Source organism: Rhopalosiphum maidis, chromosome 4 (genome assembly GCF_003676215.2).
Source record: "Rhopalosiphum maidis isolate BTI-1 chromosome 4, ASM367621v3, whole genome shotgun sequence".
NCBI lineage: Eukaryota > Metazoa > Arthropoda > Insecta > Hemiptera > Aphididae > Rhopalosiphum > Rhopalosiphum maidis.
Window position 1 is genome coordinate 27,148,157 of NC_040880.1, and position 56,490 is coordinate 27,204,646.

The 56,490-nt window shown below is 29.0% G+C and overlaps 1 protein-coding gene across 1 annotated transcript; it reads left to right on the forward strand.

The window, feature by feature from the left end:
- The first annotated feature begins 4,568 nt into the window (after positions 1–4,568).
- On the forward strand, positions 4,569–52,299 carry LOC113559619 (nuclear pore complex protein DDB_G0274915). Its single transcript, XM_026965367.1, has 7 exons — positions 4,569–4,989; positions 24,873–24,944; positions 36,632–36,681; positions 45,705–45,894; positions 46,028–46,146; positions 46,699–49,670; positions 50,519–52,299. The coding sequence occupies exons 2-7, from the start codon at positions 24,896–24,898 to the stop codon at positions 50,922–50,924; spliced, it is 3,786 nt and encodes a 1,261-aa protein (XP_026821168.1). The 5' UTR covers positions 4,569–4,989; positions 24,873–24,895; the 3' UTR covers positions 50,925–52,299.
- Positions 52,300–56,490: the final 4,191 nt, after the last annotated feature.

Below are 56,490 nucleotides of genomic sequence, written 5' to 3' on the forward strand. Positions count from 1 at the left end.
AATATATGTTTGAATATTTTATTTCTAACTTTCCAATTGTAGGTACACAATATGAGTATATAATATGTTTAATAGGAAGTGAATTATTGTATATCTTGTAAACTATTATAATATAATAATATATTCATATAACTATTTTAGACATTAAAATACCTTTTTTATTCGTTAAAAACTGTTTTATTAATAGTTAAACTGGTGTCATTCATTTTAATAATGTCTTTATTAAAATTTTTATAGCAATTAAAAGTATTTATTTTATTTTTAATAATTTCGGTTGAAACGTTTTTGCGTGTTGTACAATTCGTTGTTAATGACTAATGTTTGCCGGTAAACATCAGAATGAAAACATATAACATTATAAAATTCCCAATATTAGAGAAAGTCGTAAATGTAAAGTTCATATAATTTTGACAAAATATGTATCTTCCTTCTATATGAAACATCGGAAATCATACTTGCGTAATGACTTTTAACCTTTTATATTATAAACTAGTTAAACGTTGTTTTTTATGTATTTATACTAAATTGTATTATAATATATTATATTATGTTACACGAATGCTTGAGATTTTGATTTAAAACCTGTTTTAGAAGACGATGCATTTATGTTGATGGTATTATCGAATGTGAATTACTAATAAAAACCTACGAGTATTTACTAAACATTTTTAAATATATCCTGTGTCTTTATTAATTAAAATGAATCATTTTTCGCCTAAAAAACATGGGTAACAACTAACAATTATTTACATAACCATCAAGTTTACTTTACATACACGTTGTTTTATTTAAATTTCAATACCAGTGTGTTTACCTATTAGTTCATCATTTTAATAATTCATATAGGCTTATTATTTCTGATAGTCTTATCAATATTATAGTAAATAATAAAACAAAATATGTCCACGAATCAAAATATTACAATATTAAAGTTAATTAAATTATTAAATTATATACTTTATTTAATTAGCACATCCAAATGTCTATTATGCATTATTTATTGTAATATATAGCCATATAAACAATAGTAAATACACACGGACTCATATATATATTTATATAAATATATATATAATGTTGTATGTTTTTTTTTTTGTTGCAATTAATTACTTTTGGCGTAATTAAAAACCTCAAAATTGTTGTAATATCGACTCATATTGCGTGGTCGGTTTACACATTAAAATATATCGTTGTTATATACAACTGTGTACAACAGTCACAATATATTATTATAGTATATATTTGTGTACATCATATTATTATTATAACAATATGTAGTCCGGTCAAGGTTTTTCGATATACGCACAGGTGCGTTCGAAAAGGGTTTCCCACATGATTAAGACACCATCCCGTTCGTCCGTTCGACTAACGTCCCGTCGCCAGCAGGCGTGTTCCTTCACACGCGCGTTCGCTGTGTCGTCCTTCGGAACGCACAACCGCGAAGTCGGTTTCCGTTTGACATAATAATAATAATATGCACATAATCTCACGAAATTCCGATGGGGCGGGTAAAATATTATAATTATGAAATTAATATTATTATTATACCACCCCGTCGGAATTTCGTAATATTGTGCGACAATGTGTATCGAAAGTTTATGCTATACGCAGTGTTGGGACGCACTACTAGGGTAGCGTTAATGATAATAAAATTACCTGAAATAAACATAAAAACAGTTGAAATTGGTTATAAAATTATTTTCATCGAGGAAAACATTTCTGAGGGTGAGGAGGGGGCGGGTTATGATCATTTAACACCCCCCTAAATATGTGCAATACTGATTTGACGCATATTATTGTTCATCTCAATTGTTCTAAAAATGTATAATATGCACGAAATGTTTTTTTTTTTTTAAATGGACAACTTTCATTATTTAAACCTACTTAGGGGATTAAAAAAACTACATATCTTTAGTTTTTATATAGAAATATTCAAATACTTATATAACAGTTGGTCAGTTGAGAAGAATAACTGGCGGCTCACGTAAACCTTTTACAATTTATAAAACAATTAAATAATACATAATTTCAGGAAAAAAATTGTAACTTTTACAAATGTTTATAATTATTGTGATATAACTTTTTTAATTGGCGATGACTGATGATCGATGTAGCGAGGGTTATTACGCATAATTCTATTACACACTTTATTATTTTAATTTCTTTCCCATTAATAATTATTATCTGCCGTAATATACTTACAGTTATAATACTAAATTATCAATTAATTTTTCTATATTATTAATTACAAAGAATTGTAAAAATCATGATTGTGTTCTAAAAATGTTACGTTATTATTCAATATTAAAAGTTTTTAGTAATCACTCGTAAGTTTTTAATTTTAAATGTATGATATGAAGATTCTTAGTGCACTTTCGATAATTGTGGCTTTTAGCGTATACTTTACGATTAATACAATTCTTATAGTAGGTATAGTAACATAGATATAATTAAAATACGTGAGATTTTGATCTCGTTGCGATTACATGACTATAGCGTTCAATAATTGGTATTTATATTCATCAGAGTTTCAGAGCCTATAGAATTATAGAGTAGAATTCCGATTATCCGGACTGATTAATGTCGAGGGTGGTCCGGATAAGCTGCAAATATCGAATGATTGACATATGACATATCAAAAATTATATAATTATATGAATATATTGTATAAATATATTTATTATTAATATGTATGTAATATAATTTGAAGTTTGTAACAATAAACAAATAATTTTATTATAATATTTAACTAAAAAATACTAAGCTATAAATACAATAACATATTTTAAAAGAAAAAAATAAATTTTTAAGCCGTTAATCTTGTCTATCGTCCGGTTAATTGGACTTCCGGTTGATAAGCGTTTGGATAATCGGAGCTCTACTGTACATGTATCTATTATGAATAAATTGTCGTTATTAATTCGTACTATAATATTTTATAAATATAGTAAATTTAAAAAACTTGTGGTTACTGCCAATTGTCAAAATCATAGAAATAAATCATATGGGGAAAAAAATACCTTAGTTTAAATTGAAATTATAATAATATTATAATTATAATTTTCAATGTTGAGCAAATTCACCAATAAAGAAAAATCAAGTATATTTAATTATTATTTATTCTTTTGTTTTAAAGTGCATAATTTTTTTTTTCAATGCGCAAAAGCACAGGCGCGAATTCAAGGGGGGGGGAGCAAGCGCGATAGCACCCTCGTAGACTCTGCCACACAGGTAAATTCTAGGATGTCTGTTTTTGGCAGCCCATAAAATACGATACGCACATGGTATTGCCTCCCCCCACCGTAGTAAATATATTCTGGATCCGCACCTGCAACAATATGCATTATCTTGGTAATTTTTCTAATAGTATTAAAGTTCGAGCCTAAGTTATTATTTTTTAATAATATTTATGAAAGAGTGAGTAGTTCGGTAAAAAACGCCAAAGTAATCGAAAGAGATATAACACGCGGTAACGAAAGCGGTTCGAGTAAAAACCCCCTAAATTTAGGTAATCTCCTAATTATACGACTAATAATCAAAGATAGTGTTAACTCCTACAAAATAATAATATTAATAAAAAAAACATGGTTTTTTTTTGTCAGGAAGCAAAGTAAAAACTGATGGTATTTAATATTGATTTTTAAAATTTACGAATTGTAAATAATTGAGGAAATTATTTTGTACACTAATTAAATGTACCGTTTAATGATATATTTTCATTGAAACAGAGAAATTTTGTATTTTCTATACAAGAAAATACTATAATATAGGTATGATAATCATTTTATTAAACAAATTGTTCAAAGCGGGTTTTTTTAATATCCATAAGTTAATCGTTTCATGAACTTCGTCAATACTTTTAGGCAAAGGTAGCAACATATTATATAACAATATAATATACATTTCATCTAATATAATTAAGATCAGTTGTATTCAGTTATGATTTTTTTTAGCTTTTTGAGATTTTGAGATTTCCAATTCCACAATCGTATACTCAAGTAAAAATGTTGAAATGTAGAATATATTACCCTAATTTTTTTCAGGTGAAAAGGTTATTCGTGTAGGAGTTACATCTGGCCGAAAAAGCACCATGACGTATTATATACCAGGTACCAGGTTAGGTGCCCAATTTAACCTAACCTACAACCTAATCTGTACATAAATCATAATGCGGCGTGTAATCGCAGGTTGGATGCGACGTGTACCTCCAAATACCAAATACATGCGATATTATTTTCCGTCGCAATTTTTCTATTTTTTCTTTCTTTCTTAGCGGACGATCGCCTTGACCCGGTTTTTTTTCGCTCCGCGCGAGAACGGCTGCACCAGTGATGTACATCGTTTAACGTACATAATAGCATTATGTATTGTATTTCTTCCCCCGAAGTTCGGCCGATTACAATAATATTAATATGATCACGGAGTCCGGCTCGCGCGCGCGTGTATGTGTGGGTGGGTGGGTGGGGGGCGCCGACGAGAGAAAGGAAGACGACACCCTCGACGTGTGTGCGTCTGGAAACATCATCATCGTAGTCGTTGTCGTCTGTACCGTCGTCCATTCACGTCCGTAAACGCGAGTTGGAAACACTACCGGTGCCCGAGCAGCGACGACGGACCCTCTCTCTCCGATATATCACATACTTAGCGCCGCGGCCGACGCGATTCCGCGCATACGACGACGACCATATAATATATATACACACGCTGTATTTTGTACATTATATCATTATACCTACGGCTATAATATATGATAGTCGACGACGTGTCTTGTGCCGAATATAATCGACTCGACGGAGTCTTCAACACACGCCATACGCCGATACATACCGTGTTGTTACCTATATAAGTATATCGTATATATATATATATATACATAGAAACGTACTGACCCAAGGCAATACATACATATATATATATATATATATATACGTATATATTACATACGCCCACACACTTATCGAACCGATCCGCCGAATATTTACTAAACCGGTAAGTGCCAATTCTATAGATAATACGATTATAATATTTGAACTGTATATAATATGCACGTATATGTATCATATTATGCATACTCTATATATATATGTATTAATACTCGTTACATAAACATATACTTGTTATTATAATATTGGGTAATATGTATATATTTATCAACGATATCGAGCCACCAAACAATGTTTCTATAATATTGTATAGGTATACGAAGTTATTTTATAGGTTTTAAACCAATGTGCGCTTTTCACTATTTATTTTCTTAAAATCGGAGTTTTGTTATAATTCACATTAAAAAAAAAAAAAATATTATAATACCATTCGTACAATGTAGTAAATAATTCAAATTCGATCGCTTACTGTTCATGGTATACTGAAAATTGTGCGTGATACATTTTATGAAAATATTTCTGATACCCTAAAAGTTTACCAATACATATATAAATTCGTTTTAGTCTAAATAACAAAAACCAATGTTATTATTTCTAGACTAGACCATTTCTGTATATTATATAATTGTCATGTATTCTTAAGTGTAACGACCACGTGTTAGATGTTTGGTAATTTTGTCCTACATAAGAATTCTTCTTTTGGTTGCAATAAATCACTCAAATTACAGTAATTTCCAGTATGGTTGTATAGTATACCATTACGATCCGTATTTTAAATATAAAAAAAGGTAATAATATACCCTAAATAATTTGATATTATATAGTTCTTTGATTTTGTGATGAAACGAATGCTCAGAATATTACGATGAACTAATTATTATTGTATTTGGCCACGATTTGTAATGTGAATCACTGCACGACTATGACCACGGAATAAGGACATTACAGAACCCTGTAGTTTGGAAGCGTCATGACTAAAGCGATTCACGATAAATGTACTTTCAGTTTTTTTCTTCAACCGATATACAACAAAACAAAATCTATTATTAGATATCAAATATAATCTGTAGTAAACATAGTACAGTAAATGTGTATATAGTTACTTGATATTTCGAAAACAATACTGGAGGGCTCTGTAGCTCTGTTGATAGTTGTCAATTCGTTTTGTACTTTTTGCATTATGTTTTATTTTAATTTCGTAATCCTTTAATATTTGTAATGTGCGAAAATCGTCGTTTATGTATTGTGTGTTACATAAGTTTCTTTTTGTAATCAAAAGATAATATCCTTTAAATAGATAAACATTAAAAGAATTATAACAATATTATATTTTGTTTAAAGTTTAAAATAGGTTTTTACCTACTATAAATATAAGTATTATGATTCAGAAAGATGCAAAGCAGTGGATTTAAATATTCATTTGAACATAGTAGAAGCGGGAGTTAGTGATAGATGGAGAGATAGTTTAGCGACCTGAAAACCTAAAATACACTATACTAAAAAAAATATTTATGATAACAAATTATTATGATACAACATATTATTATTTGAGTCAAATTAAAAATCAATAATTGAAAAATGTCATTAAGGTATAGCTTTTATAATTTATATTATTATATCAAATTTAAGAAAAAAAAAAACAATTACTTACATAGTATACATGGTCATTAAACACGTTATATTTTTCACACATCATTTTAAAAGTATTAACTTTATAACAATTTTTTATTGAAAATTACAATAAATAATCAAAATGTAAATTTTTTTCGAGTATAGTGTAGTAGTAGAGTTTTGAATAGACATTTTGATATTGTACAATAAATAAATACTTTACCCTAGTTGGATTATATCCAAACGTATTAAATTGCCGAAACAAGAAAGAAAGATGCATAGTGTTTGTTGTTGGCATAGATGTTTATTAAAATATACTCTACGTAAACACAATAGGCGGACAATTGAGAATGAGACTACTTTTCACGCTCACCTTAATGAAATATGTCTAACAATTTATTTCTCTCTGATCCGGAGGCGTATTAAGTTTAAACGAAATAATTGCTTCAATAACTTATATAATATTGTATACAGTACATGTACCTCTTTACTCATACTATTACTAACAATGGTCAATATATCAAAAACAAATAATTTTATTGGTATACATTTTAAAAGAAACGACCATACGAAGAATAATATCGCACACGTACAGAATATTATTTCCGAACGGTATTAAAAAACAAACAATAATGAAAAAAATTTCACTTAACTTAAAACGTCTCCGTAAGAAACGGATTATTTTAAATATATTTATTTGAAACTCGATTGTTTGAACTAGTTGTTTCAAAATTGTACTAAGACGTAATGTTTGAACGCGATTAATCGACTAGATTATTCAGTCTAGGGTTTTATTGAAGCGTTAATACAATAGAATTATTATGAATAGATATAATATGTTTTAATAAACTGTGAATGTTGAATTGTTAATTAGGGCATCAAAATATTACTTAATCCAAAATCGTTTTCCTATCACGGTATATGCATTATGTATTTATGATATTATAATATGTATTATGTGACTTAAAATGTACCTAAAAAAAAAGATAGATATCAACATGTTATTTCCATGGTATACGCTCATAATGAAGTTGCGCTTCTAATATTTTCATACTTAATTTAATTTACTTTGATTAAAATAAAGAATGAGGGTCAAGATTTCCTGTTCAATAAGTTAAATAAGATCTAATAATTTAAATGTATTACATAATGTTACAACTTAAAAACTTTTAATAATTAGTGGTCATGTAAGTTGAAGGGTTAAAATGTATATCGCGTTGTTAATGGTAGTCATGAAAAGTCATCTCAAGAACCATTTAGAAATGTTAAAAGTATTAATATCATATTATGGACCAACGTTAATAAAAATGCAAAGTATACATAAAAATGAAATTGTTTTTAATATTTCACTTAGCAAAAACATATATAATTTTATTTTAAAAATTAAAGATTCTAAGACAATTATTATTTTTTTAGATAATTTTATCTTTTCTGTTAAATATTGCATATAATTTTTAAATACAGTCTTTTTTAATCTAACAGCAGGAATATTGAATATTTGGTGAACGTTTTTAATTTTTCAGACAATCTAAAACTGATAGGTTTATATGATATGAGCTACTTGATTATAAACTATTGTATATTACTAGGTAATCTAATTGTGGTATAAAGTGTTATATTATGTTTATTGGAAATGTCGAATAAAAGCTTTATTCAAATTTAATTTTATGATTAATTTTATCTCGATTAAATAAAAATATACTTTTAAAATTGGTATCCATCATAAAATTAAGACGATTAGAAGTTGGTAAAAAGAAAATTAAATAGGTACCTACTTATCTAAGGTATAATTCGAATACCTACGTATTTGGGGTTTAGAAGTAATATATCATATTATTTTAGAATCATCTAAAATGGATCCTACTTAGGATTAAACTTAATATCAGGTGCTCACATTATGACCGTTTAAAGTTATTACAGTTCTACTGGCACGCGTTCGAAAATAGTAGTGAACCGGTTGTAATCGTTCGGCACTAATACAATGTCTTCAAGCGTTTCCACGGGGCGTACACTAGAGAACTAATGTGAATTTCATTTATCATTATTTTCAGTGTACTTGCGGCTTCCCCGGGGTTATACATGAAATATCCGTGACGTATACTTACGTGTTGATAAAGACCATCGTGATCATTAACCAGCTGTGGTGACCTATGCTCGAGTTTAGTTAGCCAAACACATGTGCTTAATACTAATCGATTGTTACATTGTACACCTATCAAAATCCGTTTTTATTCGGTTATTTTTAAAGTTTGAATCCATTCTAAAATAAAAATTATATAACTACAATAACGACAAGATTTTATTAGATAATATGCCTGTATAAATGTTATAATATACACATCGAAGATTTAGCACATATACATTTAATATAATATCCCCAATAAAATGTTATTCTACAATTTTCATTTTTTATTATAAATTATTGGTATATAATATTATATTTTGAAAGTATATAAGCAATACAATTTTTATATTCATCAAGTAATATTTCGACTGTTGTTAAAAGTAGGAAATTATTTGGGCGAGTAGGAAATAGGCTACACCTAAAGAGTAACTGACCACTACATGATTGTTGGGCACTGTACTATTTTGATTGAAAGGAAAGTATACAAAAATAGTTGTGTCATGTTTTATGAATCAAAGTAGTTGACTATAGGAAATAATTCGTAACAACAAACAGTATAATATTTATCCAAGTTGATTATGATGAGAATACAAAATACTGTAGGTATATCAAACAGTGACATAACCTTATGGCATACATATTTTAATAGCTTACACTATGATAAAATCATAAATCGTGGTTAATATATTATTTACACAGGTACAATATGTATATTCTATACATTTTGATGTTATATGATATATATGAATAAGACAAATATTATTATAATATTAAATACTATATTGATTTAACATTTTAATTTCCTATAATATAATTATATTACAATATAGTATAATATAATATTGTATTGTCGTTTAATTTAAATGTAATATTTAGTCCATTTTTATGTTCTTTTTTCATTATAAAATATTTTTAATTTAGAATTTATATGATTATTACTAATATTTATGTTAATTATTGTGTAGTTGTCATATTTATAACAATAATCATTGGAATTTCACATGTATAAAACAGATTGATGGCATACATATTTTTTTTTAATATAATTAATTAATTTCAGTTTATGTGTGATATAGGTATAATGTCTTGTAAATAATTATTTTGAATTAAATTAGTTCTATAAGCAATAAAACATAATATTACCAATGTTCGGATCTTGGTTTTATTTTAGGTAGTTATTATAAAATTATATTATGGCCTTAGAAATAGAAGTACTCTAATGTTGTTTTTTTTTTATATTATATGATACCATATATCTAGGTCCACGGTCCTTTATAATTATTGTTTAAGACCGCATTTCTTTCTCTATCGGACTCCGTCATTTTGTCGTGACAAAATATAAATCCAAATTACGCTCGTTCAACTCATCAGTCTCGGAAGGATTTTGATTTGTAGCCCAACACGTCTCCAACATATAATTAGTGCAAGGATTTGCATTAGAATTATTTTATACTTTGAACTTATTGTTTGTTGTTTTATTTAATTTAATTTGTGGGGTCGAATGGTCGGCCTCCAACTGTCATGGATGGAATGCTGAAGATTCTCTCACTCCGCTCTAATGACGTTTCACAACTTCTTTCTTATCGCGATAATGTTTGCTTTTGTTTAAAAAAAAACTGTGACACCAAATCCCCAACAACTACCTTTATATTTCATAACACAGCGAAATTCACGGATTACATTTTGATATTTAAATTATAAAAACAAGATTATTACATGACTGATGTAGTACAATCGGTAAGAAACAAAGTAAAATTATCTGTTAAAAGTTTCTCACGTTATTTTTATTCTCACCTATAAAATATACTTACTATACCGAAGAAAGACCGGATTGCATGATCTAAACTTAACAAGTTATATTGCATTAAAATACAATTATACAAATAAGATAGTACACATACTAAAATTATAAGAATAATTAAATTATTGGGCTTATTTTCTAAATATGTTTTATATACACTATTCACATATTTTGAAAATTGTTAACAATAATATTTAAAACATTAATATATTAAGACTGGTGGTTTACGTATAATATAGGCAATATTGAAATGTTGATATTTAAGTAACGATTTTTTATTCAAGAACACACGTATTGAGCTAACAATACTCTTCTTAGCTAATAGTTATAGGATAAAATAATATAATATTATTATTAATTTAATTATATCATAAACCATTTTGATTATTTTATCTATAATTTAAAACAAATTCGTAGAAAATGTTTAAATATTTTTAAAGCCTTGGAAACGTACCTATTTGATTATTTTTCCAATTATTCATGTCCAAAAATCATCAATACAAAATAATATAATGTTTTATCATAATCATTCAGTTTATAAAATGACCTTCATTTTCATTGATTGAAAAGATATTGCTTGAAATTGCTTTTATTATAGAAATATAGTACCTATATTGCTATAATATATCATGAATGTTTTAGGACAATTACCCATGTTAAATAATAATATTCAAAATTCTATACTTTAATAGCTACTGAGGTAAAAAAATAAAAATAGAAATATATAGTTCCATTATTATATAGTTATCTTATTTTAAATGGAAATTTTCTGATAGTACTCTCTTTAGTCGTGATTGCATATTATATTATTAGATATAAATTATAAAAAAAAAAAAAAATTCCATTTTCTATTTGTCATTAATCAAAAAATGCATTTTTCATTATTTATGTTGGTACCTATCTCATAAGCTAAGTTCTGATTTGGTTTTATAATATTTTTATAATAATTAAATGAACATTATATGTTGTTGGGTAATTACTAATTATATAGTTGGTTAAAACTAGTTGATGAGTCGATCCGTTTTAGGGCTATTTACGTACTCACTTAATGAATTTGGCAAATTAATTACACAAATTTATTATGCGCATACAACACACACGAACACGACCATAACTCACTTGTAACAGCGGCCTATTATAATTTATTTTAATAAAACAGTAATCATATTTATAACATAGGTACATGTAGCCGCCTATCGTCAGGTCACGCTTCATCGTAATTTTTCAAATCGTTAAAACAGCGCTCTGAACAGCTACCACTTCTATTAACCGTGCGTTTAGGTCACCACACGTCTCTAAATATTGAATGTTATTACTGTATATATATATATATATATTATTACTGTATTATAATAATAATATGTATGACGGATTAAGTAACATACGTGCCAATCGTGATTAAAATTCGTCGTTCATGACCCATTTGATCCATTAAATAATAAAACATTCAAGTTGCCTAAGTGCGTATACCCATTAAGGCACTAACAAAAAGAACTGCTCGTGTTATGTTCTTGTGTACCGCGTGTGTGATAAGAAACATAATGTCGTCGGGTATAGTTTTCATCGGTTTTCATTTTTTAGCGAATTCGCAAGCGAAAGAAAATACTGAAATCATTGACTGTAATTAATACTGTATAACACACTACAAACATTGATTACACGATGATTATCATTGGTGGAGTATTTATAGATGTGCGCATTTATTTGTGTAGATGTATTTATTATTAAGAATTATTGTGTTGTACCATACGTCCCATACCTATGGGTTATTATGGTTCAAGTTTTTAAACTTGACATTGTTTTTTTTTTTTTTTAATATTTTCGAACAACAATCTTTACAATCTCGTGAGCGTTTACAATTTAAATCACGATTACGCAATTGCAGTTAATATTTTAAATTTTAATAATAACTAAATATATGCAATCGAATATAAGTATAGTAAATGGATGCAAATTAAATTAAATGTACATTAAACACTTATACACATCATGGAAATTATATGTAGGATAAGTGTCGGATAAATTCAATGTATAAGATCAAACGAGTATAATATATATTAATATTATGTGCTTTGAAGATCTGAGAAATTTGAAAAAAAATTATTAAAAATTAAAAACAGGTATTTGAACCAAACTTAATTATTGCCGTGTGTAGGTGTGTATGTATAAATGTGTAAATGTTAAAATCTATATGTTTTACGCGGAAAAAAGGTACTATCTGATGTCTACCTAACTATAATATTACTTTAATATATATTTTAGTTTTATATTTTAAGAAAAGACATATCAGATAAAGACTTTTATGTTTTTAACATTTTTTTAAGTCTTTCTCATAAAGTCATAATCCAACTTATCTTATAATTTAATATGAATCTTCTTATTAAGAAATTTCACTAACGCATGCTATACATTTCAATTTACTTGATTAAATAAAAAAAAATACAGTTATATTAATCAACACCCACAAGGAGACTATTTAAGCACTGGAATGACAACAAAATATTACATCAACGCGTTAGTTGACGTAAAGCGTGTGTGGTTTTATGGTAAAGAGAGCTTTCAACGTTTAACCTATAGTGACATGTACAGAATAGTATAGCCGTTGTACTAAAATCCACCAATTTCTCAAATCCGGTTATAAATCGTACTGATTTTATCAAAAATAAAATAATTTACTACTGGCCAATAAAATACACGACCACGGTGAAACCATAATGCTGCAATATGTATATATCGTCGTTGCGTCACGCCAAACTGGAAACGTAATAAAACGTAATAATTTTAGATAACCCATCAAAAGGGATACGTTGTACGGACATTGATTAGGTACCTATATTATTATTATTATCGTTTTAGGATATAATACAATTAAGTATACCTTTAACCATACCTCGCTACCTACTTGGTACTGTGGTGAGCCGATTATTAACAATTGTGTCTGCTTGTTACATAACTGACTCTGAGGTATAATCTCATCGGAAGCACGGAAAAATGTCACGGGTATAAGGAACACCGTAAGAACAAACAAAACAAAAACCTGTTATTTTATCAACACGTCTTTTTCCCCGTCCGACGTGACTACACGTTTGCCGGTTTTTTTTTTTTTTTTAAAATGTTTACTTTTCATCATAATCACAGTAAAAAAAAAAATACATACAAAAATATTATATCATAATATAATTTTTAATAATTAATTTAATGTATATAAGTATAATAATATGCATGACATATTAAATGATATGGTCACCACGGCTCATTATAATCATAGGAAATGTTATAAATCGTTTATTGTTATTGAAAAGTATAAGTACTGATTGAATGCTGTACACCGGTGTAATAATACAATTCTTAATTGTAATCAATGGTTCTAATGTATCAACAAGTACTTGAGTGTTTAGTAACACGCTATCGAAGTTACCGTCTAATTCTAATAGATAATCATTTTAATACTTAGACAAACTCTTACGTGTTGGTCGTATTGAAATACACTTCGCTCGTGTACTATAGTGATACTGGGAGTTGAGACATTTATTTTTTTAATTATATCTCATAGACATTTGAATTTTTTCCCGCAATACTCTAAAATGTAGTATAAGGTTCTCGTGAATTGTAATTACTAGAACTAAAAACAAATGGAGCGTAAATCAACAGTATTTTTCGATGAGCGTTTGGTATGTTCATATTTTAACAAAATCACAATATAATAAATGATAATATAGTGACATTGATTTATCATTGAATTCGAATTTAACATATCTATTGCAATGACTTATTCAATAGTCAATAACGAGGTACATTATCGACTCCTACTGTACAGCAGAGCAGTTACCTACTTAACCCTGTTTTTTTTTTTTAATTTGGCATGATATGTTTCGTATTTTTTTGCAATTTTCGTTTAGCATAATCGGTCAATTTATATTATCAGTTTGATTAGTACTAAAGCAATTACCAACATTAAGCGGCGACCACTGTATTTTTATATGTATACTTTGTGTTTTAATATTATAACATCTTGAACGATTACAGAATAAACCTTCGAGTTCCTGTCATCGCCGTGCAATGAATTACTATGATATATATATATATTACTATATGATTAGAGTCTATAATCATAAGACCGCGCCAAATGTATACTTTATTATTATGTCATTAATCATTTTTATTTATCACTACAGCGCGAGAAGCTCTGTTTGTGTACACGTTATTGCGGCAAAATATTTATGACAATATCCTATCATTATTATATACGTTATTATTGTCGAGTGTGAACAGAATCGTGTATAAAGGAAAAGCGCAATTTCTTCGTAGCTAACCCATTACCCATCTATATCATTTATAAAGTAATCGACAACTGTCACAGTATGGATAATGTATATAACACGATTTTGAATAACTTACTAGAATCTATAGATTCTGAATTTTTATTTAGTGTCGAAAGTTTATTATTTTAAATCTATTGTAAACCCACAATTTATTTTAAATAGTTTCGTTAGTTAATTCACGTATTTTTCGAATTTGTCCTATTTCAAATTATCGTTGAATGACTAAAAAAAATATTTAATATTATGCTGACACTGCTACATTTTAAAAGCATATAATAATTTGATTCGTTTTTATATTGGGAATTCTTTTTCCTGGGGATGTTTTTTTTTACAATTAATTTACCTTTGTATAAACATATTCTCGTGTACAATTAAATTAACTAACTACTGATTTTATCTTTCTTTGCCCCTCGAGAAATATTGTCTAGACTTTAGACAGTATTTAGACTAACATTAGACGCGCCAAATTCCAATGGATATTTTTACAATAGAATTGTCAATCTGGGTGAACTATAATGTGTCTATACTGTCTATAATAATATGTGATATTATCTATAGCGAATAATAATATAATTTAGTAAGTACTATTAGACATATAATACCTACAATATACCATAGGTACGTTATTGTTATGCACTCATTATTCATAATATTAATATGACATTAAAATGCCCATATAATGCAAATCCTTGAGGAATGAGAACTATTTATAAAAAAAAATCAAGTTTACTGTAATATAAGTTTTGCATATATTTTGTTAAAAAAAATACAAAAAAACTACCTAACGAGCTCATGTTAAAAAGTTATGTTTATTAAATGTATTATATTTTTTTATATTATTATATTTCTATCTGTTCATAAGCTACTTTTGAAAACGAATAACTTCTTTGAATTTATGTTTCAAGTTTTTCTAATATAATTAATTCCTATATGTATATATTTTTTATCTCAAGTTCATTATTATAAATAATTTAAAACACTGCATAAAAAGCTTAACGCAATGAAAATCGTTGAGTATCCTTGAAAAATCAAGTTTATTATACACTATAAAAAATTTTACATTCATCGAAAAAAATTCGTTTTAACGAACTAAAACTTAAAATAGACTTTTACGTTTATTTATTAACACTCTACATGTAAATATCATTGTTTTTAATAGAATTATATTCATTTAATTCACTAATAAATAATATAATTTTGAAATCATGGTCGAAAAAGCTACTTAGTTAAATAACGAATACAATGTTAAATAGTACCTATATCAAAATATTATACATTATAAATAATATAATATTATTAATGTTTTTTTTACATGTAATTATCACGGTGTTCCTATCATTATCGGTTTAACACATAGTCTTAATAAATTTATAGACTATTATTTCATAAGTTAGTATTCCTATTCCGGTAATACATATACTAACCCGGCTTAGCTCTTGGAAAAAAAAATACCATTTAATTATTGAAAATTTTCCCCAAAAAATTGGTGAATACATTATGTGTTCTTTTTAAAATATTTTTGAAAAAAAATCGTGAAATTATTCAAAAGTTTTTTCGGAAAAATGAAAAACAACCGAATACAATTCGTGCACTCCTTCATCACTGAAAAGGGTAAAAAAGTGTTTAAAATAAATTAACGAAAATAAAAAATCGTAAAATAATTCAATATTGTTATCGGAAACTTGATAGGTTCATAAAAAGGCTACTGTTATTTGAGATAACATATAAATATACAATATACAATACATTCATATATACATTATATATATATATATATATATATATTATAAATAAGGATAACGATAAAAATATTATTGATTAAATCGGTTAACCACATCTCCGTTTATCGTAACGTAAGAATATTATTACGAATCCACAGTACCTATATGCGTGAAGATATCTGTCATGACTATTTTAGGTACTTCCTATTTAAGTATACCGACACACAACACTACTATTACGTTAGAATGAATATTTTATTATACATTACTGTGGGTAAAATAATACCCACAGTATATAACATTGATGTGAGACGGTCTCCCTGCACTATATATAGGTACTAATAACTCGTATATGATTCACGTGTACTCATACTGGAATATGACCGTATAGTTTTGCAACCATATGTTTATTGTTTTCGCCCATAGCCCAAAATGTTAATAATATTATACAAACCACAATGGACATTGAATTCGCCGTCCGGCGCCGATCACGGTCTTCTCTCCTACGACTTACGCGAGTGTACTTCGCTCGGCTCGTCCCACGAGCGCATCTCTCGCTTCCTACGAACGATTGTTATTACTTATTACTCATATTATTATATGCGTTTGTAACGCATTCCAACTCATTGGCCGTTTCGTCATGATAAATACACACACACACACACACACACACACACACACACACACACACACACACACACACACATACACACACACATACACACACACAACCATACATATAAATATGTGCTCGTGAATCATCGTCGGATCATGGTCCATAAAATCCATATATTGATTCACATCATCGTATATTTGTATATAATATTATTATGTATAAGTATTATATATTATAATCATACCGCACTGTATGGCTTTCACTTGGTACAGACGTGCACTTCGAAACGGGTTGAAATCGAATCTATCCGAAACATGCACGCGAAAATGTATTAACACTTATATCATCATATCATCTCTCATATAATGAAATGCGGTTCGTTAAAATAACATATATGCGTGTATATTATTATTATTATTATTATTATTTGGGTATATATTATACTCGTGATTTTGCAAAATGTAGTCGGCGAGTTACGAGACGATATTATTTAACTGATTATTGCTCGAAATTTCCGTTTAAGTACGACGAAGGTTGACTTGCGTTTACATACTTATTAGTCTAAAAAGATTAACATCGAAATATGCCTCATTAGTATCAGCCGAAAACTTCAAATTCACAGAAATATGGACTAAAATAAACGTATGAATATTAAATAGTTACACATCTCACAGTATAAGTAGGTATACTTAGTTAACAAAATACGTCTAATATAAATTTCCCATGTAGCTGTATAATAGACATTACCTACCTACATTATCTAATAAAAAAAACGTAAGACCTATTTAATTTAATATTAACTTTCGTTAGTTAAACATTTACATAATAAGTTACTACCTACTTATTATAATAGTATATTATAAAAATTGTTAAAATTCGAGTTTTATTTGTATTTTTATATAGACATGTTTGGTAACTTAGTCTTTATAAATTTAATGACGCTATTTTATACATACTACGTAGGTACATGATATTGTGCTTGTATTCGTGTATGTTTTTAACGTATTAACAAGATTATGGTTTAATGGTAATTAATACCTTTCTATATTATATTGCTCTTAGCTAATTGTATCGATTGAATATATTACTATACAGACGATATAGTGAATATTTAAAAAAAATACTCCAATCGTAGATTAAATAGTCTTAAAACTATTTCAATTGCGTCAATAATAATTTAAAAAAAAAATTTCAATACAGAAGTTATAGTTAAACATTTTTGATGATTTCCGTTCACACAATATTATTTTGGTTAACGGATAGTAGGCAAAAAGAGGAAAATATCGTGCAATGTTGCATTAAACTACGATGCTGTAATGGATGGGTACGTGTGTGTATCATACAGTAGTCATAAACGTCCGCGTGTTACACACGTTTCACTGAAAATATTTTTAAAGGGTAAAATAGTAATTACCAAATTGTAATAATGATAACTACATATTATGCGGCACGCGATGTATTTAACACTTCAAGCGACCAATTAGTATGATATAATTTTGTGTAATCACATAATATATAATAAAAAACATACCTATATATATATATATATACAATATATTATAACATAACGCAGTCGGGGGACCTGCTACGCCTGATACGTTGCATACATTATTACATAGCGGATGTTGTATTGCAAAGGTGAAGGTCGATTACACTGTTCACACACGCTAACACTTTTTTTTTTCTTTATCGGTGGCGTCTTCCATTATAATATGCGTATAGTTCACCGCGGTACCCACTATGCACACTGCAGCACAGTCTCACAACTTTCCCCGATATTTTTTTTCCCGACATTTTTACGCATAACTCCTCACTGGTGATGTCGTCGTTGCGCAACTAAAAATTATATTATAATATTACTCGCGTGTATTCGACTCCCATACCGGCTTAGTACGTACCCGACTTCCTATATAACACACGTTCGGTATAATATAATATAATTATGATATCCGCGGAGAAGATGCGATAACCGACGAATCCGGTTGTTACAACGCGTGCACTGCGAGTGTGTTCCGACACTCGATGATAATAATAGGCGTATAATATTATTATTTATCATTGTAATATATAATATGCTCATCGATCATCGGGCAACGATTCGCCGCCGTATAGATAACCTACACCAATACGATTCGATTAAATAATAATAATGATTGCGTTTATTTTATTTTTATCTTCTCTTATGTGTTTTCCTCGTGAGATATGCGATATCGATGTAGGTATATTAATATTATGGCATCGGCACGGAATAAACTCGCCATTATAAAATAAACGAGATACAAGAAGTTTTTATGCGTTTATTGTTTATGCATAAAAATTAAACGATAATAATATATTTGTAAGTAAAATAATTTATTGGTGATGTGTAGGTATGCACATTGTTTTTGAATTCCGAATTATTGAAATCATTGGTCTTGAACTTTCACACGTAGACCAAATTGAAAAATGATGTAAGTTTTTGCCTTGTAGCAGAATCACGAATTTCAGTAAAATATGGCGTAATACTTATAAACCATAAATTAATAATAACGATTTGTTTGTATCAACTGTCATAAATACCATCAGACAGTAAAAAGTTATATTTTATACTACTTTCGATATTACAAAAATGTAGTCATCTTCGCATTATTGTATAGATAGCAATAATTCGAATATCACCATATTGAATAGCTAATTTTCAATCCCGAGAACGATCATTATTTATTATATAGTCTTGATAATCACTAATCAGCTTAATTATTGTCAAATTATTTTATTTATCTGTAATTTGAAATGGAATTTAAATATAAAATAATATGAAAGATATAGTTCAAATATCGAAACTTAAAAATAAATAAGTGTTTTGAAAATGTATAACTAGAATAAAATATTAGTAAATATTTTATGAAATAGCTACTATAACTTGTTACCATGGTTAACCATGTGTCCATGTCATATGACATATATAGTTATAGATCATATTATCATGTTAACTAAACTTATAAAATAATCATAAATCATTGAGTACGAATTAAAAATAAAAATCGATTTGATCCATATTCAGTCACGTTTAACGCCCGTACCTACATAATAAAATTTGCATAATGCGGCCGATATTATTTTCAAACGACTATCAATTCATATAGAAATGAAATACGATATAGTATGTAGAACGATTACCTTATACTAAAATGTTTCATAATACTTCTCAACTTGTTTTGTTGCTTAAATAATACATATTAATGTATTATATAGCCATTTAATAAGTAGTTATTATATTGTATATCAAATTATTCGATTTAATTTAATATTATTTGGACAACAAATATTAACGTAATAAACATGTTTATAACAAAACATATGTAAAGGCATGCATTATTCAAATTTGAAATAATTACAATTTTATCCCAGTCAAAAGAATTTTAAAATCTGTATAGATGTTGAATGTTCGTTATAATATTATTTAAATGTAAGAATATACGTGTATATTTAAAAAATATTTTTGTCCCATTAGTAGAGTAGAGCGTATTATTGGTTGATATAAATATTTGACTATACATATACGATTATGTTTAGAAGATATGGTTTTGTATTTACATTTGTGTGTCACCCATAATGTATAAATCTAAGTAGAATAAATAAAATTGAATATAAACGGTTAACATATTTCTAGGTTTCAGATTTAATCTATTTTCTTATAATGGATCAAACATTCTCATGATATTAGAATTTTTTTTCAATTTTTCAATCGGAAAAATCCCGGATTTTTGTTACAAAAAAAAAATAATAATAATACTAATAATAATATTAAATAATACACAATGTAGAGTGAAATATTCACCTAATAAATATCCAGAATCTTGTTATACATAAAAAAAAAAAAAATGGGAATTCAATAGTTTTTATGAAATCACGAATAAAATTCGTAAACGTTGTACTATCTGATAAATATTTCGATTTCCTTTCTCTTAACAAATCTATAAAGTTCGAGAATTCATGTTATTCAATATATATATTTGTGTATAGAATGTGTAAAATATTACATTATACCCACTAAATCAATACATAAGACGATATGTATGTATAACTATATAATACATCTTAAACTGAATCTAGATCGGTACTAAGTTTAATTGATGTTATCTACAGTATTATCTATTCAAATATAAAACATTTCCTATTGTATTCATATTCACAATGACGAGTTCATACTTACCAAAGCATAACCTCATTATGCTCTGATGAGTTTTAATAACAAATTACTCTTTTTTGATTGAGAAATCACTTTTGCCATATAATTTAATCAAAGTGTGTTTAATGCGTGTATCGTATAAATGCTGCAGAGCGAATTTCGATAATATACAAAACACATTCGTAAGTTTCCCAACCTATCAAAACTCGTTTTATTTTGTAAATTATAAAAAACTATTGAAATAATATAATACCGCGGATATTCATGTTTTGACATTTAGTTCGTATATGCGTTGTTAAAAGTAATTTGTTGTTCACTGAAATCGAATTCGTGTTTGACATTTGTGTTAATAGTCATATATAAAGTAAAAATAAGAAGTAAAATACAGCAACAATAATATAATGTATATATATATATATTATAAAAAAATATCCCATCATATTAGATAGTTTTCCTTTAACCACATATGTTTTTAATGAAATAACTGATGATTTTTACCTTTAAATTCTGATACTATTTGTGTTTTCAATTAAATATTTTTCACTTTCCAGATATTATTTTTTTTTTTTTAAATATCTCCCATCCACTCATGTCTGTTTATATGATATCAAAGTAAACATTCCACCAAATTTTTTTTTACGTTCTCGGCCAATTAGATAGTAATAATAATGATAAAAAAAAAAAAAAATACTGTTCTGCGATTACGATGACGTTTACTCGACGCGTGTTAGTTGAAAATACAATGATTCCACTAAGTCAACCGACCCGGAACGTGGTATATTTTCTTCTTTTTGATGGCGGCGGTGCGCGCGCGCGTGTATATATTATGCTCTCCACCACGTTCGCGGTGATGAATACAATTCTTACCAATTATCGTTTTACCCGTCTCGCTATTGTTTGACGGATGGACCGAGAGACTGGTAAATGTGACATCACTGAAATGTGCATATGTACGTCGTTTTCTGTTGAAAATGTGTGTTGTTTATACTGTTTTTATTGTTATTTTTTTTTTATTTAATTTTCGTTACAATAATAAGCGTATAACCGAATATATGGTACTATTTCGGTTTAATATACGACATAGATACAGGGAAAATGTATGACATCATGATACACCCATGTTTTGACTAAAAACATTGTTATTTAATGACCATAGATGTTCCTTTTACGAGAATTTTAAGGCCATAGATATTAGGTATACTAAATATCGATGGTATACTCGTATGTGATATATCTTATCATAGAAATTATAAATAAAAACTACTGTTATTCCTTTTGTCGATTTTTTTTTAATCGTCTTAAGTACTAAAACTAATTTTATAATCGAATAATAATCAAAATTAACTTTTTTTCGGAGAATAATCTTATGTTTCAATGATGGTCAGTGTATTTTTGTTATTTTTTAAATTTAGTTTCTCGGTCACGCGTCTTAAATTAGTCCAGCTTGTGTTTTTTATTGACAAACTATTAACATAACGTGTCCCTTAATCACACATTCCTATATCATGCTTAATTATTGGTTGCGTGTTAGTAAACTATTATTTTCGAATTTGTTAATTATTAATTGATCAACCGTGAATTCCAAAATATAGTTTTCGCTCAACGCCCAGCAATCCTCAGTTTCATGTGTATATATTTTATTTCTTTTGCACATTTTCTTCAAACATGTACACGATTACCGAACAAAAGACACGCGCCTGTGTATTTGGTGTTTAATATGATATATATATAATATATAGCTGGAAATCAATCCATGAAAACGGGAACTCACAATGAGGTAATCATAAAACATGATGGACACATTCGATTTACTTCGACAGTCAATAGCATACTATTATGGTGTATTTATATAAATATATATATAATAATATGTTATCCACAGTTAGTGTTCACTGTACAAATCGAATCGGAAGTCGCGTATACGTATACGGACTGAGTCCACTATTGTGGATTAAAGCGGTTTCACCATTTCGAGAATAAATGTTATACTATATTATAATAATGGTCTTATCATCCCTTTTCCGGTATTATGTTTTCCAACAATAACTATTATTGTAACTCACGGATACTTAACAATTTTTCAATTTTAAAATAGGTATTACTCGTATAAAAAACTACATATAATCTGTACTACCCTAATATACTATAAATGGTATAATACATGGTATATTATACATAAAAGTAGGTACATATAAAAAAATTGTTGATTTATTATATTTAGCGTAAATTTAAGCGCCACTTAATTTTTTAACTATTTGAATATTAACATACTAGTTTGGAATTTTTCATTTTTATAACATAGTGCTTGTAGTGCGCTTATACATACTTACATATTCAACATCATAATCGAATAAACAATAATGAGATAGGAAATAATACTGATTTTATTTCTTATATAAAAATCAATTTTGAGTAATTTGTTTTCTGCGCAATGTGCACGAGGAAGTTACATCAATTATTATATTACCTATTTATATCGGTATACAGTATAGACATCAGTTTGAAAAATAATACATAGTTAATTATTCTACAAACTTCGATACACCTTAATACTTTTCGATATGTTTACTTATCATATCTTCCGTATAACTTTAGAACTATGTGTTCATGTGTAAAAACTATAAAATATCCGATATTTTCTAGTTCAATTATAAACTCGCTCGTTGTAATTTTGTAAATGATGCGTAGTACGCATAAATATATAATAATTTAAAATATTTTCCAAAATCAAGTGCGCAGATTTAGATAGACGAGAACGAAACGAAACATCACTCACAAGTACGGTAATATCCATTAGTACCCGTAATTAACCGATTTTTGACCATAACTATTATTGTATAGGTACCGTGCAAATAATATAAAATATTATTTACCGACTAGTTATTATTAATTAATATTATTAAAAACGAACAAACGAGAACACCATATTAATAAACATATATAAACTATAATGTAATATACTCGTACATATAATGTTATATACCTATACATACGTATACGACGTTAAGAGTTCATACACTCTATGGTTGTAATTAACTGCGATTTTAAAAAATATAAAACATACAGGTAGGTATATTATTATTGTTATCTAACACGACGAGCACTTTTGAAGTGTGCAGCATTGTCCGTGGGAAAACAAAAACTCCGGGGAAAACAAGCACACACACACACACACACACACATAATATATATACATACATTTATTACTGTACGCGTCGGATTCATCTGAGGCGTTTTTCCCCCCGATACCTCCGGCGGTGTTGTTTCCCCTACCTGCAGTGGCGACGACGGGGAACGCCACTGCGGCGTGTTAACCGAACGACAGTCCCGAATAGTGTCGTCGATGTACCTACGCACACGCAGGACGTGCCGTCACCGCGTTTTGCGACCATCGATAATATTATAGTATGATAATACAACAAATATAGACTTTTGAATTTCGTTTGCCACCGCGTTATATTCATATTATATATTTATCAATTTATCGTAATCATAATATTATTATTATTATTATTATTATTACTACTATCGTAATTTTTTTACGTGTTGCGTTTACACGCAAGTATATAGCAGTGTCATGGATAACCGTCATGTCTAAAAGAACCGTGTTTGTGTTTTACAGCGGATTTTCACACAAATGACAAGATGAAACGCAATTGGATTAGAACAGATCGATTGTGGTGCCTATTCTTGAGTGAGTACCAAACAATATTACTTTACCTACTCATCGTATTTATCATTATTATAATTATTTGATAACATTATACATTAATTCGTTAAATAGCATATAAATATATAACGTAGTATGATTTTCTCACATGAGCTAAAATGATGAGTTCTTACGTTTACATAATTTTCTACATTCACATAATCGTTATAAACAGTAAAATTATAACATTATGCATAACTGTATATTACATAAAATTTACTGTAGTTTTTAATACTCGTATTTCTGTATGAGCAATGAGCTATGCGTTATATTTAGCTATGTTTATTTATTTTTGAGCCGTAGAAATAAATGACTTGAAAGATTATCAACTAACCACATAATGCATAAGTTATTAAAAGTTTTTTAATCTCAAATGTAAATGATATTATATATTATTAAAACCTATATAATATTAACATATTTAATTATGTGTTTTAAGCAATATTTATCGATATAACATTTAAATCAATTTAAAACAATATCATTCCAATAATCTAATTTAACGTATTATAGTAATATAATAAATAATTTTATGCATTATGTGAAAACCAATGATCATAGTTTTAGATGTTAAATTTAATAAATAATAATAATATAATAATGTTAATGTCACGAATACATTTAATAGGAATACGTTTCAAAAGCAAAAGCTGTTAACAAATAATATCAGAATAATGAATGATGATAAATTATAATAATTTAATTAAGATTTGAACGATGTATAAAAATATGCAATAATATGTATTTTATACAAAAAATACCAGAACAAATGTGACAACGCACATGCATATTATTAGCGCCAAAGCCCATTGGCCGTCGTCGGAGAGCTAGTGGTTATAATCATTTAAGTGACGTGATAGATATTTTAATATTTAAAATATATTACTGGAGTAATTTTATCATCTTCATAATGCATCCACACTATTGATTTTACTTTCAGCTTATTCATTTGGTGTATAGAACATACTATACAGATATACATAGACGATAGATAGTAATTAGTAGTTAATAGACATTGGTACCTATCTAGTTGATAACTTCTGGAATATTAAAAATATTATCAATACAATAAATAAAACACAACTAACACTTAGTTTTTAATGCTTAAGTATAGTTACGTGTAAATAATATTGCAATTCCTGAATACCCTTCTACGGAGGTGTATGTTTTAATTAAACTAAAATATTGTTTAACCTTATACAGCTACAAAAATTTGCTTTGTCAGCCTAAATTTTTACCGCTAGTGATCAATCTATTATGACGTTTACTGTGGGCTGTTTCAACTTTCCAAACAGATTAGGATATTGTTATTTGTTTTTTTCTATAAATACCATTTCATTGTGCACATCAAAAATAATTCAAAATTATTAATATCATTAAAGTACTATTTATTTATAATTTTGTATTTTTTTAATTTTAATGGGTCATAGAATAAATTTAATACCTAATAAAAAATTATAATTATTTCTGTAAATTTACTTAGTCTTATAATTAATTAAGTAAAGTGTAACTGTGTAATCAAACATATTTTTTTATTTTAAGAATAAGCATTGATACATAATAATTTTTAATTTAGTTTTATAATAAAATATGTTGTAAAAATGTAGTAATATCTAATTAGGATTGTAATTTTTTTAATATTTCATATATTATCTATGTAATTGAAGGTTTAACAAAATAAAATACAATTATATTATATACAACGTACTTTTAAAACGTAATGATTGATTTATTTAATTTAATAGCTAATTATATCCATTATAAATAAGGTTAACTCCCTAAATTCTAAAAAAATTAGATTTCATAATTTATTCATGAATTTCGACAATTAATCGATTTCATGCCCGCATATATTACTATATGTATTTAAAGTGCTTCATTGCCATTATTTTCTTTCCATATAACTATAATTTCAAATATATCCACAGTCATTATTCATTATTTATTTAGGTAGTTATCTACTTATAATTATTAATGTTCGATTTAATGATAGATCTCTTGTTTTTATGTCGCTATTACAAATTGTTTTTACTTGTCGTCGCAACGATGGTTAGTCTACCGTCGTAACTATAGATCGTAAAATATTAGCCTTTCTAAATATTTATTTTGATGGATTTTGTTGAGAAATATCATTATCAGACATCCTCGATGTTCCCTCGATAGACATACATACAATATATTAAATACACGGGTACATATCTATCTACCAGCTGTGTGGTAATTCAAAGTGACACGATTATTACCGTAATGATTATACAGTTTAGATGTGTTATGTGTATATAATACAAGAGAAGTAGAAATAGAAAAAAAAGAAAACATTGAAATCAGTAAACGAAATAGTTGTGCTTGATTCGATTAGAGGGCTAGGCTAGGCTAGGCTTGACAGTGTAACATAATGGTATAATATAAAAGCGCATTTCTCGGTTTTTTTCCACTTATATGCATTGCGATATTGGCCCGAATGATCTTAATACTATGGTAAATCTACAAATTTGGACAACGTCCGGTGTCTGCTGGACAAATAATTTACGAAAAAAAATAATAATAGTAAATAATAATGATAGGAATAGAATATTATATAAATACTTAGTAAAAAAAAAAAGAAAAAGAAAATAAAAGTAAATGGGTATAATGATAAAAAAAAAAGGTACAGACACGAACAGAACGCGTCGGAAATTCATCCAATTATCGGACACAATAGGAGAATTTTTAATTTCATTTGTAAAAAGTTGCACAGCGGACGCCACTGCCGACATCAATGTCAAGTCGTCCCGTCTGTCTGTTTAGTCTATCCGAATAAACTTTCGAAAAACACAACAAAACACCTATTGAACGACATCGACCATTGAAAATAATTACCGTCTTCGCAATTCAGACCGTTTTTCTCTTCATTGTCCACGCGACAGCTTAAAAAAGTTCTTTAATCGTATTATAATATTATATTACCCGATATTTTACAAATAGAGTTCTAATTTTAATGCGTTGAAAATTGTAAAACTTAACGCAGGATAAATGCAAAAATGCTTTTAAAATCTTAAAATATACAATACATAAAAATGCGTTCAAAAATGTATGTCTTACTGCTTAAAAACGATATGACGGAATCGCGTGTTGCACGTGTCGCTTGATAAATATATATAATACTGTATGTATTATGTATATTTAATTTTGTTGATGTATTGATTCGATGTCGTACCAATAAAACTCCTACATGTAGTTTTAATGTAAATCTCGCATTTAATATTATATAATGTATGTATATATACATTTCTGTGAAGCTACAATAAAGTAAATAAACATTTTTTAATTGCACAAAATTAGTTCAACCTGTTGGTTATTAATTAGAATATTTTTGTTATACAAAATAGGTCATTGTATGAGTATTATATTTTTTAAACGACAATATAATCATAAAACGACCCGTGTTTTTTCTATGACTCCCAGCCATCGTCTTTAGATCATATTATTTTCGTTTTAACGGGAGTTGAATAAATATCGTTCACTATAACTTTCGCGCAGACAGCATTAATGAATCATTTGTGTATTTCGTCGTGAATATTTGTATTGTGATCAAATTATCCAAACTACCATTATAAATTTAGATGTAAGACATAATTTCTTTATTTTATGCGGTTTATATTTTCTAAAATTGAAAAAAAAACAACGACGTACCTAATTATAACCCATAATCGACTCTAAAAATCACACAATCGATTTAAACGCTACGAAGTAGACCGCGTTCGAAAATATCGCAAATCAAATGACGACGAGTACTTGGAGTATAGCCGGTATGATGCGTCTACTATTGAGTTATGCATGCGACGGACGATCCGTATGTACTGCAATGCGGACTCGAGTGATCGCGACCTTGGCACGGTTGGTTTGTATGTATACAAATCCGATCGCATCCTTTCGATACATTATCTCCTCGCGAAGTAACATTTACACACACACACACACACACACACACACACACACACACATACATACGTGAACGCAGTTGACCGAGTGACATGCATCGTTGCCTGGATTTATATGTAGAATAACACATAATAATATAATATATTCTCGTGTAAAAATCTGCAGTCAATTACAGTAATTATATTAAAATTTACATTGCGGAATCGGTCGGTCGTGTGTTTAAAAATAACGTCTATCGTGTTCACCGACCGTCTAGCCATCGGGCTTTATCTGGTCCGTAGCATCTCCTTTCTGCCAAGGTCGTCGCCGCTTAATAGCCGTTCGTCACAAACGCACGCACCATCGACTATACCTGTAGAGGTATAATTATTATAATATAGTCGTCGGGCCAATCCGATCCACGCACTATTATGTTATATTCAGTATTCGCGTTACTATATTATTTGTATAATGTGTGTGTGTATATATATATATATAGCAGGTAGATTAGTTGCATCTGTGCCGTACCTATATTATGTATACATGATAATAATAATAATACTATTAACGAGCGTAAACGACGCCTGCTCGATATAATATTATGAATTATAATATACCTCGGCAATCCGCAGCGCAGTGGGTAGCGATTTTGACAGTTTCGTGATGGGGGCCCATAAAAAGACCCCCTCCCATCGTGTAACAAGCATACAATTATTTTCATCCTTTTTGCCGAACAGTGTCCGAGCGCGTTTACGTTTTGTTATTATTTTTATTTGTTAACAGAGGCACACAGGCTTCAATGACAGGTCATAAGCCTATAGTAGAAATATTATACTTTAACTTAGGTTTAAATTAGATTTTTTTCATCAAGGCCTATGTATGTTTAAAATACGTAATTATATTCTCAGTGTTTTGTTAGTTGAGCGCTTCTTCTGTTCATATTGCATTATTGAGGAGGTGTTGTCCTGTTGTATACATTGATCAGTGCAATAGGTACTCGGCGTGTGTCAAACGTGTGCCTTGCTAAACACGTATACGAGTGAAAAATATTTATCTTTTTCAAAACCAACACTGATCTATAGCATCTCAATATATATTATTTTGTCCGATACTGTGCGTATAGACAATATTATTGTATATGTATGTACATAGACTGTAATAACTAATAATATATGAATCGTCTTGGAGTGTGTTGTCGTTGTGTTTACATACATATTAAATGATAAATGAATAAATGATAATATTATTATGATATATGTTGTCGCCGGCGCATCGTCGATTTCACCTAGTCGCCGGTTAATAACGACACGTATCTATATATTATTATAATATATATATATCATTGACCGCACCGGCCATCTCGTCACGAGTCATTAACTGCATTCAATTAAACGCGGTCCAAATTAGATTACCGTGGACCGAGCTATTGGTTACTCAGCCAGGGGTAGAGTCATTATTTTCTTGTCACCTGCAGAGATCCGTGACAATGAAAACAGAAATGATTTCACCGGTTTTCATTTTTTTTTAAATTTATTTTTTTATTTATTTATATACTCCACACTGCCAATAACGGGCGACGTATATTTTAACTGCAATAATTCGTCTTGTCTATTATTGTTAAGACGGTTTCGGCCGTTCCCCGTAAACGCATTTTCTTTGATCACTCAAAACATATGCGATACGTGTAGGTATGTACTGTATAGTATATACAATACAACATGATCATTGTATATAATAACAATAATATTATAATAATATAATATTATGTTTGGTCGAACATTTTCCACATTGGTTCATCCAATGGCTCAGGCAATGGTCGTTAATCATATAATATACATAGCGTAGTTACATTGATCGAATATACGCGTATTAAGACTGCAGTAATCGCGTGTACTTATATTGTTACTGTTCTTTACGTATATATATATATATATATACCAATGAATCGACTTCATTATCGAAAGCTTCAATTTACTTTACATTGTACCCGTTTTTATACAATCTTTGTTAGCGTATAATTTATTCGAGTTGAACCTTTAAAAAACATTTCTCGTTCTCACAATGGTTCCTATGTACGATACATTGTATATCGATTTAACGTCTACTAAATATTCGATCAACTATTATACTTGATAATACAGTTGATTTTTAGCAAGTGTAAATGTAACTGTAATACTTGACTATATAGTTAGAATATATACAAACATATATTTATAGATACAACGTGTATACGCATCTCACCCCAATGCGAATTTCTACAGAAATACAAAACACTAAAACCTATTGCAGTCAGCCAAGTCCGTTGAAACAGCTGAATTAAAAAATACGACTCGTTGACCTAGATCTTAATAATAAAAAAACATTTTATAAACAATATGACAACAAACTAGTAAACGAGTATTTTTTTCATCATAAATATCATATTATATAGCCATTTATAAAGGGTCGATCAAGAGGTATACTTTGTATTTTGTTATAATATTATGAGCTACGGTATTTAATGTTTAATGACATTTATTGATCCGATACGTTTTCTTTGTGTTTCAGTCAACCTATATAATGTCTAAAATGTAAATATTATTTAATCAATGATAACAATGAGTAATAAATATAATATAACTTCTTACGGTACAACTTGACGAACCTGATGAATTCATTTTTCCTCAAGAACATATATTTTAGTTTTGTTTTCCTAGGTACTCATTGATTTTATGAAACTTTAAAAACTTAACCTAATCCAACCTAAACTTACTTACGGAAACGGTGATATAATATAAAGGATGTGTACTGCGGGCGTCGACTTAGGTTTTTATTAGGGTAAATAAGTAATATATGTATATGGGTTTTAAAAAGTCAATTTTTTTTTCTATCGATCCATTTTTTTGACAAAAACAAAGTCTTAAATTATTAAGAATATATCACTGACTTAAATAAAATTAACGATGCGATAATATGTTAATAATTTACACTCTTCCATAAGTTAAACGGTGCCCTTGAGTTTGTGTGATATTTATTACCAATATTAGACATCACGTGATCTTGTTTTGAATGGATATTATATAAGGTATAATTAAGACTAGTTAACAGACTTCCATTACCAAAGTTACTATATTTGTTAAATAGCCCTGGTACACTCTGTATAGTAGATCGGGTATTGCTAAATTAATAATTTTAGTGGATCACATTGAGAATTCGAGAAACCCAAAAAGTAAACGCAAAATCAAAAAATAAAACTAAAAGTAAAGACAACCTTATTTCTTTCACCATGAAAAAAAAAAACAAAATTCTTGTCTGCGGACCAAATAAAACTCGTCTTCAGGGCAGTCATTGGTGATCTCTATAGTAAATGATAAAAAACAAATATTATAAAATTGGAAATATTTCATTTTCGGAATCATTTCTATATTCGTACCATAAAATACCATTTATGCGTACGGTTTAAAAATTAACATAAACCGTACAAACATAATAGTATATACTCATAACATTGTGCGGTGAAAAATTTCTGTATGTGCGTAATATTTTCTATTTTGTGTGAATACTGCGCCAGTGTAATATATATGATTTATATGCTTATATTATATTCGTTAACATAATATTACACGACATATACTACTTTATACGTATTATTATAAAATTATAGTAAAAATATGTACCTACATAAAATATAATAATATAATGTATATATATACAGAACAAGACGTATTGGTTTTCTATCGATTTATTATACGTCCCATCGTTTAGACAATGATTTATCGCGTCGATGGTTCGATTAGGTATTTACTATTTTTACTCGTGGCCGCCCGCCGATATCCAATATAATATACCTATGTTATAATATATTATACATTATTATAATATTTCCCAGCATTGGCGCTCTCGATGTTTTCTATACGTAATGCAATATTTCACTGTGTGAAGGTACGGTTACCCACCTATACATAAATAAATGATTTTCGGTCGCGCTCCTTACGTCGTCGAGTCATTGCCCGACGACTGTTGCAGCGGTGTAATATTAATAATAACAACAATAATATGAAGAAAAGTGCATTCAGCGGATTGTCGGAATAATAATACGGCAATATATTGTATAGCTATTTGTATTATTATTATTATTATCGTATATAGGAGGTACGCGCGTATAATCGCGATACTCGAGGTGTGGAAAATATGCATATAGATCCCGATTTACGTGATGTACACACCGGCCTAAGTATGAACGCAGGATGGGTCCATCTATTATGCGCATCGTTTATATTATTATCGTGTTACAGCATACCTGCACATATTATGAGATTATTGTTGTTATTGTACGACACCGACGGCGGCGCAGGAACGTCATCTGGGCCTGCCGCCCGCGCCAAGTGGGAGATTGAATATCATATTTTTTGTTTTGCGCCGAGTATTTATTTGTTTTTATTTTTACCAAGTGAAAGCTGCGGCGGCGGCGGTATATTAATTGTGACCGCCTTCTCGGAGTTATCGCACAATGCGGCTGCGGTGGCTCGGTATAATATGAAACACGTCGTGTCGTCTGCGGCATTCGCGCAGCACACCGGAATGCAAACCGGAATTATTGTTGTTTTCGGCGCAAAAAAAATAAAACGATAATAATAATAAAATAAAATGCACATTATTAATATAATATATTATTATTAGAATGTTATACAATAATTGCGCAATGCAACCCACCTATCCACGGGCTATTTGTTTCTCTCAATTAATATTTTAACGTTTGTACTGCGTTTGCCGATTCGCCCACGCGTGTGTTGTAGACACTCGGTGGCTGGTATAATAACACTCAATATGTGGCCTGAAGACAAATTTTCGTTAGGTGTGATTATTATCTATACTTCGGTCCATAGTACGATGGACATCTGCACGGTGTAGTATAAGAGGAAATCCGGTTTCTTTGTAAAATAAACAGTCATCAAATTTGAACTGTAGTAGTACACTGCAGGGGTTGGAAATCTAATGATATCAAAGATTTTACTGGTTTCCAGAATAATTGTAAACACTGATACCATGTAGATGATAAACCAGATCCCACGATTGTCAAAAAGTTTCGTTTATTATATATTAGATTAATATTATTATTATTAGATAAGGTTTGTGTAGTCTCTGGCACTCCACTGTACCTACGCGAATTCATTTTTCACAAGTAAAGTAAATATTAAGAACCATTAATACTTTAATTTACAAATGTTACGTACAAATTGGTAAATGGGTATGCTAAAATTTCTAAGACGTTACGTTTTAGTAGAAATTATAGTGTTTGCGATATTGTAGTTGTACGCTATAAACTCATCACAAATTTCGTATAAATGTCAGCATTTATTATTTTCTTTCTACCAAACATAAAATGCAATAATATAATCACACCTACTTACGTGGTCTCCGAATTCACAGGCCAGTGTACGAAACGAGCCATAAAGTGCAGTTATAACTACACGCGCACAGTATATAGTTTAACTATGTACAATAGTTCTGTATCGTACAATAACATCGGTACATCATGTGAGACCGTGGTTTTAACACAATATAACATAGGTACTATAGGTATAGTGGCCGGTATAGGTGCCCGATACCGCGGTCGTACGTAAACGCCTCTATATATTCAAAAGGTATACCGGAACGTGTTTCATAAAAACTGAGTATTTTACCATTTGTGGGTTTAAAAAAAAAATCAAATATTTTATATATAGGTAGGTACACACATGTGTACAATATCACATTATATGTCCCACATTATAATAATGTCATGTATAATATGAAACGCAAGAAAAGGAAACACGCCTCGTCTATTTAATTGTGCATTAATAAAATATTTGTACTGACGTACCCGCAATGTCTCCAAACGCAAACGAAATAATATGTATTACAATATACAAGACGTTGTACTGGCATGGCTTATTTGTATATATATAAATATATTAACGTATGCGTTATATTAATTGGAGAATACGCGTGGTGGTGCACAATAGAATATACCAAAATATGAACCACGACATTTTAGTAATATCTATTTCGAATCTATATAATGATATTCTCGAAAATAATGTTGTATTGTTGTGCAACAATATTACAAACTGATTTTTTTATTTAAATTTAAAAATAACACATATACGCGCACAACAGTGAACACTGAACGACTGAGCAGTGATTCAAAAATTAAAACCTTGTCCATTGTTATTTTATATAAAAACAAATATTTGAGATGTAAATCGTATAATATCATGTACATATAGGTGATAGGTATTAGATAATATTGAAATAAGTCTACCAACTTAATTACTATTATATAAAGAAAGATGTAAAACTTGAATACAAAATAATTGTTTATAATAATCCAACAGGAAACGCTATATTTAAATGTACAACCTTGATAAGAGTTTAATATTTGCTATTTATTATGATTCGTAAATGCCGAAAAAAAAATCATATCTTGTATAATATTATACTCTAATGTATTATATCGGTCAAAATAATTAATTACTCTAGCTGAAACCTATCATTATTACTAAACTTACAATCGTATAATTATGATTTTTTTCATCGTACGGTTTAGTGGTTTTGTTTATTTTGTCAGACATACTTTATTATCAAGAACAAATGAACAATAGTAATTTGGAAGTCAATTATTATATTGTATTATTCGAAGGATGTATAAACTAAATAAATGGTTAAATACAACCTTAAGGGGTCGTTTTTAAAAAATAGTACTGTACAGCTTACATACGTTAGTACGATTGTGGACAAAGCAAATACAAACGACAACATTTTGAATACAAATATATTTTGAAATTTATTCTTGCTGCTGCTGTACACTGTACTAGTGCACTGTGGCACTGCAAGTCTCTATCCATATACAGTATACACACAGGATAAAATGTTATTTTATCGATCAATAGGTTTGTTTTTGTTTTCACAGACCCGTATTTATAAATTTAGACGTAATTATGGAATAATGGTTAGGAAAATTGGTCTTAATTTACAGACGTATAAAAAAGCATAAAACAGTATACTGAGTAGCAATAACGACATTCCAACTTTATTGGAAAAATGTTTGTTTTGGATTCAAATTCTACAAATATTTTAAACATGAGAAATTTGTTCTCAAGAATAACAAGAATATATAATTATAAAATAGTAAAATAATATTATTTTTTGAAGTTCAGTATACATGTAAATACGCGTTAACTATATTTGTTAAATATAATGTATAAAATAAGAAAAATTGAAAATCAAAATACTTATGCTTTTATATATTTTGATAATAATATTCATATTTATTCTATTAATTCAATTTCACTTATTGGTTTTCGAAATGCTCTTATAAATAAAAATTAAATTCATACAATACATATAATATCATTACCAACAGCCTATGGGTATGTCTATTGTTTGTTTTTATTATACATCACGTCATTCTTACCATATTGTGCTTATATTTCACTCAGAAGTTGAAGACCATTGTATAAACCTATTTTGAAAAAAATATTATATTTGCAATAAAGTAATAACTCATATGTATAATAATATAATATATTATTTAATTTGTTTCTGAATATTAGGTATCTTTAGGAAATCTTTATTGTAGAATTGATTGATAGTAAAAAAAAAAAAAAAAACACGGTATATTTATTATTTGTAGAGTATTTCATATTTTATTAAAACAAACTATTACGAAAAAACATAATAGTTAAATATTTCGTTAAAAAAAAGTTTGAAAATGAAATGTAGCCTTTTATATTGTTTTGTTTTTGTTTCAGTTCTTGCAGTCTCCCAGATAACGGGATCCAGTTCAAAGACCGCCAACCAGGTAATTATATTGTTTATATTCGTTACACGCATTGTTAAAATACATATACCTACGTATATCGACGTTTGAAGACATTAGTTTCAAATTATTCATATGCATATGACCGACCATATACGTAAATATAATTATATAAACGTTATACCATTGGGTATCTATAGTATTATATATTATATATAAATATATAATCAATGGTTATATAAAATGATTTTGATAATACCATGCTGTTTTTTTTTTATTTGATCAGGTACATCATAAGTTTAGCCATCGCCAAATATTAGTTTACGGTTTCTCATTTTAGTACGATATATTATTTTATGATATTAACGAATATGATAATATCAATGATTATTAAATATTTTTATTTTTTCTGGAACCGCTGACATTCATCAGTTATTTGGACTCATCCAGGAATTCAATTTTAACATATAATTGTTTTGAATTTTTTGGGTTTGGTCCAAGGCTTTCTCCTGCTGGTTTCTATATTCTATATATTGTATGTTGAGCGTCAAAACGTACAATATGCATTCCGTTTCAGTTAAGTGTTCGATTGTATGACTCGTACTATAGCAACATATGATGCTCAAAGTTTTTTATATCGACCGTTGTTGTTGTTTCTGTTAATAGTTAATACTCAAATCAATATCATAGATTTCTAGTTACAAGATATTATATAACAAAAGTTAAAATTATTGCCTTTTTTTTATTTTTGACGAACTCTACAAACCACCGCATACAAATTTAATAAGAATATTTTAGTAAAAAATCTATTTATGTACATAAAATTTATATACAAATATACATATATATATATAAATATATATATGTATCACGTACATAATCATGTACAAACATCATGTGGCAAACATTCAAAGTTGCAATACGTTTGTGATACTATATAACATGTATGTTACTTAAAAAATAAATAAATCATTATTCCATAATTTAAAAATTGCCAAATATACCTAAATTGAACTTAAAAAAACTGTTATTTTTCAGATTTATTCAAGTGACTATTTCCGTAGAAATTGTTAATCATAAGCTGACTTAATTTATTATTTTGATAAATTAATTCATTAAAGATTTGAAATAGGCATTATTAATAATGATCCAAACTAAACAATATTATGTGTCAAGTTGTATAAAATATAACATACGTATGGGTACGTGTTGGATACTTTATTTGGAAATAAATTGGTAGAAAACACATCTCTTTATTCTTTAATCTTTTAGTGAGGTACATTTTTAAACTGCAGTAACCTACTTATCTTAGACCTCGATTATAAAATTTACAATGTACCTACATCGCATTAACCTGCAGCAATACAACCACAACTCACATTCTCCAATTAGAATCTTGTATTATTTGATTACTCTTCATAAAATCGTATATTATTTAATGTTTTGATTAAGTATCATCTGAAAATGTACATTATAATAATACAATGGAAAAGTTACGTAAATTGTATTTATTTTATTCTGTTAAACATTAAAGGATTAAACTTCATCATTATTATTGTCTTATCGAGAAATAATATATCGTATATGCGAATTAGTAGATACACTATAGATAGTTTAGGAGCTTTTTTGAGATATTTTTAGATAATTTTATTTTTCTTTAACTGTCGGTATTAATATCAGGGCCACGTTTAGAAATATGAAGGTCCTAAATCTTCAATGGAGAGCGAGAGCCTATGTCTTCTAAAAGTAATTTCTCAACAATTATTACCTATGATATAAAATTACCCTTGATAATTTTGTAGAAATAAATTTAAATGTTTTTTTTTTTTTTTTAAGTAATTAATTAGAAAATTATAATTTAATTGCAATAAGTTTCAAGTTTTTTTCAAAAATAAATTTTATGCGGTTTATTTTAGGTATTAAATTTTTAAGATAGCCATTTTGTTGATCATATTTTTAAAGTGCATGGTACAATCAATCAATTGTAAGATTATAAAATTAATATTAAAATTATTTTTATGTTTAAAAAAACACTATAACATACAGTTTCTAATCATTATATGACTACAATGCATTATAATAATAATAGTTAAATTGGTGCAAATGGAAAGTCATAAATAAATGTTTAGTTTATAATATTATTAGGAAGGTTCATTATAATAATAAATACATAAACCTAAATTAAATAATATTATAACAAAGGAATAGTTTTTCAACGAGAAATGGGACCGATCAAATGAATACGAAAGATTAATAATTTTATCATAATATACCTAATTAATTATTAAAATGATTCGGTATAGTATAGTTTTGATAAAGAAAAGATTTTTATTATCTATTGTTTTGAAATAATTAAACATTTTTATGTTAAAAACAATAATAGTATTAATAAAGTAATAACAATTGAAATATACTGTTATTGTTGTAAATATGTAAAGCTTTCTCATACACCACAGTTAAAACAATTTCTTCGTTGGATAAAAATGTAAAATATTTCACTTAAATTATATACCTTGTATAGTTGTGAATGTTGTGACATATTAGTATAATAGTCAGCATTTTACTTAAATAGTTGAAAAGAATTTAAAAGAATACTTCTAACTATAATAAAACGGCGAAAATGAATTTTGTAAACTATACATTTCGCCAAGTGACTAGCAGTTGCTGAAGGGCATGTGATCATTAAATGAAAAATAAACCTTATATTTTTATTCATTGAAATTACGGGTAAGAACTCGCGACCACAACATAATATAATGTAAATATAAAATATAGAATTCGGTAATAGAGGCTCACGTATAGAACGTTTAGAACCGTTTTGACTTGTATCATCAATGATGAGTTAGACTTGACGCCTATATGATGTACAGTAGAATAGTCAGTTACGTACTTCCCACCCCCCCCCTTTTTTTTTTTTATTCAATTTTCTCGACGAATCACCCTATATATTATGATGGTATCAGACGGACCAGCGGACTCTTTGACGTTACCTATAATTCTGCAGTTGTGTCACACTACAATAATGAATAATAATGATAAAACAAAACGTGTACGACCATGTCCGCATGGCGCAGCACAACTAAACAATTATTGTTAACGACCGCGAAACAAAATATCGAAGCCGTTGATTGTGCAGCAGCAACAGCAGCAGGTTGGGTCTTCGCGTTAACTATACACACACACACACATATATGTATGATATTGTATACATAAATATGTTTTACAAGACACGAGTCTAAAGTATATTATTATTGTACAATTATCGTATATTTTGCCGGACGTCAAACGGGCGGGCGTATAATAACGATGTTCACGCATTTCCGTTTAGAAACGGCGTAACCGAATAGCGTTCCGTACCGAAAGTGTTGTGTGCACGTAGACACCCCATATCCGACGATCGCATTGCGTTCTATTGGCACCCGTAAACTATACAGGCGGGCCGCCCCGATGGACGCCGACACGTCCGGGTCCGCCGTGTTAACTTCTCGGACGGGGAATTTTTCCGTCGGCGCAGACGTGCGAACCGCCAGCGCTAGACAATATAATAATACCATTATCATTATCATTATTGTTGTTATTATTATTATCATTACTATTACACAAGTCGGACGAGAATGGGTGTATAAGATTATTACATATAGTCGCACGGCCGACGATCGCGGAACAATTTGCCGTTATGGGTGTCTATTATCGTCGTCTCGGACTCGACCTAACGCGCGAATATAATGCTATACAAGTTTATGCGTTATTATAATACGCGTTATTGTGGCCCAAGTCGTAATATCGCCCAGTCGCGGTTGTTGTCGTTGCGCAATAACCCGCAGAAGGGTTTAATGATTAAATACTCGGTGCAGCGGGTACATTATGTAGGTACTACATGTTTACGGGCCTAATCGAGTACACCAAACGTTATTGTTTATACCGCATATACACTATACCACGTTTCTTCGGACACGGTAAAAATTGTTTTTATTATCTGCTTTTCAACAGGTAAATACTTATAAGTTAATGATATGACGATTAAACACACGCCGCTGTCTCGTATATGTGTAATATGTCCATCACTGCTCGTGCACCCGACTCGCGTGTACTTAACCCGTTGCATACATGTTCAGGAATGACCAGCGCGGCTGCACATGACCATATAACTGAATTCCCGTTGTCATTATTTTTTACATAACTTAATATACAGTAGTGAACACTTGTTTTGATTTAGACGTACCACTAATATTGCGTGGACGTGAAGTCAATATACACATAAAAAATAATTTTATCGTTCGTATTTTGTATTTTCAGAACTGGTGAAATGACTAGGTACATTAATGCATTTTTAATCGGATTGTTTCTCATACAGTTTTATCACAAAAACTTTAATATTTAAATAATAGGGTTATTTATTAAGTAAAAGAAAAATGTTTTCCTTAATTATTCGGTTACTGATAAGAATTCGGCTGTATATTAAAATATCATACGAGATTACTTTGTACACGGATATTCCTAATATTTTTTATTTTATAACACAAACGTCTTAGAGGAAATTCCCGGCGATATCAATCTTCTTCAAAGGTTACGTTAATTGGATCTTAAAACCGATTTGTGATTACCTACATTGTGTACGAGAATATTTATAACTCCACAGTTTTATGTGTATAAATATCGATTAATTTTTCTATAGCTTTTGAGATAATTTATAAGGAGTATGGGAGTATGGCGCAGCTGTAGTCACTGGTTGAAGATATCGTTGCTCGTTGCTGCACGACTGCAGCATAGGTAGTGTTCTGTGTTTCTTTTTATTTTCGCCAAGTGTATACAACGGGTGAAAACGGCGCCGCGACGTAGGTCGACGTATTGCACATTGCGTATAACGTACATGTAATACGGCCTATCATATTATACTACATTTATACGCCGCTGAGGATTTTACTTCCTGTTGACCTACCGCGCGAACCGTCGAGTTGATTTTCGGTCCCGATACGGCACGACACCGCGACGACGACGACCCGATGAGCCTTCGCACTCTACTCTCCCCCCCCCAATTTCTTCACTCAACAATCGTCTCGTGTCGAAGTCTCGTCGTCGCGGCATATTATAATAATATTATGTAGGTACGGCACATCACATAATATGCGTATGCACATATATATATATACATCCGCAGATAGTTTTTTTATCGTGGTGATCGTCCGTGTCCGGCGGGCAGCGTGCTGACGGTGAAAAAACGGCGTGTGTATTATTTTTGTACGGAAAATAATATCATAACATTATACATACATATATACCGTTATATAGATATTAGCTATTATATTATACGATGTGTGTTTTCATCATTATTAATTTTTTACACAAAACCGCCGGCCGTGTCGCCATTAAGTACCCGCAACGCGAGCAAAGCGTTTTTCCGTACAATACTATTACATTATTGTATGGTCATAGTAATAACGGAGCAAGCAGCTTTCTATGTACGCGATAGATTTGTTATTAATTTTATAATATATTGCTTCGTAAACAATACGTGTCGATGTGATGTGTATATAGTCTGGTCGTCGACAGTGTTACGTAATAAACGCACATATTCAGCTAGGCCTTAAGCCAGAAGTTGAGAACACATAAACTGTAAGAGTAAAACAAGTAATTACCTACTTATTGGTTATTTATACTTATAGATTAGCCTAAGGTATGCTCCACACAGTGTGTAATATCATATTTTTGGTCCCCAAAGGTGCCCTCTTCTCGGGCCCCGAGATTTTCTCTCCGTGTAGTTTATATATTGCGAAGATTTAAACGGTTGAGTTTTCATTCTACCCTCGAATAAAATAGCAATACCTCCACATCCGGGTTATGGAAAGTATCCCTCGCACATTTTATCTACTATTATTAAATGACGACAAGCCATTTTTGCTGAAACCATATCATTGGATATTTGGGTGTCGTGATGGTTTTTGGTGAAACAAAAAAAAAGGTCTTATTTATGTTAATGTAATAATAACCGAATATCAGCACCATAAAATGTATTCATTTTTACTAAATAAATATATTTACATCAGTACATCACTATAGATACTGTAAGGTATATACTGCATAGTATATGATATTATGGATCTTTTTTCTTTTAAGTATGGCCAACACCCGTACTCACAAAAATAATTTCTCATCAAACTGTTACGACAGTATTATACAACATTATATAAATACTTGTTAAATTTCAACTACAATTTTCTAAAAAATTTCATATGTTTAAGAGACATAATAACGGAACACATTTCATATTGTTTTAATATTAATCTGGGGTGGAATTAGTGTAAATAAAAAAGAAACGGTGGGTAGATACAATGATGAATGAAAATAATTTTAGTTTGATTTCACAACTCGTTAACTCATTTTCTTGCATGGAACTATATTTTATTTTATTTCTGTAGTAACTAGTAAGTAGTAAGGCAGACAAATATATGTATCATTTTATATGTATAAAAAAAAAGTATGAAATAATTCAATTTAGAACTTTCTTAAATTTTATTTATTAAAATGGCCTTATCTAAGCCCGCGATTAATATTGGATTAGAAACATTGCGCGGTTTACTACGCATATAATGAACACGATAATACAAACTCATAAAGTGTGTTTAGTCTATACCTCGTGACTTAACTTATTACGATTAATCGATCAATCGCGTAAATGCATTTTTAAAATATTTTATAATACATAAAAAACCATTATATAATATATTTACATAGGTATCTTTAATAATACATAATTTCCTGGGAAGTAGGTACATACAAATTACAATGTTGTATAGTGTGAAATAAAAAACAATGAATAATGTTTCTTCTTGTGAATATATAAATAAATATATTTTTCGGGCTTATTAGATGTATACTTAATAAATATATTTTTTATGAATATAATTTATATAAATGATTCAAGAAATCTGTTTTTGATTTAAAAAATGATTGAAAAAATCAATTTGGTGAAATCTGGGCGAGTTTTCTATAGCATTGGCTATTAAATAATAATATAAAACTACGTAAGTAATTGCGCCGTTTTAAATAAAAAGTGAGATACTATGGCTTGCGGCCTGACTATTAAAATTAGTCTTACAAGTAAGGCTATATTTTGATGTAAAAAAAAAAATATATAATATAAACTTATTTATGCACGCGAAATTTAAAAAATAGGCATACAAAAAACACGCATAAAAAATGTTAAATATAATAACCAATAAAACTTGTAAATTCGTATAACAATTTTAATGAAGTACAAATTGTAACTGAAAGGTACATTTAATTTTCTTTTTACTAATTTATTACAAGATAATTAATATTGAGTTAATAGCAGATTATAAATTTAGTATCATATACAATATTCAGAAATGTAATATAATATTAAGTCTTAAGTATTCGCGTTTCATATGTAATTTAAATTGTATGTTTATTTATTAAATTGTGATTATCTATTACCAATAGATATAAAGACTGATGAAGAATAATTTTTTTGATATAAAAAGATTAAATTAGTCTTTTGGAGTGTGAAATACTGATATATATACAAGTAGAATTTGTATTGTGGACCTGTATTATTAGTTTACCATCCTTAGCAATAAGCAATATTGTAATAATAGATATTACATTCAAACATTCTTAAAATATTCATATTTTTTTCTGTAGTAGTTACCTAGTACTTATATATTTTCATCTTTACAAATATTAATATAATAAAATGATTTTATATTTTATATTTTAGTAGGTAGCATAATAAAATAAGTATTTATTGGAATTTCTCTTTAAAAGTATATTGTAGTGGAGTCTCAAAAAACATGATTGAAAAAATAAATAAAATGAGTTTTGAATCAACAAAATAATAAAACACTTTGTAGTAAAACCGATATCTCCACTATCGGAATCTATTGAATGTTATAGCATATTATAATGTGTTCAGTGTTCACTAAATGTGTTCTATAAAAAAATGTTAAATCATCATTTGAATAAACAGAGAAAATTATATTACGTTGCATAAGAACTTCAATCAAATATAAGTAAAGTTATTAATATAGGTACATTATCATAATTTTTAATTAATGGAATATGGATTGTGTATAACGATGACGGTTCGGCCTTAGCTTATTTATATTTTATACCACGTGTGTGATCGAATACGTCAAATAATATAATAATAGCACGTAAAAAAGTTTTTAATTACCCATTAAAGGAGGTATTTAATTTATGAACAATAATAAAAACTATTATGATAACACTTTGATTTAGTATTTACAATTTGATTAATTGATTATTACTGTAAAATGTTTCTGTTTTCACGTCCCACGCTACTTATAAGTCATATATTATGATATAATAATATATACTAGACGGAATCGGAATGTATCAACGTCCGAAAGTTTTATTAGATGTATTACATAAGATTATTCCGGTCAACTATGTGACCTGAGTAAATACTTATGAAAGAAATAACTTACTTACTCGTGAAGTAAACATTTAAAGAATACAATAAGACACAAGAAATACATTTTAATTTATATTTATAAAATTATACGGTTGTACACTTTAACAAGTATGTATACAGTGTTAAACTGCGTGCTCCTTCACATAATAATATTGTGTTAGTTGTTATTATTGACTCCGAGGACAACCCCGAGTGACTCACTCTCACACCAATAACGTATATTCCACAGTATAGTCGGAGCTAAGTAAAAGTCTACACCGGATAATAAATATAGCACTACGAGTAGCATCAACATTCGTGCGAGGTCTCTTCATGCTATTTTTTTTTTATTATTATTATTATTATTTAACAAACTCGGTTCCCATCGAAGTTTTTACCTTCTCCCGGACGATCTGAAGAAATATCGGTTTGTCGTGACCGAGTAACCACCTCGCGGCACGAAACCATCCCAAAACAGTGCAATGTCGGTTTAAGTTCGATGGCTCCCCTCCCACGCCCCCGCCCGCTATACCAACCAATTATATAGGTTTTTTATCATTATGTGTACATATATCGTAATAAATGACATGTTTCAGTCGAAATATATAACGTTAACGATAAATTGTTATAGGTCAAATTACCGATACCAACCAAAGAGAGTCTACCGCAGGTGGCCGAAGCGTTAAATGCAGCTACATACTTGGTAGACAGCGATGGACTGGAGAAGAACTTTGAAGGACAGCGTGATAATTACAAGAGATCACCCAGGAAATTGGGAACTGATGATTTGGATAAGAACTCGGAACAACAAGAGTATCAAGGTGTTTTATTATTATTATTTCTATCCATATTCGTGAGTGTCGAAAAAGAACTTCTCGCGATTACTCATAACGTTTAAGTGTTCCACATTGGTACTTAGAAGTTTTAAATAATAATGCCCTGTATTTTTCGTAGGAGTAATGGGACGACCTGGTATTGACTTTCCGATATTGCCATCTATACCTCAAACCGATTTCAGCTGTAGGAAGGTGAAGAAACCTGGTTACTACGCTGATCCTGAAACTGACTGTCAAGTAAATAATATCATTTTTATACACCTAAGATATAATTTTTAAATTTAAATACTGAAATGTTTTATTTTTGAATATATTTAGTTAACGTATACCTGACAATTAATAATAAGTAAATAATAAAAAATAATAATATACCAATATTATAGAAATTAATACAATATACATAATATAATTTGTATACATTAATTGTTATAGTGTTGATAAAAATAGTAATCAGATATTTACAAACTAAAATTAGTTATTTTGTCAGGTTTAATACAAATAATTACTTAATAATAACTAATTTATTTATGAATCAAATGCATTTTATTGAAAATCGCTAAGTTTTAATTTTGGTAAAAATGTCTTTAATACATTTTAATCTTTCGAAAATAATGTCTATATGTTAAAATAAAACAAATTAAAATATAAATACTTATTACTTAGTATTATCATACTATAGATAAAAATTAATATGCATTATCGTTATAAATTATACGATTAACTACATATTGTGACCATGGTTTGTCTTTAATTAAATTCTAAATTAAATAATGAAAATAATTTTTACAGGTGTTCCACATTTGCGATAATGGAAGGAAAGTATCATTTTTGTGTCCAAACGGTACAGTTTTTCGTCAATCACATTTAATTTGTGACTGGTGGTTCCGAGTGGATTGTGAAAGGTCAATCGAATTGTACGAAGAAAGTGCAGAACAGCTTGCAATTGACCAGCGGGTTGTTAAAGAGCGTGCTGAAACATTGGCCAAAGCTATGTTAAAAGTACAAACAACACCAAAAAAAAGTGATACTGATCGATTCGTAACAGAACGTTCGTTTGGTCCGAGTACAACTGTTTTCAATTCCGAAAGCCGACTACCTGACCGTGCCAGGTACTTTAGTGGCTATTCAGGAGACGAAAATCAAGTTCCCGCTGAAACGGCTTCATTCGTTGGAAAACAGATACAAAATAATTTCAATAATTACTATCCACAGTCCAAAACACCTGTACAAAGCTGGAACCAAGGTAATTATCAAATACAATCTTCGACAACAGCACAGCCAACTTGGAATGGTAACTACCAAAGTGGTTCTTATCAAGCACAGCCTACAATAACTCCACAGTCCACCTGGAATCAAGCTGCTAATAACAACTATCAAGGTGGTTCTTATCAAGCACAGTCTACAATAACTCCACAGTCTACCTGGAATCAGGCTGCTAACAACAACTACCAAAGTGGTTCTTATCAAGCACAGCCTACAATAACTCCACAGTCCACCTGGAATCAAGCTGCTAACAACAACTATCAAAGTGGTTCTTATCAAGCTCAGTCTACAATAACTCCACAACCCACCTGGAATCAGGCTGATAATAACAATTATCAAAGTAGTTCTTATCAATCGCCACCTGTAACGACTGCAAAACCACCTATCGTTCAAGGAAACAATAACTTCCAATCTAGTTACCAACCACAGTTCACCACAAGTGCTCAATCAATTCAAGTTTCTACTAGTTCACAAGTAGGTTACCAACCACAACCAACTACTGTTGTGTCTCAGACAAACTGGAACCAAAAGAACAACAATTATCAAACTGGAAATTACCAAACACTGCCCACTACAGCAGCACCACAAATAAACTGGAATAATCATGGTAACAATGGTCTTATAACTGATAATCATCAGTCTTTTACACCCTCAACAACACAATCAAATTGGAGCCAAAGCAGTAGTAGTAATTATCAAACACCATTCACAACAGTAGCGGCTCAAACTAATTGGAATAATCAAGGTTCCAATAATTTCCAAACTGAAAATTATCAAACAACACCATCAACGACACCAACTCCAGTGAACTGGAATAATCACGGTTCCGATCACCAAGGAACTGTAAATTCTCAAAAGCAAGTGACGACTACTGTATCACAAATAAATTGGAATGGTGCTATTAATAATCTTCAATCAAATAGTTACAATGCACAACCAACAACAACGATACAACCAGATTTGAACCAAGAATTTGACACTATCCAGCCCAATCTATTCGAATCTCAAGAACCTACTACTATTTTCCCAGCCGATAACGAACAAACTATCCCAGCCAAAGAAAGTCAAGTACCCGCGGAATCCGCTTCATTTATAGATCACCAAAACTCGCCTCGTTTTAATTTTCAACCAGAAAATTATTACACACAAGCTCCTCAGACAAATGTACCACCTACTACGTATCCGGTAACAAATTCTTATACAAACGATTATTCACCAAACGGGGCTTTCTCATTTGTCGAGTACCAAAGATCACCCGACACCCCTGTTGTTAGAGATAGCTCAACTCAATCATCTCCAACAATGACTACAGTATTGGACTATAATTCTGTTGATAATTCCACATTACCACCGTCTGGAGAAACATTAATACCGAATATGATTAACTCATTACAAACACTGACAGATAATAATCTACTTTTTGACTTGGACGGACAAAACAATTATCCTTCGCAAACAAACACCGACGATGAACTGAATTCCATCGCATTGTATTTTACTAATGCAAAAAATCCACAAATGACCACTGTTGCTAGTGACTTGCAATTTGGTCGTTTCGACCAATCGTCTAAAACATTCACCGATGGGTTAAGTTCAACTGGTATTAATTCTGTGGAGACTACTACACAGGTTGATAGTTTACATATACCTGCGGTTTTGACACAAAATACAAAGGAGGCGTATAATAAGCTTTTCAGAAATGATACCGCTAAAGAATCAATGATCTCTGCAAAGTTCGCAGATACTAGTAAGACTGTAACAAACCCCACAAATTCAGTGAACCTAGGATTTGCTCAGGGATTAAATTTAAACCGCTCGTCGGCAGAATTGAGAGAACTGGCTGCAGTATTTACGCGTGCTTTAACCGCATATTTAGACGACCCAGAAAATTTCCGTAAAATACTAGCCGAGGTAAGACCGACAGAACCATCCAGTGTCAAGACTAGTGTTACCGAAGAACAAGAAGTATTAGATTTTTCTGACGATTCAAAGCGAAACAAAGGGAAACCCACAGAACCGAGTACGTCTAACCCAAATTTAGCAGCTGAAATAAACGGTATGACACAAAGTATCAATGCAGACTTGTCCACCACTATTCCACAATATACCTTATCACCACTAATAGAAATCACATCGAAGTATACTGAAACACCAAAAGCTGGTCTACAAGAATATGCACCACCTGAAGATAGCGAACAACTACAGTTGGCCGGAAGCCATTCGTTTTATTCAAGTAGAGATAATAGCATTCCAACTGCAAAACCTTTAAAACCAGCTACTTCCACGTTAGCATGGACAGTTTCTCCTTTAATAGACACCGAACAGGACATAAAAACAACTACTCTATCGCCAGTTTACTTTACTACCACCGCAGAAGACTTAGAAACTACTGAAATCGTACAGAGGGCAAAAGAAATGTTCAGTCACTTGAACGCATCCGAAGCCGGAGTATTGATGAATGTTATGAAAACTGCTCAAGTTAATGATACAGTCAAAAGGTAATACTAACTCTTAAAATTACTGCATTAATAATAGTACTCGTTGTCTACGTTTCATTCAATAAAACTGTTATGCTCAAATTTAAATATGTTTGAAATTATGCATTTTGTATATAGTTATAATAATAAGTGTTGAACTTAATTATAATTAAAAATAAACTTAATAATTTAATTAAAAATAATATATTAACACAATAAACACACGTAAGACGTCACTTTAACGAATTGCTCGCAAGATAATATTTTTAATTTAAACATAAAATCAAACATGTATATATATATTATACATACACAAAATGTAGATCTCGTTTATTTTAAATATATTAAAAGTTTATAAAACATTTATGAAAATTCTGAGATAATGATTTTATACAACAGCATAACTTATTAATGACAGCAATTGTTTAAAAACAATGAGAAAATAATGATTATCTGAATAAAATATTCAAGTGGGTACTAGTATTCTATTTATGTATATTGCATAATATATAATTCATTTTTAGTAAATCGACAAATAATTATTATGACCAAAATGTAATAACTTCAACTTGTGGGGTATCTAACTTATAATATATACATAAATTTAAACAACTATTTTGTAAATATAACATTTTTTATAATAATTATTGATTTATATTATTATATTTCTAAACCAATTAATAATTGTATATATATATTTTAAAATATATTATACAAAATAATAATTTTGAAATTGTTTTATTGTGTCTTTTATGTGGCCATTTTCACATTCATATTATAAATTAATTTTTGTATAAAGTTAGTAGACTATAAAAAAAAACTATTATTATATATATATATATTATTTAAACGATTATTTTTCTTTATAGGTTGATTTTACTGTTGGTCAATGACTCGAACAAAGAAAATAGCCCAGAACAGACTAGACACAATTTAATCGAAGCATTGCTGGACAATAGGAGTACTGAACAAGCGTACGACGTATCATCGACTTCACCGATACCTACTTTCTTACCGTCGTCCCCGTCTGAAATTCCATTCGGCCAGAGAATACAGGAAGACGGTTCGCCGGTACAGGGCGGACAATATAAGAGAAAAGGAGCAAGGAGAAGAGTCGTGCACAGGAGTAGGTCGGTCCCTATTTCCACCACTCCAATGACCTCGAATGCTTGGCAGGGAGCTAACGACGTGGGTCCGGGACTGAGTGATGATTCCGACGCCCGAGCAGTTGAACTCCTCAAGTCCCTGTACTCGATCGCATCCAAATGGTCGTAGTTGGACGTTTATCCGTCGACGGTATTTCCATTCTGCCTGTGTCATAACCGTGTGCAAATCAAATTATTTACCAATTGTCTTTATAATTTTAATATAAGTATATTATTATAATTCTCAATCGGTTCGGGAAAAAATAACGATCAAAGTCGATAAACCGTAAATATCGGACAAAACAATTACATTATACAATAATTCATACACAAAAATGCATCACGATTCTATTCCAAAATCTGATTATCCTTTATATATTATGCGAAATGCTCAATTTAAATCATTGCCGACTACCTATAAATTATTTAATAATTCAAAAATTAAAACTAAATTTTGACCAAAAAGTTAGTCGAAGATAGACAAATACTTTGATTTCCATCCCTGAAGATATTGTTTAGACAGACCATGACCCCGAGGAGGTTGATCGACTATATATTTTTATCATCATAATTAAGTTCAATGATAAAATTCTAATAATATATTTCTAAATTTCGGTATAATTTTATCCAATATATAGATATTGCACAACCAAAATCAGAACGCACAATTATTATTAATATATTATATCTTACCGCTCCGATGTAAAATAATATATTTGTGTATTTTTCAATATTTAACATTTCTAATTGACAATATAGTCATCTATCTTTCGTAACGGTCGCTGTACTTAGGTATAATATCATGTATATTTAGCGTTTAGAATTAAGTTGCCATCGCCCAGTACAGAATATTATTAATTGTAAATGTCTCGACGATATACGCATAATGTAAATTGACTCTAGTCCTCGGTGAATTGGCGTATTACTGTTTTAGGCTTTCCTAAGACTTGTATTCGTATTGTATACATATATGTTATTGTATAATTTGCTCATATATCAAAAGTAGATTTCTGTTAAGATTCAATTGTAATTTTAATTGCCTATTGCATATAAATATACAATGTACGTGTAGGTGTATGTCGTGTATTTTTGGTATTTAAATTTAAAAGTTAAAATGTATTTCTCTATTTATCTTTTGCACGTTATTTCGTTTTACATTAAGTTTAAATCTTATTTTGTATAACTACCGATAATTATTATAAGTACTTACTTCTTATCTTCTTTCAAGTTTTAACACGAATCGATTGTCAACCTATAATTTTCACCGTCAATTGATGGAATGAATGTTATAGATAATTATTTAAATTTATGTGTTAAAAAATGCTTAGATTTTTCATTTATTCATAAGCAATATGTGAATGCGTGTATACGTGTGAAATATACGTTACACGCATATTATAATTAACTATTATAGTTCGTATGAATTGAATAATGATAATTTTATAATATTTTTAATTTACTCACACTACGAGTCAAGTTACATTACATGCCATGTAATAATGTTATCACATTATATGTATTATGTAAATTGCATAATATTGTAAATAAAATATAAAAATCTTGTGTATATTTAGAAAAAAAATGTTTGTCATACAGCATAAATTACCTATCCTCAAATTCACATTTAATAAATAAAATAATCTTCATGGTGAAAAATTACATTTAAAAAATCGGACAAGTATAAACTGCTCTACTGTACAGCAGTTGTAGGTGTAAATATATAGTCATTGTGATGTATAATTTTTTTTATTTTTTTGCTTTACAATCTATACTTGCAAGCATAAAAGAATTACAGTAAATTTTATACTAAAAATACAATAAAATATTTCAACGAATAACCATAGAAACTTGAAATTACGCTAATAATTTATATTATCATTTTCTATACATAGGTATAGTATAATTTTCAAAATATTATCTTTTTTTGAATTCTTTAAAAACAATTGAAATTTTCGTTTTTTTTTTTAATATGCAAAAATTATAGAAAATTTAATCCGAGATTTCCAAAGTTGTTTATTTATCAATTTAATATTTATAATTCAGATTTGGATAAAATTGCTTATTTTAACGATGAATAACAATGCTAATTATTATTCAAATTAACATTATTCGTTTTAAAGACTTAAAACTTTTACATATTTCATACATTTTAAAACATGTAATGATATTTTCAAAATGTATTGATTAATTTTAAGCTTTTACCTTTTTATATTACGAATTTATTCTCATTTTTTTTTACTCAAAAATAAAATATAACAATAATAAAATTATTATATGATAGAAATATATACGTAATATTATAGTAAAATAATAAATGCAATATTTTTGATGAAATATAAATCAACCTAACTACCATTAATAATAAAATAAATTACTAAAATATCGAGAATATACCTAACGATATAGGCTAATAGAATCGTTTTTCGTGTACAATAATGATATGCAATGAATTCGAATTCAACACATCCATCACAGAAACTATCTTGACACCTATTTTACAACAGAGCGATATTCACTTGTCTACTTTTTTAATATTATTTCATATTTTATTTATAATACTATTATTAACTGATATAAGTCATATTACTAACGTACTAATCGTATCATAAAATACGAGTGAGTATAGATTCTTGTAGTAAACATAGCTTAAAATAAATATGTAGAAAACTATCCAATTTGATTCCAAAGAAAATATAGCTTAGGTTAGAGCCGGTATATTTGAAGTTTCTGCGATTAATATTTATTAAATAATAATAAAATAACAAAAAAAAATGTTTAAAGATAAATCGTTATACGTTTACAATGTCGTCAAAATTTGAACTTCAATTGCATGAAAACAATAATGGCTTCATAGTATACATTGAAGTTTTGTTTTTTAAATTCCAGTTGAAAAATCAACTTCTATTTTGTACATAATATGTATTGTTAATTAAAATTATATGATCACATAATATAGTCAGAGACAAGAGTTTTCTTTTTTAATTATATTCCAAACTACTTGTTGTTTCGTTAAATCAACATCGTAATGTATTTAAATAGAGAAAAAATGTATGCATGTATGTACATTGTATGTGATAGATGCACTTATGTTTTGGTAAATTATTTTAGAGTCTGTTTAAACTGTTTTTAAACCATTGGTGAGACATTTCGTCTCTAAATTTCAAAATGTTGACTGTAATTTGTATTACCAGTGTTCAAATTGTTAACTCAAAGTTCGTGTTAAGTTTCATGATATGGCAGAGTGGACATTTTGGAATTCATCTGGTTTTGTTGTTAGGCTGTTTTTCTAGTTGTATGTTCTGGAATGTGTGATCACCCAACAATTAAATTAGTACGGCACATTAGTTTTGTATGCATCTCACTATTCCTAAAACTGATGATCATTATTTATTAGTATTTCATCATTTTGTTTGTCATTATTTTTTTCTTCTAATATGACATAAACTTATAATTATTTTAATTGTTTGATTTTTAAAACGCATCTCTGTTTCTCTTACCGAAATTGTTGTAATTGATCTTAAATAGATACATCAATAACTTTGCCAATAGTACATATTTTTTTTTAAATAAATAACATGATAAAATTATATAATTAAGATTTTTTGACAAATAAATTTAAATTTGTAATATCTTAGTGTTTGGGACCTAAAGCTTGACTAATTTATTCAGAAATGAATAATTTATTATGGTAAATTTCAAAGTTTTGACTTTCTGTGAATACGTATTTTCCATCAAAAGGATCACCATACACATGTGCCAAACACATGTTTGAGGTTCTTTAGTCATAGATTTTAATTTTTAATTTATTTTTATACATTTTATAGTAAGACTATATTTTATCTAAGTATGTATTTAATTTTTAAAATTAATTGTTATTAGTTTTTAGAATTTTTACCATTTTGAATAGACTGCAGTCTACGTTTCTACTAAAACATAATTGTAAGGTTACCTAATTAAATTTTTTATTTATGTTCTTTAATTTTGTGTGCATTTATACATTGTTTATACTTTTTCAAACGATCAATAAGTACTAAATGAAATGTGAAGAATCATTAATTAATTATTTTAATAATTATTCATCTATTATGATTAATAACCAAAATAGATTGCAGTTTCCGGCTTCTACTACAAGATAACTTTTAATTTATTTCAATTTTTAAAATACATTTATTTTTTGGTACAATGTACATAGTATTAATATAGTATTATGGTAATAATCGATTGTTTAATGAAATTATTTACACAATACACGATAATAAAATGTTTATGAAGTACAAAATGTATACACATGCATATGTGTATAATTTTACAAACTATAGAATGTATAAAGAATTGTGATTTAAGATATTGCATATATTTCTTAAAACACAAATAAGAATAAATATATGAATGATAAATTCGCATCATATATTACACTGCAGATTAAAGTAGCAATAACTGATGCAACTATACGGCGTAATTCTTTAGTTTTATAATTATTTTCTGCGGAACGTTATTAAACTAATAAAATATGCGGATTTGGTCTGTTTATTATAGATTTTTTATATACTTATAAAATACTACTACTTGAAAAATGAATAAACAGCCCTCGTGGACCTAAAAATGAGTCTTGATAACCATCAACTGAACCTACTTCGATGTCGATATTATTATTAATTTATTTTTATCGATAAAATGACCTGTTAGTAAATTAATAGTTATTTTATTATCTACATGCTTAACAAAACTATAGTTATAGTTGATTATTGTACGCATTTAATACAGAATGAGAAAATATCTACCAAATACTTTCACAGCACCTACCCATATAGGTACCTAAGATTCACTCTCTACAACATAACAGCCGAGACAATAATCGTCTTACAATAACCTTTGTTCTCGTCAATCCAAGTATGTTTTAACGCAGGGCTTGAAACCGTTTTCAATACCGATTTCAGAAACTGGTATAAACCGTTTTAAAACCGAAAACGAAACCGTAACCAAAACCGAAACCGAAAAATATTGGAAACCGTTATTTTTTTTTTTTTAATTTACGTATTTTTAAAATTTTAAATACGTTAATTCCATTAATATGCCCGTGAGATCGTGATTAAAATGTTGATAACCATTTTATTATTTGTAAAATTATTAGTTGTTTTATTAATAGTAATGAATATATTTCTTTTAATTGATAATTATTTTTTAATTTTTATCGTTAAGGTTATGTAACCTAACCTTTTCAACTTAAATTTTATCTAAATCGAAACTGAAACCAAAAAAATTCAGAAACCGGTATACAAAATCGAAACCGAACCCGAAATTATTTCAATCGGTTTCAAGCCATGTTTTTACGTGTAAAATATGCCATGCTGCATTTTTCCATTTGACAGTTCTCTATAGCTTATAATTTATATTAGCATAATGCATGTACTTTCCGGGCACATTCGGTCAGCATCTCAGCATCCTAATCGTCGCGAATGAACGCTGCACTGGCATGTAGTTTGTCGTCGGGAGATTTTTATTTTTTCTGTATTTACACAATTTTAGTTATCAAATTTGATCAAAGAAATCATTTTGGTTTTCCCAAAGCGTCGTATACAGGAATGTTGATCCACCAACATAGTGATGCCGTGGGTAAGGGAGTACCCACTCAAAATTTGACGAGGGAGCCGTAGGGCGTCTCCGTGCAGCATTGTATTTTCCAAGCTCTGCCTAAC

What these genes read in the sequence shown, in the direction of transcription:
- LOC113559619 (XM_026965367.1), top strand. Translation starts at nt 24,896, where the DNA reads ATGAAACGCAATTGGATTAGAACAGATCGATTGTGGTGCCTATTCTTG. An exon ending in GTTCAAAGACCGCCAACCAG is followed by an intron (nt 36,682 to 45,704) that starts GTAATTATATTG and finishes AAATTGTTATAG; the next exon opens with GTCAAATTACCGATACCAAC. An exon ending in ATCCTGAAACTGACTGTCAA is followed by an intron (nt 46,147 to 46,698) that starts GTAAATAATATC and finishes TAATTTTTACAG; the next exon opens with GTGTTCCACATTTGCGATAA.